Source organism: Malus sylvestris, chromosome 11 (assembly GCF_916048215.2).
Source record: "Malus sylvestris chromosome 11, drMalSylv7.2, whole genome shotgun sequence".
In the NCBI taxonomy this organism is placed as follows: domain Eukaryota; kingdom Viridiplantae; phylum Streptophyta; class Magnoliopsida; order Rosales; family Rosaceae; genus Malus; species Malus sylvestris.
The window spans coordinates 22,685,391-22,757,479 of record NC_062270.1 but is presented as its reverse complement, the minus strand read 5'-3'; the positions used below and the strand labels follow the sequence as shown (position 1 = coordinate 22,757,479).

The window sequence follows — 72,089 nt, the reverse complement described above, 5'->3', positions numbered from 1 at the left end:
GGCCATGTACACCAAATATAATAATACAATTGGTTGAAATTTGAAAAAAAAAATAACAAAATTTCAATTAATTGTATTATGATACTTGTGTACTATATTGTATTCTTGGTACACTGAAAAACTTCTCCTCTTGTTATTGGTTGCAAGCTAGAACTCCAAGTACATTGTCCATTTCAACACTAGACCCACAATCAGGTGGGGCCAAAAACCTCTAGTATAATCAGTGCCAATAAATAAAAAAAAAGAGCATTATAGGCCACATTTGGAACATATTTATCCCAGCTATGGATATTTGGAAAGAAAGGCCTGCAAACGCAATGGCATTAGCTACAATGTTTACTTCTCTAAAAATATGAGTCCATTGGATCAAACTAAAAGAGGAAGTCAATTGTAGAATGTCCTCGATGTGGTATAAGTCTCCAAGGAACATCGCAAAGGCCCTAAACCGCATCAATAACGAGTTTGGAATCACCCTTCACACAAGTACGTGTTGGAAATGTGTCCTAAAGCCAATCATAAGATGATATTTTACGGACATTTCACACATTAAACTAAACTAGTTTAATCTAAGGGTAAAGATTATTTTTAGAGCTGTCTCATTAAATGTTCTACGCTGAAAAAATAAGTCAAGGAATATGTAACTAAGAGAATGTAATATAAAGAAATTAGATTCAAGAGACATTTCTCTTTCATACACATATCCTAAAAATTTCAAACCATAGATTGCTAATTAGGCATAGACAATCCGGATAAGATTGTTTGGTCACAAGTCATTGGTGTGAATGACACCAAGACAACTATGTAGGTGCTCAATAAAGATTGAGTTCACTAAACGTGATCAAACAAAAGATATCATACTCATGTCACATGAGAACTCACAGTTGGGATAATGTCGTGGACACTCTTGATGGAATGCCTTTGACATGATCAAAGATCAAGGACCTAACCATTAGACATCTATGATGTCTCAGGTCAAAGGAGTACTTTGCATATTGCAACTAACGAGTTCTTACTGTTGGAAATGTGCCCTAAAACCAATCATATGATGATACTTTACGGACATTTCACATGTTAAACTAATCTAGTTTAAAATTAAGGGCAAAGATTATTGTTTGAGTCGTCTGATATAAATGTTATATGCTTAAACGATAAGTTCAAGGAATATGTGATTGGGAGAATGCAATCTAAAGAAGTTAGATTCATGAGACCATTCTTTCGTAGACACATCCTAAACGTTCCTGATCATAGGATTGCCAATTGGGCATTGACAGTCCGTTAAGATCAGTACGTGTTGTGTCTTCTCTCAAGGAGAGTGACTAGTCTCGAGTCATTGGTGTGTGTGACATCAAGACAAGTACGTAGGTGCTCAATAAAGAATGAGTTCACTGAACACGATCAACGAAGAGTTCTCATATTCATGTCACATGAGAACTCATGGTTGGGATAATGCAAAGTAGTCCTTTGACCTGAGGCATCATAGTTGTCTTGTGGTTAAGTCCTTGATCTTTGATTATGTCAAAGTCACTCCATCAGGAGGGTGTCCACGACATAGTTGGGGTTAAGCCACTTAGCTATGGAGGCAAGTGAATGCGCAACAAGGGATCTCTAACCTTCAAACCGTTTGAGGGAGAATACTCTATGATATGATTAAGAATCTATGGCCAAAGTATGAATGAGATTTAGGAAAGTCATTCCAAATCACATTCAAGGTAATCATATAAGCACACGAATTACATTGGATAGTAGACATGAATAAACTATCAAACCAAACAATGTGGTCAAGAGTATTGTATTAGAGAAAGACCGTATTGCATTTGTAATCCTAAACTGAATAGGTTCTCTACCTCTTCTGATTAGCTTGGGTAACCATGATATACTGCTAGGTGTCACTCTTGGTTTGTGGAAGCCCTAAACGTGTATAAACACTAAAGGGAGAATTGAAAGTAAGTTTCAATTCACAATCGATTTGAAAGAGTTTTAACCGCCCACTGCCTCGCTAAAAGGAACCTAATGGATCGTACACCTTGTAAGGTAGAGATTGAAGAAACAACGGAGATGAGTAAGAATAATTAAATGGTTTAATTATTTATGGCAAGGATTAATTAATATGTTAATTAATCAAACGAATAAGTTCGTTAAAGACCTCGGGATAGTTTTGGACCTTAAGGCCCAATGGGCTTCGAACGTCAAAGCCCATGGACTTAAGTTGTATGACAACTTAATGAATAAAGATTCACAAGGGCCCAAAAGCCCAAATCCCTTAAAGTGGCCGGCCATGTTAGAAGAATGGCTTTTTGGTTCTTTAGGTCACTTATTTGAAGGGACTATATAAAGGACTTTATAGCCTAAATTCATTAAGAGTTTCTTTTAGGAAATTGGAGAGAACACAAAGCTCTCCTTTCTCTCTAAAGAGGCCGGCCCCCCCTTGGAGGGATTAGCTAGTAATCTTTCTGCTCCAAGGTCACTCATTTCTTCATCAATCTTACCTTGGTGTGGAGACTTAGAGTTTCTCTATTTTGAGAACTTGGAGAACCATTTCATCCAACCAAATCCATAGATCTAAGATGCAAGGAATGAAGGCCCTCTCCTTGGGTGATTAGCCTTTGCTTATGCAAAGAGGAATCTACAAAGGTATAAATTTCTCAACTCACTTTGATTTGAGTTGAGTCTTGGTTCACCAATCTACTAGGCTTTGAATTTCATGGTTAATGTTTTGTTTTTGAATGCATGCAAGCATGATTCCGCCTTTTAATTGTTAAATGCATGCTATAGATGTTATTCAAATGAACATGTTTTCACAAAATCATCCTACAAGTGGTATCAGAGCCTAGGTCTAGTAGTTGGTGAATCCTTTTGGGTTTTGTGGTTCATAGTTTGTGATTTAAAAGTTGTAATATGTTACAAGCTTTATTCTTGTTTCTTTGAATGTAATTGGGAATTTTCGGCCAAATCCAAAGGGTGGATTTTTGGGTTCTTGTTTGACTTGTTAAAAGTGTTTTCAAGTAACTTTTGGAACCCCTATGTACCCTAGTTTGGTTATATGTTATTTCCCTAAAGTTTGAATGGTTTTGGGATGTTTTTGGAGTAAAAATGTTCATGGAAATTTTTTGGGTTTTTTCATGAATGTTCTTCATTGTTCTTGACATTTTTGCCAAGAACAAAAAGTTTTGTGTTTTGATTCAAAGTTTTGATTTATTTCATAAAGTTTATGTTTTATGTTTTTCAAATGATTTAATGTGTTAGATATTTGTTTAAATGGTGGTAGAATTAATGGTGGGTGTGAAAGGATTAATTCCCTTTCACACACACCACTTGCACCACTTGCATGCTTTATGTCAAAACTCACAAATCAACACACACATCACTCCTTTTCCTTCTCCAAAACCGGCCCTCCCTCAAGTGGGAGTACTTTTGGGGCTTTTGTGCAATTACATAAAGTTTTGATACTTTTTTGTATTTGCACTTTGGCCCAAAAGTTTATGTTTTTACGTTTAGGTCCAAAAACGCTAAAGGACAAATTGTTTTGCTCCTTTAATGAAGCTTTTGCATTATTAAAATTTTGGGTTCTAGTTGTAATTACATGAAGTAGTGGACTTTTGTGTTTTTACAAAGTGACCCCAAAAGTTTTGCAATATAGCCCAAAAGTTGAGGTTAATTGCTTTATGGCCCAAATAAGTTGTGGTTATTGCATATTGGCCCAAATTAGGTAGAGAACAAAATTGTTTTGTCTCTTTAAATGAGAATTGGATTTTCATTTCATTTAGCTCCATTTAAATCAATCTTATGGATACAAAAACCAAATGAAAATGTTGCATTCAATTTAATTAGTTAAAGTGTTAATTAATTAAAGGGTGATTATGAACCTAAGCCTACGATAATTGAGCTATGTGAAAGGCCGTTTCAAATTTGTTTGAACCATGGGAATGTGTAGATTAGATTTTGGTTGTAATTTGATTTGATCAAATGTTGTAAAAGAGCTTAAGCTCTTCTTTACTTTAAAATAATTTGTTTTATGCAAATGTTGTAATGAGCATAAGCTCACCTTTACTTTGAAGTACTTCTTTCTTGCTTTATTTGATATGCATGAAAATGAAGTAGTTGGGTCCAACGCCCCTAAGACAACACGCCTTAATGTGATTAAACGCGTAACTAAAATCAATCACCATCCCTAGACCGAGATTCAACACTAGGCTCGTGTTGAATCTAAACAAAGGTTCATAGTCATCCTAAGGTCCTAAGGCAACTATATAGTCCATCAAATGAATGCAAAGTTTATGTTAGTAGTATCATATACTCTTGCTTTAAAAACCGTTTTATAAGCATAGTGGGAGTATTAAATACAACTAAAACAATCAAATGGACCAATAGTTGTAATAGGACCAAAATTGTTTTAATAAAGATTAAAATGAATATTTATATGTGATGAGACCGAAAACCCTCAACCAAACCATTATTAAGTTGATAAGCGTGAGAGTGCTTTGAACACTCTTTCGTGGCCTTCCACCGTGGTAGGCTCCGATCGTTTGTGACTCGTACACCAGCTTCACCCTATCATGGGGGAGTACAAAGTGCGTGCTTACACTCAGGAGGAATCTATATGCATACTTGATGTTGTGAAAGGTAGGCAACGAGAATAGCCAACATCATATCATTGTGAGGTTGTTCTTGAACCCCTACCCGAACTTGCATGGTGGGAATGACTTAACTAAGTGCAATGGAGCCAACATCATATCATTGTGAGGTGACATTCTCTAGAGGCCAAATAAGATGGGTACTTGCAAGAGATGCAAATGAGTAAGCGTACTCTCTCATTATTATTAATGCTAGCCAACATCATATCATTGTGAGGTGGGTTTGGTAGTAGCGAGTCTCCCATACCCTACTAAGAGTTTCCTCCAAAACTCTCGAATTCCAATGAGGGATATGGAATTTGCCAAAAATAGTGGGTGGTGCTATTTGATTTAAAGACCCGAATCAAATGGCTTAAAATCAATCAATTTATATTCGTTATGTATTTACTTACCATTATATTTGCAAACGTTATCCAAAACTGGACAAAGAAAAGCTGAATGCTTTAGTTTCCGGACTTGGTACAACAATCCCAAAGATTGTCTTAAATGGATTGTAGAAGTACCTAAGTAGTCTCATCCTCACAATCTTCCTATTGATAATGTATCATTGGAAGAACATGTTAGATAAAGTCTATCATAAAGAGGACAACACTTTTAATGTCATAATTCTTCAATTACAATTTGTTGTATGAAGAAATAAGAGTTGCTTTGAACAACCCTTAATCAATGCAAACATTAGTGCTTGTTTCTTTGTTACATGAACAAGGAACTTTAGAAGAAAACACAAAGGCATGGACTCTTAATGTGCCATGATTCTTCACTTACAAATTGTTGTATGAAGAAATGAGAGTTGCCTTGAACAACTCTTGAAAGTTTGTAATTATGTTTAGAACATAATGGTTGGTTGACAAAAATAGTCCATCAACATGGACTTATGATGATTTTGAATCATTGAGTGTTGAAGTGATAAACCACTTAACGAGATGGAAACTAGGCAAGGACTTCACCTTTATGTCCCTATCCTAATGGTTCACTAAGTTTATTGTAAACTATATGGTGAACAATAAACACATACTCCCCAAAATGTTTGATGTGTATAACACAATTGAAATAAGTTTCAAGAGAGATAGTGGGAGTTTAGGGACCATGACTAATGTAGTCAAAGGTGAAAGTCAAATAAAGAAGATAAAAATAACTCCAAGGGAACAAACTTTCTTTATGAAAGGATGGACATTGGAAGGGGTATTTGCAAGAACTGTCTTGCAAGTGTCAAGAACACACCTTTCGAAGGTGTTGTAAATTGTTCTTGAATAGTTCAAAATAGTTGGTTCTTCTACTTGAATGCTTGATTCCGTATTAGTAACTATGTTTTACAATCGTTGTAAAAGTGTGACTAATAAGAAGTAGAAGATATATGAGAGAAGAAAAGGTACTTCACATTCGGAACGTGAATAAAATATAGATCTCTGCGAAAGCAAATAGTACTTACTTCCTCATATGAACTACCAAAGAAATTGGAAAAACCAAAGATTGTCTTTACATTCCAATTTTAAGAAATTTAATTCCGTCACTATAGTAGAGATGGATGAATGTTTTGTTTGACAAAACATTGTTCTTTATTAATCAATGATTGGATTATAGTAATCTAATTGATTGTCTCTATAGTAGAGATGATATGGTAGTGTTAACTGTTTAGAATATAATGATGCTTAAAACCTAAAAGGTTGCAAGGTAGTGACTAATCCCAACTAAATTGTGATACCTCTAAAACATAAGTTACGAGTTGGTGAAAGATGGATGCTTTGGATCGTTAGATCCGGATCCAATACCTTCCTTTTAAAATTGTATAGAGGCGAAATGTTCGAATCTTTATTCTTTTGGAAAGAAGAAAGAATCACAAAGTTGTTGAGGTTAATTCACTTAGATGTTGGTGGCACTTGTCCACAACATAATACTACTCATATTATATGACATTCACCGAAGATCACTCTCGGTTGGACTATAGTTTATTTTGAATAAACACAAATCCGAATACTTTGCAAAAGGTTTCAAAGAATTCAAGAAATGTAAGTTGATGAGTAAGACGTCTAAAGTATTTACCTCCTTAGATTTGATCCAAGGAAAAGAAACACTTTAGATGAGTCTCCTTGAAAGATATCAAGGAAAGAAGCATCATAAGATAATAAATTTCTCCATTAAGGAGAAGAACGAACTCGAATAAGATTTAGTTCGTTAGATGTTATCTATTACCCATATATAGGATATATACTTCTAAAACAATATGATTGTCAATTAGAAGATCTTCCAAATTTTTCATGACTCCATAAGATGTAGTTGGAAAGAAAGACAAATCTTAAGCATGTTAAGATTTGGGGTTGTGAGCTAATAAGCAATATTTGTTTGATAACAATCTTGTGGGATATCCTTAAATTAACTTTTGGATATCGCTTCTATAAACCAATTAACAAATGTTGTTTTGTTGGGTAGTTCATTGTAATCCTACAATGTGATTTGCCTAAAAGCAAATGAACGAGAGATAGAACTCAAAGAATGGGTTCTTTGAGAGACAAGAAAGTAATCAACAAATATAAACAACCTAGTTCCTATACCAAAAGCTCCAAGGTAGTCGAGAAGGATTTATAAACCGTCTCAATTGAATGGTTTGAACTTTATGACTATGTCATAGAGTTGCACCTCTTAATTCGAAAGAAATAAGAATGAAAATCCTTATGACTACATTGAGTGTATATATGATATATACTCAAGAAAATGGTAAAGTACCATTTGACCCGAAATAATGAAACCTTCATAAGCTAATTGGTAGCTTAAGGTAACTACAATCAAAATGATGGTTGACTTTGAAGAAACCATTTTTGACATAGTCTTGGTTTCAATTAATTCGAAGATAGCTAGCTACAACTAAATGGTGATTCAATGTTTGGACATAATATGGGTTTCCGAAACCATTATTAAGATAGTCTTAATAATATATGTCTAAAACTATGAATCACAAGACATGTAAGTTGTAGAGATCTATCCATCATGAATCTAAGCAAGCTAGTGGGAGCTATGAGCATCTTATGAGAAAAGGATCAAATCGTTTGATTTCTCATAAAGATGTAAATGAATCTTTTGTTTACTAGGTTTACAAAAGATTAGTGGGAGTTAATCATGTTCCTAAAATTTAAATATATATTTTGGAAATGAAAAGAATACTTCTTCGTTAAAGTTATGACTTTAAAACATTATATGAAGATAGAATGTATATGGGAGATATAGTCTATATACATGGGATGGAAATCTATAATGATATATTTCATGATATAATTGGATTATATCAATCCCTAATAATAGACAATAGATGCTAGGAAGTTTCTCATATGATGATAAACTTCAATTAGAAGGACTACTCTAGTGAGACTAAGAAGTTGCTCTTCTCAAAGAGAACGTACACTTTGACTTCCAAAGAAATAATGCGTAAATAGAATCCTTTATGCGGCATAAAGGGGATTTATGTATTTCATATTGTATGAAAAACATTGATATGAGTTGTACCTAGAACGGTACAAGACGATATCAGTGCAAGCCCAGGATCAGAACCATGGCAACTGTCAAGTGAGTCCTTAAGTATTTAAGAAATACTAAAGGATAGATTCCTCAAAGAATGAGGAAGAATTAGAGTAACGTAAAGGAAGCGTAAATGTATTAGATTATGAATTTAATCCATCATTGGATGTTTCTTCATTATGAATGAAGAGATAATCAGATATCTCTTTATTATGACTAAAGAGATATTTGGATGGAAACATTAAAAGTAATGACTTTAGTGTGTTCCATTATAAATGCAAAATATATTGCCATATAGAAGCTTACAACAATGTTGTTTGGATGGGAAAGTTCATTTATGAACTCTCTATTCGGTTCCAACCAGAAAGTGTATCTAGTGTACTGACACTATGACACTAATGGGGCGATAGCTCAAGTCAGGGAATCAAGGTCTCATCAAGGTCTGAACTCAAATGAGAGACTGAACCACATGATTGAGAATCATGTATAATGGTGACGTCGTTATTCTCAAGGTTGCTTCTATGGATAACATATAGATATCCATTGTCTAGGCCTACTATTCAGCCATTTATGAAATGACTACAGAAGAGGTATCATCACTGATGACCAAGCTGATTGGTTCTAGTGCAAGTGGGAGATTGTTGGAAATGTGTCCTAAAACCAATCATATGATGATACTTTACGGGCATTTCACATGTTAAACTAATCTAGTTTAATATCAAGGGCAAAGATTATTGTTTGAGCCGTCTCATATAAATGTTATATGCTTAAACGATAAGTCCAAGGAATACGTGATTGGGAGAATGCAATCTAAAGAAGTTAGATTCATGAGACCATTCTTTCGTAGACACATCCTAAACGTTCCTGATCATAGGACTGCCAATTGGGCATTGACAGTCCGTTAAGATCAGTACGTGTTGTGTCTTCTCTCAGGGAGAGTGACTAGTCTCGAGTCATTGGTGTGTGTGACATCAAGACAAGTACGTAGGTGCTCAATAGAGAATGAGTTCACTGAACACGATCAACGAAGAGTTCTCATATTCATGTCACATGAGAACTCATGGTTGGGATAATGCAAAGTAGTCCTTTGACCTGAGGCATCATAGTTGTCTTGTGGTTAAGTCCTTGATCTTTGATTATGTCAAAGTCACTCCATCAGGAGGGTGTCCACGGCATAGTTGGGGTTAAGCCACTTAGCTATGGAGGCAAGTGAATGCGCAACAAGGGATCTCTAACCTTCAAACCGTTTGAGGGAGAATACTCTATGATATGATTAAGAATCTCTGGCCAAAGTATGAATGAGATTTAGGAAAGCCGTTCCAAATCACATTCAAGGTAATTATATAACCACACGAATTACATTGGATAGTAGACATGAATAAACTATCAAACCAAACAATGTGGTCAAGAGTATTGTATTATAGAAAGACCGTATTGCATTTGTAATCCTAAACTGAATAGGTTCTCTACCTCTTCTGATTAGCTTGGGTAACCATGATATGCTGCTAGGTGTCACTCTTGGTTTGTGGAAGCCCTAAACGTGTATAAACACTAAAGGGAGAATTGAAAGTAAGTTTCAATTCACAATCGATTTGAAAGAGTTTTAATCACCCACTGCCTCGCTAAAAGGAACCTAATGGATCGTACACCGTGTAAGGTAGAGATTGAAGAAACAACGGAGATGAGTAAGAATAATTAAATGGTTTAATTATTTATGGCAAGGATTAATTAATATGTTAATTAATCAAACGAATAAGTTCGTTAAAGACCTCGGGATAGTTTTGGACCTTAAGGCCAAATGGGCTTCGAACGTCAAAGCCCATGGACTTAAGTTGTATGACAACTTAATGAATAAAGATTCACAAGGGCCCAAAAGCCCAAATCCCTTAAAGTGGCCGGCCATGTTAGAAGAATGGCTTTTTGGTTCTTTAGGTCACTTATTTGAAGGGACTATATAAAGGACTTTATAGCCTAAATTCATTAAGAGTTTCTTTTAGGAAATTGGAGAGAACACAAAGCTCTCCTTTCTCTCTAAAGAGGCCGGCCCCCCCTTGGAGGGATTAGCTAGTAATCTTTCTGCTCCAAGGTCACTCATTTCTTCATCAATCTTACCTTGGTGTGGAGACTTAGAGGTTCTCTATTTTGAGAACTTGGAGAACCATTTCATCCAACCAAATCCATAGATCTAAGATGCAAGGAATGAAGGCCCTCTCCTTGGGTGATTAGCCTTTGCTTATGCAAAGAGGAATCTACAAAGGTATAAATTTCTCAACTCACTTTGATTTGAGTTGAGTCTTGGTTCACCAATCTACTAGGCTTTGAATTTCATGGTTAATGTTTTGTTTTTGAATGCATGCAAGCATGATTCCGCCTTTTAATTGTTAAATGCATGCTATAGATGTTATTCAAATGAACATGTTTTCACAAAATCATCCTACACTTACATGACATGTATGTTCGAACTCTCTTTTGATCGTTGTTCAGTGTACTCGATTACTCTTTCAAGCACCTATGTGTTTGTCTTAGTGTCCAACACTAAATGACTTGAGACTAGTCATACTCACGCTTGAGTTGACATAACACATACTAACCTTAGCGGATTGTCAATGCCCAATTGGCAATCCTATGGCTAGGAACGTTTTTGGAATGAACATAAGAGAAAGGTCTCATTAATCTAACTTACTTAAATCACTTATCTCTTAGATCAAATACATTCCTTGGATTCCCTCATTGCTTAAACACATGATACAATAAATAGTGATTAAAAATAAGCTTTGCCCTTTATTAAACATATAATAGTTTAATACAATAAGTATTCCAAAAGCTATTACATAAAATGAGTGGCTTTGTGGGCATACTTCCAACAATCTCCCATTTGCACTCAAAGCCACCTTCCCATATATCTAATACCCATCTTTTCCATATGGTGGTCAAGTTGGATTTGAGACATGGCTTTGTCAATGGATCTGCTACGTTATCGGCTGAGGCAACCTTGAGGATGTTGACTTTCCACTCGGCAGCATATCTTTTAATGATGAGCCCTGGGTTCCTTGGCTTGAGCTATCACCCCACTATTATCACAGTACAAAGTTACTGGTGATGTAATGGTTAGAACCACTCCAAGTTTAGTAATGAACTTCTTCATCCAGAACGCTTCTTTGTCGGCTTCAGTTGCAGCAACATATTCTGCCTCCGTCGTGGAATCAGCAATTACATCTTGTTTCTTGCTTTTCCAGTTAACAGCTCCACCATTTAGAGTGAATACATATCCGGAGTTGGAACTTTTATCATCAACTTCAGATTGGAAATCTACGTCTGTATAGGCTTCCACTCGCAACTCTGTTGCTCCTCCATAAACGAGGAACATGTCCTTAGTTCTTCTTAAGTACTTAAGGACCGTCTTGACAGCTGCCCAGTGTTCTGATCCTGGGTTAGATTGATATCGATTAGTAATGCTCACAGCATATGCGATATCAGGCCTTTTGCATATCATGGCATACATGAGACTTCCTATGGCGGAAGCATAAGGAATAGCACTCATCTGCCGTATCTTTTCAGGAGTCTTAGGTCCCATAGACTTAGAAAGGTGAATTCCATGTCTCACAGGAAGAAGACCTTTCTTAGATTGTTCCATCTGGAACCTACTTAGCACCTTATCTATGTACATAGATTGGGATAATCCAATTAATTTTCTGGATCTATCATGATAGAGCTTTATCCTAAGTACATAAGATGCATCTCCTAAATCTTTCATGTGGAAGGTTTTGGACAACCACACTTTTACAGAAGAAAGTACTGCAGTGTCATTCCCGAATAGTAATATGTCATCTACATATAACACTAGGAATACAACTGCATCCCCAACGACCTTTTGATAAACACAATTGTCGTCTTCGTTTTGAGAAAAACCAAACGATTTGATTTCAGTATCAAAACGAATGTTCCAGCTCCTGGAGGCTTGCTTAAGTCCATAAATAAACCTCTGAAGCTTGCATACCTTAGTCCTTTCAGACTTAGACACGAAACCTTCGGGTTGAGTCATATAGAGCTCTTCCTCTAGGTAGCCGTTCAGAAAGGCCGTCTTCACGTCCACTTTCCATATCTCATAATCATGGTACGCAGCTATAGCAAGCAAAATCCGAATGGACTTAATCATGGCTACAGGAGAGAAGGTTTCTTCATAGTCAATCTGTTCTCGTTGCCTATAACCCTTGGCTACTAGTCTAGCCTTATAAGTCTCCATGTTCCCATCAGCGCCTAGCTTCCTCTTAAAGACCCATTTGTTTCCAACAGGTATTATACCTTCTGGAGGGTCTACAAGAGTCCAGACCTGATTTTGATATATGGAATCCATCTCAGATTTCATTGCCTCTTGCCATCTCTTTGAGTCAATGTTGGACATTGCTTTAGTGTAGTCCATAGGGTCCTCCTTTGTGTCATTGTCACCTAGAAGGTGCAATTCCCCAAAGTCAGTATCTAAGCCATACTTCTTAGGTGGCTTGCTAACCCTTTCAGATCTACGTGGAGCTAGGGGTTCAGGAACAGGGTTGTCAACTTGTCGAGTGCTTGTTTGTGGTTCATCATTAATCTCATTAATTTCCATCGTTTTACTTATAGTTCATTTGAGAACAAATTCGTCCTCTAGAAACTTAACAGTTCTGGCGACAAAGACTTTTTGGTCGTCAGGATGGTAGAACTCATATCCCATAGTTTCTCTAGGATATCCCACAAAATAGCACTTAACTGATCTTGCTTCAAGCTTAGTAGCTTCAAGCTTCTTGACATATGCTTCACAACCCCAAATCTTAATGTGATTAAGACTTGGCTTTCTTCCATGCCATATCTCATAGGGCGTCTGTGAAACTGACTTGGAAGGTACTCTATTAAGCAAGTAAGATGCTGTATATAGAGCGTATTCCAAGAATGTTACTGGTAAATCGGCGGAACTCATCATAGAACGAACCATGTTCATCAAGGTTCGATTTCTCCTTTCAGAAACTCCATTAAGTTGTGGAGTTCCCGGTGGAGTCCACTGTGATATTATTCCACACTCTTTAAGATAATCTAGGAACTCGCTACTTAGATACTCTCCCCCTCGATCTGATCTTAGGATCTTTATCTGTTTCCTAGTCTGCTTCTCAACTTCATTCTTGAATTCTTTAAACCTTTCAAATGATTCTGACTTGTACTTCATAAGATACATATAGCCAAACCGAGAGTGATTGTCGGTGAATGTGATATAGTAGGAGAAGCCTCCTATCGACGTAGTAGACATAGGTCCACATACATCAGTGTGGATTAACCCTAGAATTTCAATGGCACACTCTCCTTTCCCAGTGAATGGAGATTTGGTCATCTTCCCTTTTAAGCAACATTCACAAGTACCCATTTGGTCATTACCTAATGGGCGGAAATATCCATCTTTCGACATCTTGCGAATCTTATCAAGGTTCACATGTCCAAGTTTAAGATGCCACATCTTTTCTTGGTTAACTTCTTCTCTAACCCTTTTGGGTTTTGAGGTATTCCCACTTTCAATACAGTGCATCCCACTACTTGTCTCTAGGTGAAAAAGTCCCTCTATCATATTACCATGAGAGATAATACGACCGTTCAAGTATAAAGTGCAACTCATTTTGTCAAACAATATTGAGTGCCCATCTCGTAAAAGCTTAGAGATAGAAATCAAATTCTTTATACATGAAGGAAAATATAAACAATTTTTAAGTTCCAGGACTTCCCCAGAGGGTAGTTTAAGCATGTAGGTGCCTATTGCTTTTGCAGAGATCTTAGTGCCATTCCCAACTCGCACAATCATCTCCCCATTGCGCAGCGTCCTGCTCCCTGTTAGTCCCTGCAACGAATTGCAGATATGTTGACTAGCGCCTGAATCAAATATCCAGGAATTGGAGCTCACTGTAAAAGCACTCTCTATGACATAAATAGTCCCTTCTAACGTTCATGTCATAAGGCTCGCAATGCGCACCCTGTATTTCTTCTTCCAACGTTCATCCTTTCCACAATGAAAGCATGTTCTTTGGATTTTATTGCCTTCTTCTTATGTAACCTTTTCCTTGTGAATGCATTCTCACTCCCACTGTCCTTTTTGAAACCTTGTTCAAACTTACAGCACATGTCAATCATCTCGGTAAAAGTATGATCGAATCTATTCACTTTATAGTTTACAATAAACTTAGTGAAATCATCCGAGAGAGATGCAAGGAAAAAGTCTTGGGCCATTTTCCCATCGATGGAAGTTCCTAAACTCTCAAGATCTTGAAAGATCCTTTCCATCTTTTGTCCATGTTTATGAACCGATGTCCCCTTTGCCATTTTGGCATTCAATAGACTACAAACATTTGAGAATCGTACATTATTAGTCTCAATGTCATGCATCTTATGCAAACTTTCAACCATGGCACAAGAAGTGTCCGTGTGCTTATGTAGCTTCATAAGCTCCTCACTAAGTGAAGTGAGGATTAAGCATTTGGCTTGTAAGTCATCCTTATAGTGTCTATCATAATTTTGACACTCCTCATTTGAAGCTAGTTTCGTAGGAGGTACATGAGGAGGGGATTGCTTAAGTACATACAATATGTCTTTCACCTTTGAGACATTCTCAATGTGGCGATACCAAGCAAGGAAACGTTGGCCCCTAAGGCCCCTTTTGTCAAGTATAATGGTAGGTGTAATTTTAGGCATGTCGTTAACTACATAACATAACAGAAATCGTATTAGATTGTTGATTTTAAAACTACTTGATTGGGTCTTAAATCAAATAGTACCACCCACTATTTTTGGCAAATTCCACATCCCTCAATGAAATTCGAGAGTTATGTTGAACTCTTAGCGGGGTATGGGAGGCTCACCATTACCAAGCCCACCTCACGATGATACGATGTTGGTTAGCAAAAATAATGATGAGAGAATAACGCTTTAATCATTTACAACTCTTGTAATTACCCATCTAATTTGGCCTCTAGAGAATGATGCCTCACAATGATATGATGTTGGCACCATTGCACTTAGTTAAGTTATTCCCATCATGCTAGTTCGTGTAGGGGTTCAAGAATAGCCTCACAATGATATGATGTCGGCCATCCTCGTTGCCTACCTCACCACATCATGTATGTACATATGGACTCCTCCTGAATGTAAGCACATACTTTGAACTTCCCCATGATAGGGTGAAGCTGGTGTAGGAGTCACAAACGATTGGAGCCCACCATGGTGGAAGGTCTACGAAGAGATGTTCAAAGCATCTCTCGCTTTATCAACTTAATATTCGTTTTGTTGAGGGAGTAGTGTTGAGCTACATCAATTTTATTTTAATCTTATTAAAAGAACTTGGGCCTATCACAACCATTGGTCCAGGTTAATATGAATTAGTAGTATATAATACTCCCACTATTTCGATGAAACAAGCGAGACTATATGGAACTACTAACGAATGCATTGCATCCTCATATGGACTATATAGTCATATTAGGTCTTAGGATGATTATGAACCATTTGATTTGATCCAACACGAGCCTTCTGTTGGACCTTGGGTCTAAGGTAGGTAGTTGTTGATTTTAGCTACGCGTTTAATCTAATTAAACCGTTATTTCCTATTGGGTGTTGGACCCAACTATTCCAATTTGCATACAAATAAACAAATAGGAATACTTGAAATAAAGAGAAGGGCTTATGCCCTTTTACAACACATTAGATGGACTTATGTCCATTTACAACAAATTTGAACTAATCAAATTACATTCAAATCTAAACTACTTAACACAAGCATTCATAATGTAAAGCGGCCAATCACATAGCTCAATTATCGAGGCCTTTGGTTCATAATCACCCTTTTCTTAATCAATCAAATTAACTAAGAAAGCAACTTAAACAATTGGTTTTCGGATTCATAGAATTGATTTAAATGGAACTAAATGAAATGAAAATCCAATTCTCATTCAAGAGACAAAACCATTTTGTTCTCATCATCTTTTGGGCTGAAAAACAATGACCACAACTATTGGGCCATAAATTTAAAACATAAACTTTTGGGGTCACTTTGTAAAAACACAAGAGTCCACAACTTCATGTAATTACAACTAGAACCCAAAAATTTCAACAATAATAAAAACTTCATTAAAGGAGCAAAACAATTTGTCCTTTAGCGTTTTTGGGCCTTAACGTAAAAACGCAAACTTTTGGGTCAAAGTGAAAATACACAAAAGTATCAAAACTTTATGTAATTGCATGAAAGCCCCAAAAGTACCCCCACTAAGGGGTGGCCGGTTTTGGTAGTGAAAAAGGAGGAGGGAAAAGGTTTTTGGTGAAAAAATCAGAATTTGAAAGTGTTTGGTGCAAGTGGATAGGTAGGTGAGGAAAAGGTTGATTGAGATGGGTTGTAAGAAAAATGTTTTAACAAATAATAAAAGCATAAATCATCCATCCATCACCAATCAATAATAAACCAAAACTTTATACAAATCAACAAACATATTGAATCAAAACACCAAAACTTTTTGTTCTTGGTAAGAACATCAAGAACATTGAAGAACACACATGAAAACTCATAAGAGCTCCATGAGTGTTTTCACTCAATAAAACTCAAATTTTCACTACACAAAAGAGGGTTAACATCCTAGGGTACTTAGGGGTTCCAAAAGTCACTTTAAAACTCTTTTAACAAGACAAACATGAACCTAAAAATTCACCCTTTGGATTTGGCCGAATCTCCGCACATACATGGCACCAAATTTTAGTTCCAATATTCATGCTTAAATGAACTACATCTACAACATTTGAGATGCTAAATTTTCAAGCAAAATTTATATTCAAAAGCAAGAACAAAGCTTGTAACATTTACAACATTTAAATCACAAACCATGAAAAACACAAAACCCAAAAGGATTCATCATAAACTAGACCTAGGCTCTTGATACCACTTGAAGGAAAAAATTTGTCCTAGCTAAGAACATGTGAGAATATTTGAACACATAGGCAAACTATTAACATATTAAAGTAGGCATGCATTCAAAAACAATTCTAAAACCCATGACTTTCAAAGCCTAGTGAATGGTGAACCATAAGACTCTTCAACAACATTAAAGAGAAGGAAGGATTTAGAGATTCATTACTCTTGAAGCTCATCCTTGTTTACACAAGGGATTCACCCAAGTGGAGGGTCTTCAAGTCACCTCCTAGCTCCTTGGATCTTCCTTGTGATTTTCTTCCTTTTGATGCTCCTTTGCTCCTTGAGGATGTGAGGAAGGGATCTCCAAAAACACCAAAGATTTGGTGTCTCTAAGTCTCCACACTAAGGCTGAGGTGTGAAGATGAAATGGATGACTTAGAGAAGAAAAGATTGCTAGCTATATCTTCTCTAAGTGGCCGGCCTCCTTTAGAGAAAAAGAGAGAAAGTGTTTCTCATTTTTGTCTCAAGAAAACCCTAATAAGGTAAAAGCTATAAAGATGCTTTTATATCCCTTTTCTTAGGTGAGTGGCAAACTTGCAATTAAGCAAAACTTCCCACTACCCTTGCTATGGTCGGCCATCTTAAGTGATTCGGCTATTTGCCCATATTTGTTTTAGTTGTCATACAACTTAAACATAATGGGACTAGTGGACCAAACCCTTTTGGACCCCGTAGCCCAAAACTAACTTAAAAGCCCAATACGAACCTTTCGTAAAATTAATTAACTAATTAATTAATCTTGACCATTCTCAATTAAACCATTTAATTGCTTATCCATCTCATTTATATTTCTTCACTTTCATCCTTACTCGGTGTACGATCCATTAGGTTCCAATTAGCAAGGCAGTGGGCAATTGTTACTCTTAACAATCGATTGTGAATTAAAACAACATTTCAATTCTCCCTTTGTTGAAGATTAGTGTTTTCTAATCTTCAGGGCTTCCACAAACCATGAGTGACACCTAGCAGTATGTCATGGCTACCCAAGCTAAGTAGAAGTGGTTGGAGAACCTATCCAGTTACAATTACAATGCAATACGGTCCTTCTCTAATACAATACTCTTAATCACATTGTTTGAGTGATAGTTTGTTTCATGTCTACTATCCAATGTGATACTTCTTTATATGATTTGGAACATACTTCCTAAGTCATATTCGTATGCTTTGGCCAAAGACTCCCGAATCGTATCTTAGAGTATTCTCCTTCCACCATGGAAGGTTAAAGATCCCTTGTTGTGCATTCATATGCCTACATGACTAGATAGCTTGACCCCAACAATGTCGTGGACACTCTTGATTGAATGCCTTTGACATGATCAAAGATCAAGGACCTAACCATTAGACATCTATGATGTCTCAGGTCAAAGGAGTACTTTGCATATTGCAACTAACGAGTTCTTACATGACATGTATGTTCGAACTCTCTTTTGATCGTTGTTACTCTTTCGAGCACCTATGTGTTTGTCTTAGTGTCCAACACTAAATGACTTGAGACTAGTCATACTCACGCTTGAGTTGACATAACACATACTAACCTTAGCGGATTGTCAATGCCCAATTGGCAATCCTATGGCTAGGAACGTTTTAGGAATGAACATAAGAGAAAGGTCTCGTTAATCTAACTTACTTAAATCACAAGAGGGTTTAAGTTTGAGTGCTAGTTTATATCACATCAACAAACAATTAAATAGTTTAATTTAGATTTCAAGATTAATTAATTAGTTAATTATTCATACGAACAAGTTCGGATTGGGCTTTAAGTTAGTCTCGTGCTTCGTGGCCCAAATGAGTTTTGATCCATAAGGTCCATTAAACTTAAGTTGTATGACAATTTAATCAAAATGAGCAACTAGCCGACTAAGGGAGGCCATCCTTGCTGAGGAAATGGACTAATTTCAAGTTTTCCTCAATTGCAATGGGTATAAAAGTGACATTATAGCCATTTCCTCATTACGGTTTTCTTTGGGAAAAGAGTGAAACTTTTTCTTTCCTTTCTTCCTAAAGAGGCCGGCTACCTAGAGGGAGTGTAGCTAGCAATTATTCTTCTTCTAGATCATCTACCTTGAAGATCATTTTTATCAAATCCTCAAGTAGAAAAGGAGAAGAAAAGGAGTAAAGTTTCAAGGAGAGAAGATCCAAAACACAAGGAAGCATCCATGGAGGTATGGAGTGATCTTGAAAGCCCACCCTGCCGCGACCCCCCCCCCCCCCCCCGGCTTGGTTGATAACCATGTCAACACAAGGATGAGCTTCAACGGTATGAAAGCTCAATTCTCTCTTCTTTAATTTGTAAAGAGTCTTTGTTCACCAACACTAAGCTTTGAATTTGTTAGGATTTAGAATTGTTTTTGAGATCATGCCATCTTTAATTATTAATTTTATGCATGTATTGCTCACATGTTCTTAGTTAGTCAAAAGTTTTCCTTCTAATATTAATTGGAGCAATTGTATCTAAATTTTGGCTTTAGAGCTTTGATTTTTGAATTAAAAATTTGTGAGTATTGGTCCCCAAACTTGTATAATGTGGAACAAAAGTCTTTTTGACTAGCCAAAATGAAATTGCTCTATATTATAACAATTTTAAGGACCAAAGGGAAATGATTTTCACACACTATCCATGTCAAAGGGAAATGATTTTCAAAGGGAAACAATCCATGTCATCATGGAGTATTTTTCAAAGGAAAATGATTTTCACACACTATTTTTAACCTCTTACATACCTCTATTCAATACTTGTCATTGATTCTATTTGACTTATTCAATCTAATGGCCATAAATAAAGAGAGGTATATGAGAGACTAAAAGGGGGTGTGAAATCACTTCCTTTTTTCAAATTGACATCATTTTTATGCAGGAATCTATAAAGGGAATACTCCCTATAAGGACAAGCAATTAAATATAGAAAAATTGACAGAAATGGGCCGATTTCTTAATCTTGGGACTAAACTAAGATTTTTGGAATATGCACAAACCATGTACACAACATGCACAACAATATGATAGAAATCGGATTTTCTCAACACTTGAAGTGACCAAATTGCCCTTCCATATGAATGTGTTATTGCAAAGACCTAGTTAATATTTTTTCATTCCTTCTCTCACAAAATGTGAAAAAGTGGGTATTTGCTATGATTTTTTTTGCGTTTTTAGCTTAATTTTGATTATTCTTTGTGTTAGCTGTTTTGAAATGGATAATTACTTTGTCAAGTTCCCTAGCAGAAAATCCTCCCGTAGCTTACTTTGTGGGTGTTAAGAGCTTGCAGTGGCATTCAATAAACACAAACATATTTATGCTTCTGTGTTCACGAGTGTGTGTGAATGTTTTAGTTAATACTTCCAAGTTAGTTTGGGCAAATGTGTCTTGATGAAGTGATAAGAAGCTTGTTTTGAGATTCTAGATCCTCTAACAAAATGTGCAAATGTGTCTTTTCGCTTCATACAACTTCAGTTCTTTGAAATGCAGAAACACAAGGATTAAGTAAAAACTCTCCACTTATTTTGCACAAGATATGTAAATATTTTGTCATATGGCTATTCATTTTAATACACTATTGTCTTCTTGATTTGATTTACCTTCCTTATGCTTCTATATTGTTATCAATATATACAAGGTGTTTCATCTGAAAAATTATACAATGTTGTATTCCATATCGAACACGCATGTCCAAGAGATTAAGAAGCTTCTTCGTAAAAAATGTTTGTGGACACACTTGCACTAGTGGTGATTTATGGATTTGGTATTCCTTTTGTTATTGCTTAATGGATATAATCCATATGAAGCAAACTGATGGGATTTATATTCATGAATTTGGTTTTTGGGAAATGGGTGCTCTCCCGATTTGATTACTTACCATACTTTACTTGATGCTTAGGTAAGACAAATTTCTACTGATGACTATGCGCTCTTAGGTCATTTCAGAGGGATAGTTATGTTCTTGGACTCAATGGATGTACTTGTTTGATTCAAGGTTTACTTACATCTAAGAGATTTGACGAAGCACAAGGGTAGTATAGAAAAATGATTAAGGAAGGCATTGAGCTTGATAATTTCTTGCGTACTATAATAAGTTAGGGATTATCATATGCTGGCAGAGTTCACGATGCTTTCAACTTCTTGAGAGAGATGAGCAAGAAATGTTTGGTTCCAGATGCCTACTGTTGTAACCTTCAATGCTTTTATTGATGGACTTTGTTGGTGATGGATGTACATATCAAAAGAGTAAGACAAAAGAACAAGACTTGGAAGTGCCCAAGAACTAGATGGTGGAATCTAAAAGAAGAAAAACAAGCCATTTTCAAAGAGAAGGTAATCACCCAATGTGTGTGGGATAGAGAGGGGGAAGCTAGCCAAATGTGGGATTCCATGGCTAGTTGTATCCGAAAAGTAGCAAAAGAGGTATTAGGAGAGTCCAAGGGCTTTGCCCCACACCAAAAGGAATCTTGGTGGTGGAATGAGGAGGTACAAACAAAGGTGAAGGCTAAGAAGGAATGTTGTAAAGCCTTATACAAGGAGAGGACCGATGAAAATGGTGAAAGGTATAGAAAAGCGAAGCAAGAGGCGAAGAAAGCTGTCAGAGAAGCTAAGGTAGCGGCTTACGACGATATGTATAAACGACTAGATACCAAAGAAGGAGAGTTGGATATCTATAAACTAGCTAGAGCAAGGGAAAAGAAGACAAGGGACCTAAACCAAGTGAGGTGCATCAAGGATGAGGATGGAAAGGTTCTTGCTACAGAGAACGCGGTTAAAGACAGATGGAGAGGTTATTTTCATAATCTTTTCAATGAAGGACATGAAAGGAGTGCTTCTTTAGGGGAGTTGAGTAACTCAGAAGAGTGTAGAAACTACTCCTTTTATCGTCGAATCCGGAAGGAAGAAGTGGTTGTAGCTTTGAAGAAGATGAAGCATAGAAAAGCAATAGGCCCAGACGATATACCAATCGAAGTGTGGAAAGTTTTGGGAGAGACAGGTATAACATGGCTCACTGACCGTTTCAATAGGATTTTGAAAACGAAGAAGATGCCAAATGAGTGGCGAACGAGCACTTTGGTGCCTATCTACAAGAATAAGGGCGACGTACAAAATTGCATGAACTATAGGGGTATTAAGCTAATGAGTCATACAATGAAGCTCTGGGAGAGAGTCATTGAGCATAGATTGAGGCAAGAGACACGGGTTTTGGACAACCAATTCGGGTTCATGCCAGGGCGCTCAACCATGGAGGCAATCTATCTCTTACGAAGATTGATGGAAAGATATAGAGATGGGAAAAAGGATTTACACATGGTCTTTATAGATTTGGAAAAAGCGTATGATAGGGTCCCAAGAGACATTCTTTGGAGGATTTTAGAGAAGAAAGGAGTACGAGTAGCATATATCCAAGCTATAAAGGATATGTATGAAGGAGCAAAGACTGCTGTAAGAACTCATGAAGGACAAACCGAAAGCTTTCCCATAACTGTAGGATTACATCAAGGCTCATCCTTAAGTCCTTACCTTTTTGCGTTGGTAATGGATGAGTTAACAGGACATATTCAAGATGATATTCCTTGGTGTATGCTTTTCGCAGACGATATAGTGTTGATAGATGAAACTCAGGAAGGGGTAAATGCAAAGCTTAACCTTTGGAGAGAAGTGTTGGAATCTAAAGGTCTTCGCCTAAGCCGATCAAAGACAGAATATATGGAGTGCAAGTTCAGTGCAAATGGAGGCCAAAACGAGTTAGGGGTGAGGATCGGAGATCAAGAAATACCAAAGAGCGACCGTTTTCGTTACCTAGGATCTATCTTGCAAAAGAACGGAGAATTAGATGGAGATCTCAACCATAGAATACAAGCTGGATGGATGAAGTGGAAGAGTGCATCCGGCGTGTTGTGTGACCGCCGTATGCCACTGAAGCTCAAGGGAAAATTTTATAGGACGGCAATAAGGCCGGCGATGCTGTATGGCACAGAATGTTGGGCGGTGAAACATCAACACGTACACAAAATGGGTGTAGCGGAGATGAGGATGCTTCGTTGGATGTGTGGGCACACGAGAAAGGATAAGATTAGGAATGAGGATATCCGGGGTAAAGTAGGAGTAGCCGAAATTGAAGGAAAGATGAGAGAAAATCGGTTACGGTGGTTTGGACATGTGCAAAGAAGGCCTACTGACGCTCCGATTAGAAGATGCGACTATGGGACAGAGGTTCAGGGCCGAAGGGGTAGAGGAAGACCTAGGAAAACTTTGGAAGAGACTCTAAGAAAAGACTTAGAGTACTTGGATCTAACGAAGGACATGACACAGGATCGAGCACAATGGCGTTCTAAGATTCATATAGCCGATCCCACTCAGTGACTTGGATTTTCCAAGTCTCCAACCAAGAAGTTTTCCTCACTCGGGAAATTAAGGGAACACTACCCCAACCTACATGCTCCACTCAGAAAGCTTCAACATACAAGCTTCAACAAAAGAAAATTCAAAGAACTTAGCGAAGAAGGCTTTGGTGTATTTAACACAATACGTTGAAATGAAGGAAAGCTTATTTATTGATATCCCCGATAAGCTACAAATATGTACATATACATGAGTCAAAATAAACACACAAGAGGGAGCCTTCACAAAGGTTGCTTAGGAGAAGTCTCAGCAGTCGGTAGAGCCCCAGAAAGAGAAGGCACCGGAGGGGGATCATTTGGAGCCTCAGTACTGGACAAAACCCTAGAAGGAGGAGGCATCAGAGGTTGATCATTTGGAGCTTCATTACGCGGTACAGCCCCAGAAGACGAAGGCAATAAATGCCTTTGGAACAAACCCACAAATCTCTGATGATCAAGTAAAACCTGACCATCAGTTTCCTTCATCTGGTCAAGCTTCCTCTTCATGTTTGTAGCATAGTCATGTGCGAGCCGGTGCAACTGTTTATTCTCATGCTTGAGCCCTCTAATCTCCTGTTTGAAACTCATCACTTCAGCCGCCAATGATTCAACTTGGCGGGTTCGAGCAAATAGGCGTTGGGCCATATTAGACACAGAACCTGCACACTGAACACTGAGAGCCAGCGAATCCTTAACAGCTAACTCATCAGACCGTTTGGAAAGTAGTCTGTTATCTTTGGGAGTGAGAAGGTTCCTGGCCACCACCGCAGCGGTCATATCATTCTTCATCACGGAATCCCCAACGGTAAGAGGACCAGTTGGGGAGACGAAGGATGGGCGCCATATGTTGTCTAGAGAAGGCGGGGCTGCCTCTTCAACAAGGTTCAAGTCAAAACGACGGTCGGAGGGGCCAGACATTTTCAAAGGTGTTGAAGAGAGAAGAGGTCGGACAAATCAAGATCTTAGAAGTGCAAGAATGAAGCTTCTACTGGTGGAGATTCAAGTGTGCTTTGGAACTTAATGCCAGCCCCTATAAAAATCTGCACTCGACGGAGCTTCAGAAATCAAAGAGGCGCCTGCTCAGAAATCGAAGAGGCGTTTGCTTTCTCAAAAGTTGGGCTGCTTAGAGATCACGAGGGTTGATCTCAGAAATCGAAGAGCCGTTTGCTTTCTCAAAAGTTGGGCTGCTCAAAGACCACGAAGGCCGATCTCAGAAATCGAAGAGGCGCTCGCTTTCTCAAAAGCTGGGCTCCCTAGAGACCACGAGGGCCGATCTCAGAAATCGAAGAGGCACCTACTTTTCCAGCCTTGTCAGCACCTGTCACACGCACACTCAGCTTTGCGGAAATTATGGGCATTCTGTCAAAGACTTCTGGGGAAGTAGAAAACACATGAATCTTACTGTTCAATCACCCACTTCCCACACGCAACAATAGCTCATGGGTACCACAGATAACTTTGCCAAAGTTCTCTGCCAAAGTTGAGCACGTGAAGCTTGCAGCTCCCACTACATCGCTCTGACCAAGAAGGGTAAAAGAATAGCAAAGAAACAGCACTAACAAAGTTTAGACCCATACATTTTGAAGGTCTAGCTACCATATTATTACCCACAAGGGTAAAGGAACAGTACCACTGCTGGATAATTGGAAAGTCCATGTATGTCAACCTCTGTGCTTCGTGGCAAGGTAGACTAGCAAACATGCCCAACCTTTACTCACATTCGAGAAAACACTCCCAATAAGATTGCTTGCTCCAAAATCGAAGAGGCACCGTCCTCCGAATCTAAAGAGCCAGACTCCCAACATGACTACTTTCTCAAAATCGAAGTGAGGGTAAAGGAACAGTACCATTGCTGGATAATTGGAAAGTCCCTGTGTGTCAACCTTTGTGCTTCGTGGCAAGGTAGACTAGCAAACATGTCCAACCTTTACTCACATTCGAGACAACACTCCCAACAAGATTGCTTGCTCTAAAATCGAAGAGGCACCGCCCTCCGAATCTCGAGAGCCAGACTCCCAACATGATTACTTCCTCAAAAATCGAAGAGACACTGCTCTCCGAATCTCGAGAGTCAGACCCCCAGCATGATTACTTTCTCAAAAATCGAAGAGGCATCGTTCTCCGAATCTCGAGAGCCAGATACCACAGACCACTTTTTCAAAGTGCTCTGACAGAGTTAAAACATGTGAAACTGGCAGCTCCCACTACCGTGCTATGACCAAGCAGGGTAAAGGAATAGCATTACTACTTGTTGTTAGGGAGACTCCTATATATGTCGACCTTCATCCCCAACGGACAGGCAGACCTGCAAAAATGCTCAACCCTTCATCATATCTGAGAGGGCACTCCCAACAAAGCCTTTCGAAATATTCAGCTTTCTTTCCCCCCGATAATACCTCTGCAAACAAGCTATACTAGAGCAAGAATATCTCATATCATCAGGGTTAAAAGCAAGAGTATCCCATATCATGCTTTTTCCCTGTTTTTTCTTTTGGCCTTGTTTTTACCTGCAAGACAAGGAGAAAGAGAGCAATCAGTCAGCACTTGGAATCAAGCTTCCAGCCAGGAACTGACTGCCTGGAACCCCTTACCTGATTACTTACCTGGCATTGCTCTCGAGTACTCATCTTCAACATCTTATGTTTCCAGGGAAGATTCCGCATCTGCTTGAGGAACAGATAGGGCAAGTGCGAAGGATACAAGGAAGCATGTGGAGACAAGCGTAACAGCACACGTGCCGATACATCCATTACTCTGTCAAAAGCAAAAGTATCCCATATCAGCAGGGTGGAACGTACTCTAGATTTGATGGACTTGTTTTGACCCTCAAATTCTTCAGTCGGCCTTATACTCTGGAGGAAACCAGAAAACCCTCCAGCTCAGTTCAAGAATAAGCCTGTGGAAAGTTACTTCTTCAAAAGCAAAAGTATCTCATATCATCTCTTCTCATTTTTCTTCTCTTTATCCTTCATGCTGCTGCAAGATGGGGAGAAGGTGAACAATCAGTCGGAGCTCTGATTGCTTACCTTGTCTGTCACCTCTTTCAGCAGACCCCCTAGCTCGGCGACTTGGGGGACTCCTACTACATGGTTTGTATCGCGCTTGACCAAGCCTGAAACTACAAGTAAGCTTCAAGTGAAATTGATACATTACCTTGTGCATCTCCACCAGTTAAAGATACCACCCCTGGATGGAGGAAGAGTACTTCCAGAGAAGATGCCACATCTACCTATGAGACAGATAAGGCAAGTCAAGACGACACCACACTCCGATACTTAGAAGTTTCGTGATTACGAGATCATTCTCCCACAATATTTCCTAATGTCATTTGTACTAAATCATTCACTCGTACTCACTAAAGGAGAGCTTGAACCTATGTACTTGTGTAAACCCTTCACAATTAATGAGAACTCTTCTATTCCGTGGACGTAGCCAATCTGGGTGAACCACGTACATCTTGTGTTTGCTTTCCTATCTCTATCCATTTATATACTTATCCACACTAATGACCGGAGCAATCTAGCGAAGATCACAAAAAGCGACCGTTTTCGTTACCTAGGATCTATCTTGCAAGAGAACGGAGAATTAGATGGAGATCTCAACCATAGAATACGAGCTGGATGGAAAGAGTGCATCCGGCGTGTTGTGTGACCGTCGTAGGCCACTGAAGCTCAAGGGAAAATTTTATAGGACGGCAATAAGGCCAGCGATGGTGTATGGCAGAGAATGTTGGGTGGTGAAGCATCAACACGTACACAAAATGGGTGTAGCGGAGATGAGGATGCTTCGTGGGATGTGTGGGCACACGAGAAAGGATAAGATTGGGAATGAGGATATCCGAGGTAAAGTAGGAGTAGCCGAAATTGTAGGAAAGATGAGAGAAAATCGGCTCTGGTGATTTGGACATGTGCAAAGAAGGCCGACTGACGCTCCGGTTCGAAGATGTGACTACGGGACAGAGGTTCAGGGCCGAAGGGGTAGAGGAAGACCTAGGAAAACTTTGGAAGAGACTCTAAGAAAAGACTTAGAGTACTTGGATCTAACGGAGGACATGACACAAAACCGAGCGCAATGGCGTTCTAGGATTCATATAGCCAACCCCACTTAGTGGGAAAAGGCTTTGTTGTTGTTGTTGTTGTATTCTATGTTCAAGGCTCTTGTAAAAGGCAAACTAAAGAAACTTGGAATAGCCTATATCCAAATGAATGCTTTTGTTTCTTTTCTTATATCTTCTATAAATTCGTTACTCGGTTCTTTCTGTAATAATGTTTTGGGGCGTTCATGTCGATTTCAATTTCTTGTGTCTCTTTTGTAGTCCCCATGATTGATTTACCAATGAGAAAATCTGCCAGGATTAGTGAGATTTCAAAGTTTGTTATTTTCTATACATTTCGAATGTGCATATTGTGAGCATTCTATGAGCATGGTGTATACATGTTAAGTGCATGTTATGTGCATGGCTTGATCATGTTTTGCACATTAAAGGAGGTTAATGTTTAATTATTTTAGTCTAATTTTGACCTAACACAATTAACAAGAATATAGAATCATGGCTTGTAGGATTTGAACCTACGACATCGGATTTTAGAGACTTAAGCATGTTTTGTTATGTGCATCCTTTCATTCAAGAAAGCAAACATTGTCAATGTTACCAACACTTCCCTTTCCATTTACAAACGAAAAGTATATGACAACTAAATTTCAAGAAAAGTAAAGGAAAATAAACAAATTTGGTCCCTATTAAAACCATTTAACGTATCACAAAAAAAAATATTCACTTCTTGATGCCACATGCACGAATTGCAGCTACTGAATTTGTCATGGTGCCAGTAATCCCAATGAGGTCAGGGTGTGAAAGCACCTGGTGCCCTTCCACAGTCGCTGCATGCTTTCATGAAAGCATTGTCATTGTGAAGTTTATAAATCTACCTCTAATTCCCTAACCATCTAAATTGACGAAAAAGACCGCCGAGCTCTTTCTCTACATTTCATTATGCTCACCAATTTCTGACAATTGAGAGAATGTAGAAGCTTGAGGCATTTCTATTTTTCATTCCCCCGTGGCACACCAAGATCACACCGTAGATGTACGTTGCTGCTTGTTGACCTTTAAGGATCGCCGTCTTCAGAGACTAAATTCCAAGTTCAAAATTATTGTATCTGAAGTAGCATCGCATCTTTTGGTTGTACAGGGCCTCGGGATTGTTGCACTCCTTGCAGTGTTTTAGGAAATTGAATGCTTCTTTATCTCTGCTCCATGAAGTCAGCGGGTTGACCCTTTCAAATATCTGAATGTTGATGTGTTCAAAGATGTGATCATGTTTGGCGAGTTGGTTGAACTTATTGCACACCATTTTTTCTGAATACAGGTCATGAAAAGAGTGAGAAGCAACCTCCGTAAGTATTTCCACAAGAAGGTCGTCCATGAGAGATTGTATGAAAGATGGGGTGGTTGTGGCTTTCTTCATAGTTCTGGCGCTCTTTATCGTTATAGAACTGGATGAGATGGTTTGTTCTTGGACAAGCATAAATAGATACACCACCTCTCATGGCAGCCAAAAGTCATTCATCCACAATAACCAAACCAATTAATTAAAAAATACCTAGGCATGCTGCAACCGTCATAACTCATAATTAAGACAACCCTTGAGAAACCAACCCAATCACCAAACCTATCAGACCCATCCTTGATTATTATTTCTATTTTTTTATTCCTTTACATGACAAGTTCATAGTGTGTGCAAGACATGTGCAGGGATTATGCATGACCTATGCATATCCCAAAAGTTCATTTTCAAATTATTGTATGTACATTCGATGCACATTATGCACATTATATGCACGTCATGCACATGAAATGTACATTCGTCTAGAAATTCATAATTAATTATTGGGAAATTAGAGCTTTCAAATTAGAGTAAGTACATATACAGTAAATTAGGGCTTTCAAATTGCAAGCCTTGTCACATATATAGGGTTTAATTAATAATATAAAAATAGGGTTGTGTGTACATTAATGCACTTAAACAACTACTAAACTTATTATTACCACAAAATGGAACAAACCAAAAGAAATCATTTAAAAAAAAAAAAACCAAACCATGCAAGCAATACCATCAGTCATGATTGCCCACCAAACCCTAGCATTGGGTTGAGCAAAATCTGAAAACCCAACCGATGCACATTATATGCACGTCATGCGCGTCATGCACATGTCATGCGAATGCGCGTCATGCACAGGGCTTGCACTTGATATGTACAATTCCTCCATAATTTTCTAATTAATTATCTTACTATAGGGCTTTTAAATTTGACCAAATAAAGTTTTGATATTTTGTTGTGCTATTTTGAGCATAACTAAAAGCATATAGTTGGTGTTTGATCATGCATTTGTGGAGTGGGTACTGTCAAACGTGTGCTTTTTTAATAGGTGAAGTAATGCATGAGTAGCAAAAATGGTAGCAAAAAGGACATAAGTGGGACTATCTGATGTGGGCCTAGGGACTCTCTTAAACACTTGGCGCCAAAATGACTCCATAAGACTTAGTGATAAGACAAGGTAGATATAATGTTTAGTGATAAGACAATGTAGATATAGGCTCTTAATTATTTGATGGGATTTGATTTCCACACTTGCATGGTAATGATGACACCTTGGGTGCCATCCATTACTACCATAAATTGATGGTTTTTTGCAACTATGGCTACTTTTTTAGGGTCCTTAATGGTTTTTTGCACAAATGAATAATAGAAAGGCCATATAATTAGGAGGAAAAAAGTACATGAGAAAAGTAAAGGAAAAGAAAAGGATGTGTTGGAATTTAAGGGCTACTATTACAAGAAAATTAAAGGAAAATAAACAAATTTAGTCAAGCTATCTTTACCACACAATTTATCACAAAATGTATTTACTTCGTCATATCATCTGCAGGAATTACGGTTACTGAATTTTTCATTGTCAAAGAAATCACAATGCAATCGGATTGTGAAAGGACTCTAAGGACTTTCCACAGTTGCTACATGCTTTCATGACAACATTGTCATCATGAAATTTTAGAATTTTAGCTATTACTTCCCTATCTACTCAAAGACTCAACAAAGATCAATGAACCATCTCTCTACATTCCCTATCTTGTGAAGTCAAGACTTTTAGGTTTGGCCTTCCTTGTCAAATATTGTAATTGAACCTTACACATGCTCAATCTAGCTTTAGGATATACTCTGATTATGAGTTGTTGTTGTTGGAGTAATGTTCAAGATGTGGCACATTCCACCTCAAAAGGTTTGTTCATACATGTATATTTCATATCTTATTTGTATTGCATTCTATCTAGTTTGATTGTCTAGTCAGTTTTGTGCGCTAACTTCCAACTGTCTAAGCACACAAATTCAGACAGCCCACATGGGCTAACTGACACCTTTTTGCTGGTGGTTAGTTTTTGGCCATTGATCTGCCTAGATCTCTCTTGCAGCTGACAAGCGTCATTGGCCCAAGTTGGCTGATGGAAATCAAATTTCCTTGGGTATATTTGTTCCTTAAGGTTTAGAAATTATTTTGAGAGTGAGAGAGTTGCATTAAAATCTTTGAGATTGCCTCTTCTCTATTTATGAAACCCTAACTGTCAAACCTTCTTCAAGCATTGAACACCAATAATTACGAAGTAGGTTTGCATTGTTTTCATGGTCTTGAATTAAGTTTCTAATCCTCATAAAGACTTGTTTTAGGATTGTCATCAACTTCTTCCTTCAAATGTTTCGCTGGAGAAACTGATTGGTCATTGAACCCAGATTTCACATAACCATCATTGTCATATCATTTGCATTGGTTGTGTTGGTTCTCGGTGTCACAAGGTGATGAGCTTAAGAGGAGCTTCCACTTCATGAAGACCGAAGGAGTTCATCTCGTGTAAGGCAAGGTTACACAAAGGTGAAGCTACTCTATAGATAAGGATCTAGGAATTGAGCTTGTGTGGCCTTTGTATGAACCTTTGTTTACACTGGTGGATTGGACTCAGTGGTCAGTCCCCGGTTTTTTAACCCAGAGGTGGTTTTTCGGCCAAAAACTCTTTATGTTGATTATTGTTATTCTTGTTCACATCTTGTTAATTTGCATGTAACTCATTGACTTTAGGGTTTGCAAATAGATATGTTCTTTCAACTAAGTTGAACCTTTGTTAACTAGGGTTAAGTTAGTAAACCATATATTATTGTGTATTCTTGGTTTTGGAAAACTAACAAATCTGATCCTAGTTCACTGGGAATGCTAACTAGTCAGTCAAGCATATATCGAATTTTAAATTACAGAATATTCTGCCTGATACCAATTTCAATTGGTATTAAAGCATTGCTCTAGATATACATAGAGTGATCTCTAAGAGTGATTGGTGTTGGGTGGAATCTCACCATGGAACGTGAACGTGTTGCTACCTTTTTCAATTCTCCTCCGTACTTTGATGGAACTAATTATGTTGCATGGAGTGAAAAGTTTCAAATCTTTTTGGAAGATCAAAACTTAGTTGCAATTCACTAACTTACCTTGGAATGGAGAGCACCATCAAGAAATATTAATGTTGAATATGTGGTTAAGCCCAAGGGTGAATGGACTCAAGGAGAAATTACTTCTGCCATGGTAAATACGAAAACAAGAAATGCTATTGTTTCTACCATTTTGTCTAATCAGTTTGCTCATGTTTGTTATTACACAACTGCCACGCAAGCTTGGGACAAGCACAGAATACTACATAAAGGTGACAAACAAGTGAGAGATCTAAAGCTGCAAATGACCCTTTCAAAATTTGAGGATTTGAGAATGCTCGAGTCTGAGACTTTCTCAGTCTTCTATGAGAAAGTTTAAATGTTAACAAATGAAGCCTTGGGATTAGGGAAGCCTATTAATGAAACAACCATTGTTCAAAATATCTTGACATGCTTGCCCAAGGGATTTCAAGCAAAGAAGGCTGTCATTCAAGAATTTCAAGATCTAAATGAGATTAAGCTTGGAAAATTGGTTGGGAAACTCATCATCTATGAGATGGAACTTGACATGGATGAAAGTGACTCCAAGAAGAAAAAAGAAGTGGCATTTCAAAGTATTGAGAACTGTGAGGTTATTGGTGATGTGTGTAGACATGCCTCAGAAGATGATCTTGCCCTATTCGTCAAAAAATTTAGAAGAATTCTCAAAAACAAGGGAAAGGATTCTAAATGGTTTGGTGAGTCATCAAACAGTCGGGAGAAACAATCTACTGGAGTGAAGCACAAAAGGTTCGCTAGAAAATGAGAAAAAGGGTTGTCAAAGGTACGTGGTCCCTGCTTTGTATGTGGGGGAAGTGAGCACCATGTTGTTGAATATGCTAACACCAAATTCATTGGACAAAAACGTGAAAAAATAATGATGGCTACTTTGAGTGATAGTGATGATCAAGATTTTGTCTTGTCTGATAAGTCATCAGATGATGAAGAAAATTTTGTTTCTTTTGTTGCTCAAATGCAGGAAATGTCTCCAAGTAATGATGATGTTGTACTAAATGACATTGAGGAGATGAATTATGATGAATTATGCATTAAGTATGATACTCTCTTTGATGAGACCAGTACTACAAAAGTGGAAAAGATGGAGTTGACTAAGAAGATTGCTGAGTTGCAAAAGGAAAACAAGTCTTTTCATTTAGTCAGATCTGAACTGGATGAAAAGATTGGTTATCTTGAGACCTGTGTTAACAAACTAATTGAGAATGAGTCTAATTTTAATGACAAAGATAAGAATGATGACGTTAATGTTGGTCTTGAAGCTCATGTTTAAAGTTTAATGGTATCTCATGAAAACTTGATGAATCAAATTCATGTGTTAAAAGCAAATAAGGTGTTGTATCATGAAGCTAACCAGAAACAACTAATTGAATTGAACGGGGCAAATGATAAAGTTATTAGTCTTACCATTGAAACTGAAAAATTTGTCAAAATGCTGAGTGTTGGGAAACCACATAATGACAAATGTAGTCTTGGATATGTGAATGTGCCTCAAGCTCAATGACCACAAAATCGAACTTTGTAAAAGAATCTATTCATGTAATATCTAAAGTTAATTCAAGTTCAAAAACTGGATTTATTCCCACATGTCATCATTGTGGTGAATTGGGCCACATTCGACTGAAGTGAATGAGACTCTACTCTGGGAAGAATGATACATTGAAGAATTAGGTGGACCGACTAGTCAATAAAGTCAACAGAATCGCACAACTTGTCCAGTCATCCAGTTTGGGAAGTGTGAAGCCTCGGTCCAAATGGACTCAAAAAGTCTTCAATCGATGTTTGGTCATTCTCAATGCACTCTCTGCCACCAAACCAAATGTGTGATATCTTAACAATGGGTGTTTTGGTCACATGTCTGGGTACAAGGATGCCTTCCTATCTATTTCACCATTCAATAGTGGTAGTGTTGTTTTTGGTAATGGAGATAAGTCTCATATCATTGCAAAGAGAGTTGTTAATATTCATGGTCTACCTTAGCTTAAGAATTTTAGTTATGTGGAAGGTTTGAAGTCAAGTCTCATTAGCATTAGCCAACTATGTGATGAAGTGGTGGATGAAGTTTGCTTTACCAAGAAAGGTTGTCGGATTATGGAAGAACTGGAAACAATATTATGATTCTTCTAAGATCTGGTGACAATTGTTACATTCTTGATGCTTCAAAGGTTGGTAATTCCTCAAAGTAGGGATAGGAAAACAGGTCTTGGACCCGCAGGTTGAGGCGGGTTCGAGGTGGGGACAAAAACCATAAACACAAAAATGAGGCAGGGTGGGCCGATCCATATAAATAGTGGGGCGGGGAGGATCCAAGAATTAGATAAAATAGGCCCCCGGCCCGAACCATTGATTCCTACCATTTGATTAAATATTAACCACTTGATCTCTTATTAATGGATGAAGCTTGCTTTCTCCCCATCTCCCAAACTCCCAGACTCCCATTAGACTCAAGACTCACACTCTTCTCTTCCTCGACAGCATCACTGACACAGAACCCAATCCCAGACCACCACTACCATGGCGAGTCACGACCACCACTACCTGAGCTCTCCCCCTCAACAACATCCTAGGGAACCCAATTCTCCCACTCTTGATTCTAGATCCCAGACCATCATTGATTCACCATCGTCCCCTGTCACAACCCGTTCTGGAATTTCATATTCGTTGATATGAAATGACGGAATTGCCCTTAACGGTTGCTAAGGGACTTAAGAATTGGGATTGTTATTGTTTGGATGAACCACACACACGAGACAACATTCATCATGTGCTCTCTCTCTCTTCCCTCTCAGTTTCTCCCTCTTTCTTCCTCTCGAAACCGTACGGACACACTCACCCACGATCATCCAAGCACGGATCAAAGGTTTCAAGGGTACCATTGTACTCGTGAGGACCCTACGAACTCACGCATACCCATTTCACGTAAGAAATCTTTTGATTTCACGTTGAAAACCCAAGGTCCGATTTGAGTACTATTCACAAACTTTGTAATGGCTGGTTTTTAGGACAATCCAAGCCCATGGTGAGCTTTAGGAGGTTCTCACAAAGCTCAGGGACGTTTGTTTGAAGGTTTTGGACCTCGGGATCACAAGGTTCGAAGGTGGCCGATTTTGGGTGAAATTTCCCGACGTTTTCGAAGGATTTGGAAGTTTTTAGAGGTATAGCCTTCTTCCTCTCGTAATTTGTGAAGTTTTGGTGAAAATTTCATGGAAAATGGTTGAGAATCAAGCGAGAAAAGGGCGATTGCAGGGTTACCCAGTTTCCGGCGCAGGCGAATTTTTCCGGCGACTGGAGGTAGGGGATGACGCGTGGGGGCACGTGGACCCGTGCCTATCCCGGCGTGTGAGGGCACGTGGCAAGTCTAAAAATTATTTTAAAAATACCTCGACGTCCGTGACGTCGAGTAGGTCACCGTGGTATATTCATATACCCAAATTGAGCATTGTATGATAAGTTATTACGTATTGTTGGTTATGTGCTTTAAATAACATTTTTATAGTTGTTTCGCTTATAGGTGATACCTATCCCGAGGACGAGCGCATTCAAAGATGTCACGGGGGTTACGACCCTTCGACTTACCAATAAGTGGGCAGTATTTTCTGTATTTACCTATATACTATTGATTTTTCCCAAAAATTGAATTTAAATGAAAGTGTGTTTTAAAATGCCATGCATGCATGTCATGAAATATGTGAATTAGTATTTGATGCATATATATATATATGTGAATTGGTGCCATGGACGCACAGGTGAGTATCAGGTGAGTTTTATGCTAATCATGTGATTTATTGTGATGTGAATTGTATTGAAAGCTCAAACTTGCACCCTCGGTGTTAGTGCTTATATTATTCACCCCACACCACACGCTCACCTTGGATCCAAGTAGGTGCATGTCGTACAGACCATTAGAGGGTTCCAACATGTCATACAGACCATGAGAGGTGGTTCCGACTTGTAGTTGATTTTAGATTATTATACAGCTGTTGATGAGAGAAGCACTAGAGCGTATTCTTACACCTTTCTTATCGTACAGACTACTTCAGGTAGTTCCGTTTTATGTGCAAAGTAGTGCAGTACAGGTCACTGTGGTGACTCCGGTTGGATTGGATATTGAGCTTTAGAATTAACCATACAGGACCAACTGCAGGGTCTCCAGTTGATTCCTTATTTCACCTGTTATAATGTTGCATTCTTATTCTGTTGTTGACGTTTATGGCATGGCATACTTTCTGGTTTTTGATAAAGATTGGTGATTTGAGATATATGAAGATTTATATGTATATTATGTTATTTTCTGGGAAAATTTACAGGTTTTACAGTGAGGGGTTAAATGTTATTAAATGAAATGTTTTCAAAAAGCTTTGTTTTACTGACCCACTCAATTTTGTTTTGCGCCCCTCCAGGTTCTAGTTAACGGTGTGGTGACTCACGAGGATTTACGCGGCGTTCTGACAGACTACATAAATGTAGGACTCACCTTCGGGTGTTGTAATTCAGTTATTTTCCTACTTGACTGCACCTAGTATTTATGCTCTGAATATGTGTGTTTCACACCTAACCTTACTCTAGCATGCTAGTTGGATATTATTGTTAGTATTTGGTTTTTATTCCTTCGTATTGCTCTTATCTATTGCTTTCGCGTCGCACTTTTGGTTACGTCACGCCCACGTGACGGCCAGCACGCCTTGATTTTAGGATCGGGGTGTGTCATCCCCTATCACCACTGTCGCAACCTCTACCACCCTATCACTGCCATCGAGAACACTGCCACCATCATCATGCTAAAATTTAGGTAATTTTGAATTAGGGTATTTTTATTTATGTGAATTTTTGGTTTAGGAATTTAGGATTTTTTAATTAGATTTGTAGATGCTATTCTAGGTTCTCAAAATGAACCAAGACCCCAATTGAAAATTCATTTGGAGGTGGGTGTTGGTAAATTATTAGTTGTTGTAGCTATGGGAAAAAGTATTTCTAAACACAATAAATTGCTTATTGGATTTTGCGACTATCAGGCTGCTATCTGTTTGGTTGCTACGAAAATAGATCGAAAATTTTCTTTTACAAAAAAAGTGGAAATTTTGTTGTGCTTAATTTGTTATTGTCCCGTGTAGTTTCTTTGTCACCAAACAAGGTTTTTAATGAAAGAATATGATACTTTTCCAGCACCAATATGGATGAGGGAGAGAAGAAGAATATGGCAGTTACTCAATTCGAACATGTACATGCACCATAGAGCTTTCCATGTTGCGATGAACCTGCTCTGAAGGTACACTACACATATTTGAGAAGTTCCCATAATTGTTGAAATGTAAATGTACTCTGTCAAATTTGGATTTTAGGGCAATTTTGTGATTCTGAAGATTTCAGTGTTACTCAATTGGAATATGGTAGTTACTCAATTGCACTTGTGGACCCGTCTCGAACCGGTCCATTTGAAACGGGCCTGGTTAGGTCCGGTTCCAGTGATCAGATTTACAATACCTGGCTCGGCCCATCCCGTTTCCTTTTTAAGCAAGTTCAATCTAGTCCCTCCAAATTTGGGCCCGACCTGGCCCGTGCCTACCCCTACCTCAAAGTGCGACAAAACAATTTATGATGCTAGTGTGTTGTGGCATATAAGACTTGGCCATGTTAACTTCAAAGATCTTCATAAGTTGTCTATTCGTGAGATGTTAAAGGTTTACCTCATCTTTCAGTGTCTAATTCCTATGTTTTTGGATCTTGTTAGTTGGGAAAGCAGACCAAAGTGGCTCACAAAAGGTTGAATAATATTGCAACCTTTAAGACTCTACAATTGGTGCATATGGACCTTGTTAGGCCAATCCAGACATTGTCTATTGGAGGGAAGAAGTATATTCTTGTAATCATGGATGACTTCTCTAGGTATACTTGGGTGTGTTTCTTAAGGGAAAAATCATATACTTTTCAACAGTTCTTCTCTGTGTATAAAGTAATGATGAATGAATCTCTGTTCAGCCGTCATTTCCTTGTCAAAATCAGAACTGATCATGGTATTGAATTTAAGAATGCCCAATTTGATGAATTATGTTCTACTCATGGCAACAAACCTTAATTTTCTGCTCCTATCACTCCTCAACAAAATGGGGTTGTTCAAAGGAAAAATCGTGTTCTGATTAAGATGGCTAAGGTAATGTTGAATAGCAAGAATCTAGCGAAACACTTTTGGGCCAAAGCTATGAGCACTGCATTCTACATCTCAAATCTTGTGTTTCTTAGGCCAAGAACGGATGTGACTCCCCATGAACTCTAAAGAGGTAAAAAGCCAATAGTGAAGTACTTTAGAGTTTTTGGTAGTGTTTGCTATATTCTAAGAGATCGAGAACACCTAGCAATGGTTTGACACAAATGGTGAAGAAGGAATATTCTTGGGGTACTCCAACACAAGTTGAGCCATAGAGTTTACAATCTTCGAACAAATACCATCATGGAATCCATAAGAGTGAATCTAAAAATGACCAAGATTCCCATACCATATTCAAAGACAAGCCAAAATGGGCCAAAAGTCATCGAAATGATGAAATAGTGGGTCTTGTTGACCAAGATGTTAAAACTCGAAGGCAAATTGCTAATGAAGTTGCCAATGTGTGCTATGTGTCCTAAATTGAGCCTAAAAATATTAAAGATGCCTTAACTAATGAGGAATGAATTTTGGCCATGCAGGAAAAGTTGAATCAGTTTGAGAGGAATGAAGTCTGGTCCCTTGTCGATCGTCCATCGAATACTAACGTTATTATCACTAAATGGATTTACAAAAACATGTCTGATGAGTCAAAAAATGTGATAAAAAATAAGGCCAAACTTGTTGCTCAAAGATACTCTCAACTTGAAAGTGTTGATTTTGATGAAACCTTCGCTAATGTTGCTTGTCTTGAATCAGTTAGACTTCCTTGTGTTATTGCATGCCATTTAAAGTTCAAGCTTTTTCAAATGGATGTCAAAACCGCACTCCTTAATGGATATCTTAATGAGGAAGTCTACGTGGAACAACCTAAGGGCTTTGAGGATCATCACAGGCCAAATGGGGTATACAAACTGAGGAAGGCTCTCTACGGTCTTAAACAAGCCCCACGCACATGGGTATGACAAATTATCTTCTCATCATCTTGCTCATGGTCACACATGTGGCTCAATTGACAATACACTCTTTGAGAAGAAGGAAAAACCTCATGTTGTGATTGTTCAAGTGTATGTGGATGATATTATTGTTGGGTCTACTTTTGATTCTCTTGTGAAACAATTTATCGATATGATAACAAGTGAATTTAAGATAAGCTTGGTTGGTGAATTAAACTATTTCCGTGAACTTCAAGTGAAACAAGAAAAGGATGGCATCTTCATCTCTCAAACAAAGTATGCCAAGAACTTGGTGAAGAAGTTTGACCTCTAGGGGTCAAAAGCTGCTAGATCCCCTGTGAGTACATATGCCAAAATTCACAAGGACTCAAGTGGCAAGGATGTTAACCAAACCTTGTATCGAAGCATGATTGGAAGCTTACTCTATTTGACTGCAAGTAGACCAAATATTGCCTTTGCCATTGAGGTGTGTTCTTGGTTTCAAAGTTGTCCTAAGGAGTTTCACTTATTGGCAATCAAGAGGATTATCAAATATATGGGTGAAACTACTGATTTTGGGCTACAATATACACATGACACCAACGCCAACTTGGTTTGATACAGTGATATTGATTGGGTTGGGTGCATTAATGATCCAAAGAGTACCTATGGGGGAGCTTTCTATGTCGAGAACAATCTGGTTGCTTGATACAGCATGAAACATAATTGTGCTCTTTTTCTACAGCTAAGGCTGAATATGTTGCTGATGGAAGCTGTTGCACTCAATTAATGTGGATGAAGGAAATGCTCAGTAACTATGGTATATCTCAATCCACTTTTCTTGTTTATTATGATAACACGAGTGCTACTTATATCTCTATGAATCTTGTTCAGCATTCTAGAACAAAACATATAGTTATAAGGCATCATTTCATTAGAGATCTTATGGAAGGTAAAATCCTTACCTTAACATTCATGTCAACTGAAAGACAGCTAGCTAACATCTTCACTAAATCGATAATCGAAGGTATGAAGATCTTCGATGGTCTATTGGTCTTTGTGACATGAATTGAATAGGTTGTATAGTTTTGCTTCCAAGAGTTGAATACTTTGTCTAGTCTATGTGCACATTTTTGTGTAGACAATTATCTCATCAGATAATTTCATTTTGCTATATGTATGCATCTCTTAACTATCATACATTGTTAGTAATATGTTGATTAGCCTTGGACAATTATTCACTATGATGTCAAAGGTTCTCCCTATTCTCTCAGATGGCCTCTGCAAAATCATTTTTCTACTCATCCAAATTTTGAGCTGTTTTTGAATTTAATATTGCTTTGGTCCTAATTGAGTGGTAGTGACTTTACTTACTTTATAATCTGAACCAAGTGTCAATTCTTATCTTCTTTTTGTCCTCTCCCCAAACTAAAACAAATTCAATTGGGAGAGTGTTGTAAGCAAATGGGTGTCTTCAAAAGAAATAGTATATCATAAAAAATGGGAAAATCCTTTCATTTTGGCCCTCCATGCAATGTCATGTGTAGTACTTCAAGATCCCCTCAGCAGGTCATATTTTCTAATGGTTTGAAAAATCAATGGTGATTCATTAAAATTTCACTTTCATTCCAATGACCTTGCCATTCCTCAAATTGGTGCCTCACTCAAAGTCTTTCACCAAAGTTATATTTTTTTCTCAAGGTTTGTGCCTTGGATTTTTTTTTTTTTTTTCTTGTGAGTCTTGTCCTATGTTCATATTATGTAAAAAGTGATGTTTCTTAAAGCCAATGGATTATTAAAAGTTTGGTTAACTTTGAAAAATGCTTTTGAGATTAAGTGCTTGGTTCTATGATTTCAAGATGGCTACCAGCAATCCTATTCCCTTAACTTGACACATCACAGTTGTATCATGAGCAATTGTTCATATGTGCATTACTATCTTTCTATGCCTTTGAAGAGTTGTCTTTTGAGAATTGCATTGCATATTGTTTTGTCAAACACTTGTCTTATCAATATCTCTTGGAAGCATTGATATTCAAACTGTTTTATCATTGTTCTCTTCATGGCTTATGGTTTAGCTATCTTTTATTGGTGCAAAAATTTCAACTATCATCTTGATCTCTATCATTTTAATATGTTGTGTTCTATTGTTTGGGACCATTGTGTCTTGTTTTTGCTCAAAGCTGCTTTCTTCTTTTCTGCTGAGTCACTGTTCCTCGTCAGAAAGGTGCAAACTTTTAAGGCTTTGCTTGTTGTGCTTGATTGAAGTTGTGTTTATGATTATGGGGGAGTTTGTTTTTAACAAGCACATCACAAGGAGCTCTTCTATATTACATGCGCTTACTTGTTGTTGCTAGTCCAATTATTGTTTCTTTCTGCTTGGGCATGCTCATATGATTTATCGTTGCTTTTGATCCCTTGTGTTTCTACTACTTTTGCCCATTTGGACATTGCATATGCTATTCCGCCTTGTCTTTGTCTTACCATGACAAAATGGGGGAGTAAAATTTGTGTTTCTTACCTTTGCAAGCCTTCTACCCATGATAAATTTCATTTGTTCTTGTCAACAGTTGTTCTTTTGCAGGAGTTGTTACTGGGTCTTCTTCTGTTTATTAATGTTCTCTTGAGTGTGGGTTTTGAGTTAAATTAGTTATAGGCTTGGGGTATTTTGTCAAGGAAAGCCAAAGGGGGAGATTGTGAAGTCAAGACTTTTAGGTTTGGCTTTCCTTGTCAAATATTGTAATTGAACCTCACACATGCTCAATCTAGCTTTAAGATATACTCTTACTATTGGTTGTTGTTGCTGGAGTAAATGTTCAAGATGTGGCACATTCCACCTCAAAAGGTTTGTTCATGCATGTACATTTCATATCTTATTTGTATTGCATTTTGTCTAGTTTGATTGTCTAGTCAGTTTTGTTCACATGGGCTGACTAACACCTTTTCGTTGATGGTCAGTTTATGGCCATTGATCTTCCTAGATCTCTTTTGTAGATGACAAGTGTCCTTGGCACAAGTTAGCTGATAGAAATCAAATTTCCTTGGGTATATTTGCTCCCTAGGGTTTCAATTTGGAGTTTACAGGTTTAGAAATTATTTTTAGAGTGAGAGAGTTGCATTAAAAGCTTTGAGCTTGCCTCTTCTCCATTTATGAAACCCTAACTGTCAAACCTTCTTCATGCATTAAGCACCAATCATTAAGAAGTAGGTTTGCATTGTTTTCATGGTCTTGCATGAAGTTTCAAATCCTTATATAGACCTGTTTTAGGATTCTCATTAGTTTCTTCCTTCAAATGTTTGGCTGGAGAAATTGACTGGTCATTGAATCCATCAATCCAAATTTCATATAACCATCATTCATTTGCATTGGTTGTGTTAGTTATCGGTGCGACAAAGTGATGAGCTAGAGAGGAGTTGCCACTTCGTGAAAACCGAAGAAGTTCATCTCGTGTAAGGCAAGGTTGCACAAAGGTAAAGTTGCTCCATATATAAGGATCTAGGAATTGAGCTTGTGTGGTCTTTGTATGAAGCTTTGTTTACACTAGTGGATTGGACTCAGTGGTGAGTCCCTGATTTTTAACCCAGAGGTGGATTTTTCCAACCAAAAACTCCATGTGTTGATTATTGTTATTTTTGTCAGATATCTTGTTAATTTGCATGTAACTCATTGACCTTAGGGTTTGCAAATAATATGTTCTTTCAACTAAGTTTTTAACAAAGTTTAATTGTGCACTGACCTAAACCTTTGTTAACTAGGGTTAAGTTAATAAACCAGATATAATTGTGTATTCTTGGTTTTGGTAAAACTAACAAATCTAATCTTAGTTGACTAGTGACGCTGACTAATCAGTCAAGCATATATTGAATTTTAAATCATAGGATATTTCACCTTGTACCAATTTCACCCCCCTCCCCCCTCCCCCCCCCCGGATAGCACACCAAGATGACACTGTACCTGTACGTTGCTACTTCATGACCCTTTGAGATCACCATCTTCAAAGCCTCAATTCCAGCTTTTTTCTTATTGTCTTGGAAGAAGTATGTCATCCCTAGCATGTACAGGGCATCGTAATTGCTGCAGTCCGTGCAGAGTTTCATGGACTTGGAGACATATTCATTATTGCTCCACGAACTAAGGGGTTGACGCCTTCAAATTCCCTACTGTTGATGTGTCTGAATATGCGATCTTCTTGGCAGATTTGGTTGAACTTCTTGCACACCATCTTTGAGGAAAACATATCCTTAAAAGACCGAGAAGCAACCTTCATCGGTTTTTAGACAAGAAGTTTGTCCGGATGGCAATAAGGTGGCTCTGGCTTTCTTCATCTTTTTGAACTTGTGATTTTGAAATAAAACACAAGCCCTTAAGAGCACCTCCAACGGGGGAGGTTGCTCGGGGGCCAGGCCTCCAAACAGTAACAAATTGCTGGGGGGATGTCTTCCAGCATTGGGAAGCCCGAGCGACAGGCGAGGCCCGAGGAGCAGGCCCGTCGAGGATTGCCAACCCGAGGGCTGCGTCAGGCGTGTCTTCTGACAAAAAAACAGGGCTGAGGCCCGCGACGTCAGTTGTGAAAAGTTACCGTTGGGGAAGCCACGTGGCTTCCCCATGTCCGTTCGATTGAAACGATCCTATTTTATGGACCGTTGGATTTCCAACAGTAAAAAACATTTAAAAATCTCATTTAATTTCATCTGTTTGATCTAAAGATCAACGGTCCACGTTATTAGGTTTTGTAAATTAAAAAAAAATACCAGTTTAAAAATCTAAAATGTTACCGTTGTGACACGTGGCACAATCTAGAGTGTTGGAATTTAAATTTTTTTAAATCCAACGGCAAAGATTAATTGGGTGAATAAAAATTTAAAAAAATGTAAAAACTCTGAAAAAAATCCGAAAAAAAAAATTATGAAAAATATAAAAAATTTTGATTTTACTTTTCTATAAATACCTTCTCATTATCTTCTACCCTACACCACAATTTCATATTTTCTCAACTACTTTCAACCACATTCCTATCTTTCTCTCAAAGTTTCAATCCAATTTTTTTCCAACAAAATGACTACTCAAGCAGGTACGAATTGGACGCTTCTTGAAGATGTTGCGTTGTGTACTAGTTGGGTTCAAGTTACTCATGATTCGATTACGGATAATGAGATGCAGTTGCAAGAAATGTGGAGTCTTATTCATACCAATTATCTTGAGAAAATGGGTGGGCAAAGAACTAAAGAATCGATGTCCAGTCGTTGGAAATTACTTAGTCAATTGTTTAGTACATGGAGAGACGCCTTGGCACAAGCTAGTGGTAATCTTCGAAGTGGGGAAAATTTAGCGGATCAGGTAACAATATATTATTTATTTGTTTGTATTATTTGTTAGCTACTTTCATTATATTTATTTGTTTGTATTATTTATTTGTTACCTACTTTCATTATAATTATTTGTTAGCTACTTTCATTATATTTATTTGTTTGTATTATTTGTTACCTACTTTCATTATAATTATTTGTTAGCTACTTTCATTATAATTATTTGTTTGTATTATTTATTTGTTACCTATTCTCATTATAATTATTTGTTTGTATTATTTATTTGTTACCTATTCTCATTATAATTATTTATTCTCTCGCATTGTGTAGGAACTTCAAGCACAAGCTTGGTATGGTGCCAAAACCAAAAGCAAAAACAAAACATTCACCCTGTTTGAATGTTGGAATATTGTCAAAGATTGTCCTAAATTTAGAGTTGTGCATGTCGGTCCTGAAGTTTTCATGAACATCACCCCTCTACACTCTACACCCGAGCATGCCTCGCATGATCATGATGAAGATGATTATGAAGAAGTGCCTGAAACGCCCCCGTTGAACAAGTGTCGGGGTCGACCCATTTTCCAATTAGGCCTCAAGGTAAGAAGGCTTCAAAGAGAAAAGGTAATGCTTCCAAGAATGATTATGCAAAGTATATGGAAGAACTTGCCCGCCAAGGTGAATTGAATTTGGCCCAGGAAATGGCTAAATTTGAGGCTGATAAGGCTAGAGAGGATGCAAAAGCTGCAACTTTTGAGAAAAAATTTGAAGCTGATGAGAGAGAAAGAGAACACTTCGGCAAGAAAGGGAACATAGAAGAGAAGAAAGAATGGCTGCACAAGATCGTGACATTATGAATGAGCCTTTAGAAGGGAAGTCTCCAGACTCTAAATATTTTTGGAAGTCGGAGAAAGCGGACGTGGTGCGAAGGAGGCGTGCAAGAGAAGCGAAAGCAAGAGGTGATGGTCCTAGCACGACAAGAGAAGATCATCCTAGCACGACAAGAGAAGATCATCCTAGCACCACAAATTGGTTAGGTGATGGTTATCCATTCACGAACCCATGATTTTCCAATCAATTCTAGCACCACAAATTGGTTAGGTGATGGTTATCCATTCACGAACCCATGATTTTCCAATCAATTCGGGTTGTAATTTCTTATTCGGGTTGTAATTTCTTATTCATTGAATAGAGTACTTTATGTTGTTTCCAATTTATTGAATTTAGTACTTTATTTAAACTAAAAGTATATTTATTTCATTTGGTAATTTATTGAATTTAGTACTTTATGTTGTTTCCAATTTATTGCATTTAGTACTTTATTCAAAACACATTTAAACACACCAAATAAAATAACATCAACACACCAAATAAAATTACATTCAACTCACTAAATGAACTAAAAAAACACACCACATAAAATAAAATTACATTTCAACTCACCAAATGAACTAAAAAAACACACCACATAAAATAAAATAAACACACCAAATAAAAACAAACACTAATGAACTTAAGTATCTTCAGCACCCCTCAATTCCCACTGGTGCTCTATCAAGTCAATTTGGCGGGCATTGTGCATATATGGGCTTTGAAATGCAGTATATTGTTGAATGATCCTTTCATTATAACGTCCATCCCTTTCTAATGGCTCATGTTGCATGGGCTCATCGGTAGCGTCATGAGCACAATATATACATGTTCTTGAATTGTTCATCGTGTCTGGCTCATATTCATCAACGGCTTCATAATTGTACTCATCTTCCACAATCATGTTGTGAAGAATGATGCACGTCATAATGATGGATCGAAGCTACTCTACATCAAATAATCTGGTAGCACCCCTGATGATCGCCCAGCAAGCTTGGAGGATACCGAAACAACGCTCCACATCCTTCCTACACCCCTCTTGACATCATGCAAAGTGTTTTTCCTTTGCACTTCACGGACGTGGCACTGTTTTGACAAATGTTGACCACCTTGGATAAATACCATCAGCTAGGTAGTATGGCCCGTCGTACATACGTCCGTTGACCTCATACGTGACTTTTGGTGCCTTTCCTTGCAGGACATCGTTGAACACTGGGGATTGGGCAAGGACGTTGAGGTCATTTTGAGCTACCGGAACCCCGAAAAAGGCGTGCCAAATCCATGTATCAAAAGATGCCACCGCTTCCAAAATGATACTTTTTTATCCTTTTCTGTCCCCATAAGCGCCTTGCCATGCACTTGGACAGTTTGTCCAAGTCTAGTGCATACAATCAATGCTTCCAATCATCCCTGGAAAACCTCGCATCTCGCCTTTCTTCAGAAGCCTTTGCAAGTCCATATGAGTAGGTCTCCGGAGGTACTCTACGGTGTAGATAGATTCGATTGCCGAACAAAACCTCATCAGGGACTCAAGAATGGTTGATTTTCCCATCCTCGTTATCTCGTCCACTTGGTCTGCAGCTGCTCCATATGCAAGCATCCGCAAGGCAGCAGTAATTTTTTGCTCAGGCAGGAGACCCATAACACCAAAAGCATCCGGCTTTTGTACAAAGTAAGAATCATGGTTGCAAACAGCGCCCATGATTTTGTTGAACAAATGTCGTTCCATTCTAAAACGACATCGAAAGTATGTATCAGGGAATGCACTGTTACGGACAAAATAATCGTCCAAGAGCTCCTGACCTCGTCGCTGCCTATTTCTATCAATGTTTACAGCACGGTTGGGCCTGCAGATATGAGCCACAGCTTGGACAACTCGACGGGATTGTGAGGCTCCTGCCATTCTTGATTCGTCATCTCTCCGTCTATGCTCGTCATCCTCTTTCATCTAATTTTGCGCCCAATCCCCAACATTGAACATTCCTTCTAATTGGTTAAACAATTCTTCCTCTTCTTGATCGATTTCCCACATCATCTTTGAAAAAGAAGAAGAAGACATTGTAAGAAGGAAGGAGAAACTATGAATAATGATAGGGATTTTGGTGAAGAAGGAAGCAAAAACTATGAATAATGATAGGGATTTTGGCGAAGAATGAAGCAGAAACTAAGAATAATGATAGAGATCTTGAGAAAATTGGTGTGCCACGTGGCATGCCATCATTCGTTAAAAATCTGGTGGAAATCTATCCTCAAAGATTGTAATTGGATTGTGACATATGGCTTAAAAATCTTATCAGAAATCCATCACCAATAATTACCTTTTCAGATAATGACATGTGCCTTGACACAACGATTAAAAATTTTATCGGAAATCCATCACCAATAATTGTCTTTGCGGATAATGACACGTGGCGCAACGAGAACGATTAAAAATCTTATCCGAAATAACAAATAAAATTCTTTTGAATTATTTTATAAATACAAAAATACAAAAAATTTATTGCTATTGGCTTTTCGGATATTGACACGTGGCGCAACGAGAACGATTAAAAATCTTATCCGAAATTACAAATAAAATTATTATGTATTATTTTATAAATAAAAAAAATACTAATATTTTATTGCCAATTGCCAGGGCTATTCAGTGAAGGGGTGGAGATGCAAAAGCAATTGCCAGGGGAATGCACTATTCATTAAGGGCAGTTACTGTTCACTAGGTGGATTAAATAGTGAATAGCCTGGGGGGAGGGCTCCTACACTGGAGTTGCTCTAAGAAGACAACTTAAATAGATGGTTTGTATCTTGGACAAGAATGGGAATAGATATGACAGACAGTGAATAATTATACGTTGGCATTGAATGGTTCTGACAAGAAAGGGATTTGGTGAATATATAGAGATGAAACACCCTTTGCATATGACTTTTTCCGTTGTATACAACTATTCAGTCATATCCAACAGTCATGTCCTTTAGAATTATTTAATTAAACAGTTATATTATTTCTTTATTAATTAATTAATCTATTTCACTACAATCATGTATATTAGTCTCCAATGTTACAGTGTACCTTCACACATGATTACATATTGTGAAAACCATGTTATCATAATCATATTCCAACACAAATACATGAATTATAAGGTCATTAATTCTAGAATAATGGCCAAGTTAGGTATATATACAAATCCATGTTATTTGTATATATAAAACCATGTTATCAAAATCATATTCCAACACAAATACATGAATTATATGTACACTATATGCACATTTGTATAGAACTAAAAAGGAATTGAATTTTATATGGTAAAACATAAGGCTAGGTTTAGAAAAACAAAAAACAAAAAAGGATGTAAAAACCATTAAGTTTCAAACCCATGTCTTGTTGAAACTATCAAACTATACTCACCAACTGACCTAATGCTGAATATTATTTAAACTTGCACACAATTGATATATAGTACAAAAAATCTAGGATGGGCCTGGACCAACCCTGGCATCCATGTGGCTCCGCCACTAATCAATTTTCCGTACCTATATTATATTATATGGTGGAAATGAAGTAGCAGGAATTGATAGCTATATGCTGAAAATGAAGTAGGGGGTGTGAGATTTGACAACACACTAACTCATATTGGAAATGAAGTAGCAGGAAGGACAAAAAATGAGTGTTGGGGATTCCTACAATTTTTGTAGGTCACACGCATCAAATCCTCACCACACAAACACCTTCAACACAATCTCTCTTTTACCCAACGGGTTTTCTTCCACATCAATGTTGCACTTGAATAAATAGGCTTCTCACACTTATTTTCAATAGCATTAACCCCATAGCAAAAAAGTCATTCCAATTCTCAGATAGCAAAAACAATTCACAACACCAACATGTCGAAGTTCAGACATAAAACTAAGGGTTTTAATGCTGAGTTCCACAAGTGGTACAACGTGGAACCTCCTCCACTTCCGAGGTCACCCAAGGAAAAACCTACATCATCGTTTAGCTTTGTCAACTCGGAGACGCTACTGTAAAATATAGATCAGGTATGTGCGAAACTCGATTATGAGACAGGCGTTGCTGAGTATTGGAACCACAAGCTAATGAAGGCCGAAAAAGAGCATGTGGACCTCAGTGGTAAAGCCAACGAAGCGCTTTACCATGCAAGTAAGCAAAAAACAAAGACTGATGCGTCTCGAGAAAGGATCCCATTCCTCAATTTTCAATTGTTGCAAAAGCATTGCGACCATATTGAGTCTTATCCTTGGAGGTACAAGCAAAAAATGGAGGAGGATTGCAACAAGGAGTTTAAGGATTTTCATCAGGTAGCAAAGGGAAAGGAACCACATAAACCAAAATGGCATTCTTTGATAATGGAGGAAGTCAAATTGTATAACAAAATTTGGTAACGGTGATGGTTCGATGAGAGTTATGCTTAATAGCTATGGTAGAATAAATTTGAAGACTTAGATGTTAAGCAATGTAATGTAGTTTTGTACAATGTATTTGCTAACTATTATATGATAATACACATTAGGACTATGTATCCTTGTTATCTTCAGCGCTTACCATGTCCTAAACTACCTTAATGCGAAAAGTATTAAATATGTAAATATGCAATATATACACTACAGCAAATGACATGCACATGATTGTTCCTATGATCTCGATCTCTGTCTCTACCTCGATCTCGATTTCAGTCAAAATTGGATGTGGTTGCGGGCAGTGCAGCGTCAGATGAGGGCATGAGAAGAGGGAGAGATAAAGAAGAGGGAGGAAAAAAATAAGTGGGAGAGGGAAGGAAGGTGGGGCTGCTTGGAAGAAAGAAAAGGAGGGAAAAAAAAAGAAAAGAAAAGGGAGAGAAGATGCGGTTAAGGAAGAAAGAAGAAATGAGGGAGAAAAGATATGCTAGGGTTTGTAGCAAGAAGACTTTTTGTATTATGGGCTTGAAGTTTAGCTTTTAACATATTTGGGTTTAGAAAACCGTCTAGAGAAAAACCAAAGGAAAACTCTCTGCCTCTGGCTCCTGCCTTTGGCTTTGGAGTCGGTGGCAATCTTCTTGAAAATCATTCTTCGTCTCTTCCCTCTCTCTTTTCGCTTACTTTATTTGGTGTTGAATTGTCGCCATGAAACGTTGTAGTCACCAAGATAGTCGAATTGTGTCGGGATCAAGTTTAGTTTAAGACATTTGGGTTCATCCGATGTAGTGATATGCCTTTCAGATGTCTGGAAGATGTGGAGCGGCGACATGAGCTTATCCTTTTATTTTGTTGCTGTTTAATAATTTCTAGGAATTGTCTTGGAGTTTGGTTTGATAGGAGAGTTTGCTAGTTTGATTTCTCTTTATAGGAGGGTGCTTGATTTTTAGTTTCGTTTTGGTGTGCTACGCCTTTTGGATCTATGTGTGAAGGGTAGAGCTGTTTAATTTGTTGGATCTACTTTATTTGGTGTCATGGGATCGTGGCGGTGGTTAGGTATTACAATAGACCCATGGGCATTGTATTCTCTGTCCCAATTTATGGTTTAAGATTTTTGTTCTCACATAATCTCTTTGTAACACGAAGTTTAATAATTCTATTAATATGTGTAATCATGCAGTTCTCGATGAGATCAAACAAGTGATTGAATTCTACTTATTGTTTTGCGATTAATGTTGCTTTATTGTAATATTTTAGATCTGGTTTGCAAGGATCCTTTTGGGACTGAGTTTTTCATGATATGTATATGTAATGCCCTTTCATCAATGAATGAAATGTTGCACTCTTCAAAACAAAACAAAAAAATTGGGTTTATAAATTAGGCTTGAAAGTGGGTTTAAAAAAATAAAAACCCAACATAAATAACTAAATAATAAAATGAATATGTATTTGGTTTGGTTCAGTTCAATTTCTGACCCGCTGCAAAACCTAACCAAATGACTTCGATTCACTTTGATTTTTTAACTCGATTCGATTTTTTTCAATTTTCGATTTCTTGAACCCATCCCTACTATCAAAGTATAAAGTTTGATACTTCTACTAACAAGTCTAATATTTAGCTCAAGCTTGGCTCATTTGTCTTTTGGTGGCGATTCAGGAACCATTTATGATATAAAAAAAATCAAAAATTTAAAAATCAAATTTTTATATCTTTTAGATCATACAGATCATATCATTTCTGAACCTTTTACATTTCTACGGAAAATATCACGTGCTAGAAAAAGGAGAATGTAACAGGAAGACAATCAAAAGCCGACTAGAAATCAAGAAGAATGAGAATGTACAAACAAATAATAAAACCTTATCCCACTAAACGAAATCGGCTATAGAAATCAAAAAAACACCGCTGGCTTTGGTTCTATGCCATGAAGAATTGAGAATGTACATATCTGATTTTTTTTCTCTTTTTTTTTCGGTAAATGTAATCTGAAGAATTTCTAAAGATACAAACCGAGAGGCCAGTCATTATTTCACAGCGTCCTCTGGTGTTGTTTTGTTTCTTTTTTTTTCCCTTTTTCCTTCCCTTTGATGGTACATTATTTAACACGGTCGACGGAAAAGAGTCGTAACCCAAAAGAAAAAGGTCAGGGGAGTAATGTACATGAAATGGGGGTGAGGGGTTTAAGATCTGCAATATAATGCAATTGCATAAATGAAATTACTTCCGGCCCAACCTTGCCAAATGCTGCTGATGTTTTGCTGCAGCTGCCTTATCAGCCGCTTCCCGTTTGAGTGCCCGCTTTGCACGCCTCCCGGTCTTATCCACTGCAGCCTCTTTCTTCCTAGGCTCACGAGACGAACTAGCACCCGAATCCTGGGTACTTGATCTGTGAACAGGCCTTGCTTCTTGACGCCCACCCCTCACATATCCATTATCACCCCATCTTCGATTACCAATCCGGATAACCGATGAACTGCTGAAGTAAGCGTCATCTAGATCATCATCCTCTTCATCCTCGTAGGGATAATAATAATAATCCTCATGGCCTTCATACACCTCTTCACGCTCCACCACAACTAACGGCTCAAACCATTTGGCTCTAAGGAGTAGGCACACACTCTCCTCGAACATGTAATCTTGTATGCTGTCAAAGCACGAAAATGAAGATATGCTTTCTTTTCTTAGGAATGTCAAAAACAGCATCCTACCGGGAGGTTCTCACCTAATTCATAATCATGTTTCTCCCTTTCTAAATATGCACATAAAGAGAAACAAGAAGACTTTAGATACCTGCCATCAAGGGAACGATGGACATTCAGGAATTCAAAAGGATGTTTACACTGAGGGCAGGTGGGTTTTTGGCTGTATGTCACCCAACGAAGAATACAGGTTGCACTGCACACATGGAAAATGAAAAATCATGAATCCGACAGCCCAGATTTAAAAAGAAATAAACAGACTCCGTGAAGCTTTCTTCCTATTTTATTTTTCATGTGAGACATAGTATACAAGAAAACACTACTCGTTTAACTAAAGCCTGTCTTTCCATAACTCCAAAATAGTGCAGAGTATATCTAGTGTTCTGAGTTCTCAAACATCAGCATTTACAGAAAAGTAAACATTCAGAGATTAGAGAGCAAGAGAACTCAAATAAAAGAAAAATAAAGAACAAAGAAACATATAAAGCAAATAAATACCAGATTCTTATCCTTCTTGTGAAAAAGAGAAACTTATAAAAGCAGGGGAAAGAGAGAATCTACTATATCAGGAACTGGAAAAAGGAAAGGGCTGAAAGAAGGTTGGCATAAGTCAAAAGATTCACTACTCATACGAGCACTCAGTCTCAATATCGTTTTCGACTACCACCTAGATAGAAGGACCATTATAGCTCATAAACGCAGACAGCAAACCCCAATAGCATATCTTGCTAACATAGAAACATGCAATCACAGAAAACTAAGGGCCTGTTAGATAACCATTTCATTTTTAGTTTTTAGTTTTAGTTTTTCACTTTTTTGTTAGAAATAGAGGGGAAATACAAGGGAGAAGATGGATGAGAAAAGGTGGAGGAGTGTGGTAAGGAAGTGAACGGACGGATATAGAAGAGTACACAGAGAAACAACTAAAAACTGAATATGATTTTTAGTAAGCTTTCTTTTCTAGTTTATTGTTTCCTACTTCCTACTTCATTTGTCCCTCCTCTATTCTCTTTCCTCCCTCTTATCTTTATTACGAAAACAAAAAACAACAAAACCTAAAAACAAAATGGTTATGGAGTGTGCCCAAACTTCTTGCAGTAAAAGAGCAATGCACACTTATGGTTCTTAAGAGCGGATAAAAGCGAAGTTCCGATGTTCACAGGGTGGTTAATGCAATAAAATGATACAAAGATAATAAATTAACTCAAGCATCAATTGGCAAGGAAAAGGCGCATCTCAAAGTTCACTGCAGAAGTGAATGAGGTTTATCTAGTCACTCCAGAGCAGTGAAGCACCTTTCACGGATCATAACATAGAGGCAACTCATCATTCTTAAAACACAAGAAAAAAGGACAAACAAATAAAACAAAATAAATTCCATAAACCCCCTAATGCAAAAAAATTAAACTAAAAATCTTGCAATAAAAGGATAATACTTGCTTAAAGTGCAGATAAAAACAAAGTTTCATGGTTAAAAGGTGTGGTAAATCTAAAGAATATGACATGAAGCAAACAAATTGTTTTTCATTAAGTGACATGGGACAAACATACCTCTTCTAAAAATTTAAAAAGAAAAAGCAATCTGATCAGTAAAAGTTAAGAGTATGGTCTGAAAATGCAACACAAAATCTATGGAATTTATGTGGTTACTTCGAACAGTGACATGTGTGCATTAACATATAAGAAACACACCATCCTTTAAAACATAAAGGCAAATGAACAAATAGGTCAAGACAATTATAAAATCCATTCAGAACATGATAACAAGCCTTTAAATTTTCTATAGAGGAAAGTGATCTTCATTTATAAAATCATCAATAGATGAGAAAATTTGAACATTAAATCTTGAAGGCCTTTACAGCATATCAAGCTTATTCATGCATATGCCAATGATAGCAGTAAATTTACATCCACTAATTTCCTAAGTACTCCATTTTCTGATCTAATGTCTACAAAACATCTAAAACACTTATTTCATTGGTTCAAAACTGTCATGATCTCCCACTTTCTAATCAATACATCACTATGATCTACTATTTCAGGAAATTATACCAAAGTGCTATACATACATACCCAACCAGAATTAAAGGAAACTTTATATGTAGGCATCTTCTGTCTTTTTACACGCTAAACTACAAACTTGTATTGGCATGCACCTTAAACACATGGCTTTTAACCTTGCCCCACGGTACAACAGGTGCTAATTGATTTCGCTGCGTTGTCTCAGCTCACAAGTGGTCCAAGGAAACGCCTTAACGAGACTTGAGATAACAAATCATTGTATGAAATGTTTATGGCACCACTGAACTTTGAAATGTCAGAAGCCTGGTGAGCGTACAGTACAACCCCAGACAAAAACAAGCCGACGAGTAGCACTTTTAAGAAAAGTGAATTAAGGTATCGTTTGGTATGCAAACGGGACGGGACGGAACGGGACGGGATGGGACAGAACGGAGAAGGAGCAAAGATGCCCTCGGATGGAAACAAGGAGGAGGAAGAAGGAGATGGAGAGGTTATAATTTTGTGTTCCACGAATGTGGAACGAGTCGTTCCAGGAGTGAGGCGGAACGAAAATTCACCCAAAACTCATGTGATGATGAACAACACGTTCCCCCGTTTTAGGCGCACCAAATATGGGACGGAACACCTCGTCCCACTCCGTTCCATCCCGTCCCACGTACCAAACGGGACCTAAGGGATACGCTCATACGCATATTGCCAATGAGGCTAAACAAGTTACCACAGAAGTTGTACAAAACCAATACCAAATGAGTAAACGACTAAAGCAACATTACAAATACACAAAACAGTTCCGGCATCAAATGCACAAACCACATCTATGGTACCAGGAAAAATGCAGCAGAACAATACTTTATATTCCGAAAAAAGCAGCAGTGTATATTGAAAGATTAAGAGACTGATTAGACAAACCAGTAGGCATGCTCGCAACCTTTTACCAGAGCAGTTTCTTGAAGCACAATCTCATCCAAGCATATTGCACACACCCCACCATGATTCCCACATTTCTTTTCAACATTTTCCTCTTCCCTCCGCAATTCCGCCTGAAAATTTTGATCATCCCCAAAATTAACAAATTTAACAAAACCCCGGAATCCAAACAAACTGGAAACATTAACCAAGCTTTCCAATCAGACAACCAATTTCAAAAATATTAGCGTTTGGTAGCCTAGAAAATGCAAGAAAACACACAAGGACACAAATTTCAGAAATCCCAATTTACCCCAATAAAATTTTCATTGCCCCTTTTCAGTTTCTAGGTAAACAGCATCTGGGTTACGATAAAAATAAACGGATCGGAAAACGAAGTTAGATCTGGCCGGAAGAAGAAGTACTTGATGGTGATGTTGCAGGGTGGATAAATCGGTAAGAACGTCGGTGAGTAGCTGATCATGACCGTCCATGATGATGACTGAAGTTATGGTGATAGAATTGAAAAATATGTTCTAGTGATCTAGCTTAATTTCTACGATGCCTGAAAAAATGAAGAAATTGTATATGTTGTATATCTATTGATTATGTAGATGCTGGAGAATTATTCTGATTCTTCTATCCTACATGATATATAATACTACAGGGAAAAGGTTAGAGAGAGAGAGAGAGAGAGAGAGAGAGAGAGAGAGAGAGGGGGAGGCCCTCTTTTGGGAATGAATAGCCCTAGGAAGAAGAGGAGGAGATGATGAAGGTTGTGGATGACATAAATTGTTAGTCCGATTAAAATTAAAACAAAAATAAAAATAAAAAAATTGATTTTTAATGTTCCGATGATTTGGGACTGTGGGACCTGTGGGTGTAACTTGTAAGGTTAGGTTAGATGTCGATGGGCTTGTGATGAAATGTGGGAGTGTACTGTGCTTACACGTTTTGCCTTTCGACATACTTTTCAACTTTTTCTTAGCTAGTAAACCTTCTCACGTTTTTAACTGTTGAACCTTCTCGTTTTACATTTTCAACTCTCCTTCTCTTTTTGCAATACCTTGTTTAGAAAATTTGGCAAAAAATCAATAAAAACTTTACGAATGAACCACATATCTATAGTCATTTTTTTATTTTAGACATAATCAATGAAATATTTTTGTTAATTAAGCATAGGTCAATAAGAAAAGTTAAATGGGTTCAAGCCCATATAAATAGTCATAAAATTACTTGTTTGCCCCAAAATAAATCATAAAAAGGTCCATGATTATTTTTCCCAAAAATCCTCTATTTTCAGCACATGAAGATAACCCGAATGCCTATCTTCTCTCTATGTCGTTGGTGAATCAATACAAGCTGTGAATCCATACATGAGAGCCTAGCAATAAAAATCTCTTCGACTGTAGCACTGGGCACTAAAATATCATTGCTACCACTAAATTTGTATGTCGACTATTATATCTCATCAATCCACCACTGAATTTCATCAATCCATGGCTAATCTCATCGATTCTTCGTTGGACAAACGGTTGTCAATCGAGTTCATAATAGAAATGAGAAGCAACAGAGGAAGGAGAAAGAATATAAAAATCGAAATCAATTTATTTTCAATTTAGGCCTTGTTTTTGGATCGTGCAAGTTTATTTTTGTTGGGTTAGAGGTTTGGAATGGAGGACAAAAGACATTGGATTTCGACATGTTTTAATTAAAGCCCAGATCAGATACTGCATAAAAAAAATAAAAAAAAAGGAACCAGGAAACAGAGAAGACAGACTCTACGTTGCAGTGTCCTGAATCAAAATGTCAACAAAAAAAAAACTAAATCAGGAAATGGACACTGCATTGTAGTTCTAAATCCAAATGTAAAAGTAATATAAAAACAGAACCAAGAAACAGACACTGCATCGCAGTGTCTGTATCAAAATGTAAAAAAGAAAACAAAACCAAGAAATGGACACTGCATTGTAGTGTTTAAATCCAAATATAAAAATAATGTAAAAACAGAACCAGAAAACCATTCATGTGCTTGGAAAGGCATTTTGGGTGCCAGGGATATCATCTACAAGGGTATGAGATGGGTAGTCAGGTAATGGATAGTGACATTATTAGCAGAATATGTGACATCCCTATCTCTCTCATTGGCTCAAATGACACTGTTGTTTGGGGCCCAAGTAACAATGGCAAGTTCTCAGGTAAATCTGCAACATGGCTACAAATGGAGGATTTGGGTTCCTCTTCAACGCAACGGCTTATGAATAAGATTTGGAAGCAAGTAATTCCTCCAAAGATTAAGTTCTTCGGCTGAAGTCTTGTAAAGGAGAAATTACAAACTAGAAAGAGGCAAGTTTATAACAACTTTGGACAACAAATGTCCTTTGTGTAATAGCCATGAGGAGGATCAGGATCACCTTTTTCTCCATTGCTCATATGCGAAACAGGTATAGAACCAAGGTTCTAAAAAACGCTAGGCGCTAGTCGGGCGGTGGGCTAGCGCCTAGCGCCTAGGCGGCTAGGCGGGGTCTAGGCGGGCGCCTAGACGGCCTAGGCGGATTTAGGTAAATTTCTTGTATATCTTGTAGATAAGTGCATATTGACACTTACAAAAAATTATACTTGTATGAAATCCATGAATAAAATAATAAAAGAACTATAAAATGCAAAAAGAGTATCCAACAATGTCTCTCCAATAAATAGGATTTTTTTTAATGAATTAGATGGTATAAGATGAAAATTTATATGATAATAAGTATGTATTACTTAATAAATATTTTTTAAAGATTATTTATTATATAGTGAACTTAAAAAAAAAAGAAGTAAAGGTGTAATTTGTAAAAAGGGAAGTGGGGCGTTGTGCACCAAAAAGGGTCGTGCCAATATTCAATGTATGTCATTGGTCCCTGGAATTGATTAGAATTTAATTTAAAAAAATAAAACGAAAAGTGAAGTTGAGTGGACCGAGTGGTCACGTATGTCTGTCACTTTGGGGGAATGGGAAGAGAGAGACTCACTTAAATCTTCTTCTTCCTTCTGTCTGGAATTCGATACTTTGAAACGCAGAAGGCAGAACCAGAGCAAGAACGCAGCTCTGCAACGACAAAACTCTAAAACGCCCAGACCGTTTAGGCCATCGAGTCGCCCGCCTAGGCTGCCCAAGCACCGCCTAGGCTGCCTCCGCGCCCGCCTAATCCTCTTGCCGATTTTTCTCCCGATTATGGGCTAATCGGAGCGGCTAGCCACCATGTAGCGCCTAGGCCGATTTTTAGAACACTGTATAGAACTGCTCAAATGATGCTTTATTATTAAATATTGATAGTAACCTGATGGTGAGTGAATGGTTGTGTGGCTTACCACACAATGATAAGAGGATAATGAGTAGTTTAAGTAAAGCTCTATCTATCTGCTGGCAAATTTGGAATGACAAAAATGCTAGTATTTTTAAGAATGAGAAGCCCTTTCATTATAGATCTTTTACTCGCATCATGAATATGGTTAATGATTACTTCAAGGAGAATTCAGGTCATGCAGAGAAAGCGGATGAAGTTGCTGAAGACAATTTGATTAAGTGGCAATGCCCAATGTCCCCTTATTTTAAAATAAATTTTGATGGCTCAGTTGCAAACTTTGTGGCAGCAGGGGGATTCGTGGGTAGAAGTTGGGAGAACAAACCTATCCTAGTGGAGGCAATGAACCTGGGTTCTATGACCATCAATGTTGTCGAGGCTCTAGCTTTACGGGAAGCGTTGATCTGGGCTAGGATTAAGAACTTGAATTATGTGATTGTGGAGGGTGACTCAAAGTTAGTCATTGATGCAGTCTGTAGTGCTTGTGATGTGCCTTGGAACTTAAGATCCATCATTGAAGACATAAGATGGTGTGCTACATTTTTCCATGATATCAAATGGAGGCATATCTTTAGGGAAGCAAATTTTGTTGCGGATGCCATAACGTTTGTTGGGCTTAAGAGAAAAGAGCTCTGTATTTGGGATGCTTGCATCCCAATAGAAGCTAATATGGCCTTTCTTTTCGATTGTAATGGCACTGGTTGTGTAAGGGGTTCTTCTCTTTAATGCATTCCTTTTACTAAAAAAAAAAAAAAAAAAAAAAAAAACCAGAAAATGGACACTACATTGTAGTGTCTGAATCCAAATGTAAAAATCAAGAGTCGCAAGATAAGTGAGGTAAAAATTTGAAACCAAGAAACAAACACGACAACGCAACATTTGACTCCAAATATATAAAAAAAAAATCAGGAAATAGACACTAAACGCAATGTCTGAATCCGTATTGACCTATTCCAAAATATAAAATATGATAAATAGTGTGTCAGTTGAAATGGGTGACTGCTGTAGTGGCAGATTGTGTGATTTTTGTGTATTTGAAATGAATTTAAGTATCATAATGTATGATTGACCAATTTATAATTAACATAAATATTGCTGATATATTGTCAATAATTGTAACTTTTTATTGATTTTATACAAATCACTCATATTGTTTTATGATCAAAACTGTATATTTTTTAGATCTCATGTAATGCAATTCTACAAAAATATCCACTAAATCAGCAATTGATAACTTATATATTTCATACATGTATATCATCCATTTCTAGTCTCTTGGTGATGTTTTTGAGTTAAACTGGTTGCATTTTACCCTATTTTGTGTTAATGTGCAGTTACATGTGCTTTAGGATCAATTTGAAGTCAAAAGAAGTGAAAACATACCATTTCTTGGAATTGGCCCTTATTCAAATGTTGAAAGAAGTTTGGTGGCCTGTTTTGAAGCCCAAATAATGAATCCAAAGCGAATTTGGCTTGTTAGAAGACCAAGAGCATAATGGGAAAGGAGTTGGAATCTCTAGCCTGATTTGGATGAGCCAAATAAAGAAGAACATTCAAAACCTTGGCTTAATGGTTAGGACCACTTTGCGATCTGTTGCAGCTTCATTTAGCATATAAATACTAGGGTTTCACATCACCTTAACATAAGCCCTTCTTGGGGACGCCCAGAAATCTCTCCCCTCTCTTTCTTTGGCCTTTCTTCCAAAAACAAAACCCTATTTCCCTTCACCATCCGCTACCACCGAAGAACCTATGCAGCCGCCCTGTGCTTGAAGAAGTTCAACACCAGAATTGCTTCAGGGGGTTTCTTCTATGAATTTAATTTCACTCATGTTGTTCTTCATATCTATATATTATGTGATCATGTTGTGTAATTAAGTTCATAGCTGGGGATTTCGATGTAGCCTTGCAAAATTATACTATGTTATTAAGTTAAAGCATTCAATTCATCAATCTATTTTCTTGTTTCATTCACTAACTTTATAGTTTAATTTGTTTGTTTATCTTAATGTTTGATTAACATTAGGGTTTCCTACAGATTATTTGATCAAGGTTATAGTACGCATCATGCTTAATCTTGGTGGACATGTGAATGAATGAAAAACTGCTATGCAAACATCCTGCCATGTGATTTCTTTCGTTCTTTGAAGTTTTCTTGTTCTTAATGGATTCTTAATTGGTAATCTAAATTGAATAGCACAACTAGGTTGCAGATTAGGAGTACTTGATAACAACCCCACATCAAATGGATGATCATAAATAAGTAAAACAAACCCTAGTTGCAGATTGGAGAGTTAAATACGTTTTGACTTAATTTTCATGGAATTGGCTTGTAATGGTGAATCGGTATCCCTAGTCTCATCCCAACGTTAATCAATTAGTCATCTTTATCTTGTCTTGCATTTTTAAATTACCTTAGTTTTCAAAACAAAAATCCAAACTCAATTTGTGTTCTCATTGTTTGGTTAGGGTTCCTATAAAGTTAGTCATTTGTAGATGTATAATTAGTCCATGTGGCTCGACACCCTTACTTGTGCCATTATATTATCCTTATATTTGCACTTGAAAGGAATACAACAAAATTTTGGCACCGTTGTCGGGGACTCATTTCAGTCCCCTATAATTGATTGCTTTTCTATGTTTCTATTTTCTTAATTTAGGTTTTAATTTTCAATTTAGTTAATTTGTTTTGATTTCAGGTGGTATAGTAAGATGCATGGTGTATGTCCTTTATGCAGTCAGACCAGCCATCATTTTCAATTATGTCCAAGGAGAAATGAATTTCATACACTTGTCCAAGAGCTTTCAAACCTCATGAGTTTCTCTAACCAAAGGGCACCACAACCATTGTCAAAACAAATAGCCCTGTTTGGAAAAACCCTTATCATGGCTCTTGGAACAATATAGAAGCTCGAAATCAAGCATTTGCACCTCTACCACAACAGACCCCCCATTGACACTTCTTTGGAAGACACTTTAAAGCTACTCGCTCAAAACAATTTGCAATTTCAACAAGCAACTAGTAGCATTATTCAGAACCACTCCATAGCACTAACTAAGTTGTAAATTCAAGTGTGTCAGATCGTCTAAGCTTTATATGAACAACAATCTAATGGTGATTATCAAGAAGAGAAGGAGGAATAACCAAAGGAAACTCAATCTGCATATTTTCATAGTGATGTTCCTGAAGTTATAAAAAAATAAAAATTAAATAATAAAAAAAGAGCTTTACACTCCTCCCAAGCCATATGTTCCTTCAATTCCTTTTCCAAAGAGATATTTCAAACAAAAGCATGATGAGACCCCCATAAATGTGCTTGGAGAAAATGTGTCAGACACAAAGTTTGAAGCTCTTTCTGAATCTTCCAATTCAATTGAATGTCTTTTAAAAGTTGCATTGGACTCTTCGTGTTGTGTTATATCTTTGCAGGTGCCATCTTTGGAGTTTTGTGGAGATGATTTGCTGCAATATCAAGCAAAAAATGAATTGAAGTTAGATGACAAATGTGACAACCCGTCCCTAAATTTACGATTCTATAAATTTTAAAACCGTGAATTGATGAAAATACCCTAAAGGCGAGAATACTGACTTTCGTTGACTGTTAGTTCGTGACACGTATGAGCTATTACTTTACCATACTCCTGAAGTATTCATGGTACAAACGCGTAGAGCTACGATGAAGATTTTACCGAACTACGAATCCGAGAAATACTTTTGTGGAAAATTACTATTTTATATATTTTTTTAAAATTATTATATTATTATTTTATTATTTTCTGTTTGGTTATTTTAATATTTTAAGGGGAGATTTTCTCTCCTTTTCTGTCAAATGGGAACCCACCCATGTGGGACTCCCCACTCCTTTTTCCCCTATCTCGTGCCTCCCAATTAACTGGGACACTCTCTCTCTCTCTCTTCTCTCTACCTTCTCCCTCATCTCTCTCTCTCTCTCTAACACTCTTAGCTTTCTCTATCTCTCCTACCCTCTAAACCCAGACACCCACATCACCGTTCTTCCTCCGACAAACCACCCAGACCACCACCACAACCCAAACTTATCACCTTGTCCCATCTTTTTCCTGAGCCCAAAGATTCAAACTAAACCCCCGGGCCCACACGAAAATCTCCGGCGAGTTCTCGAATTTTCTGACCCAGGTAGGCCTCGGGAGCACTCTATTTCCCTTCATTTTCGATGTTTGTCAAAGATCTTAGGGTTTGTATTTGTTTGGATAGGGTGTGGAGACTGTAGGATCAAAGGAGGAAAAACTCCTCCAATTTTTCAACGGCTTTCGAGCCTTTTTTCGGCCAACTCTGGCCATAGTTAAGGAAACCAAAGGTACATTTCAATTCCTTGTTATCTGAGCTTCGATTTGATATATTGGAAGGCTAGGTTTAGTTAAGTTTTTGGTGTGGTCGAAATTGTGTAGAATCTAGTGGTTGCAGTGGCAACCGGCTAGAGAAGAAGAAGAAGAAAAAAAAAAAAGGGTCGAAGCCCAAACTTGTCCCCAAGTCTCAAACCTAGATCCGGCCCAGACCCATTTCTGAGTTGGGTTTGGAATATTCATTATGTTGGCTTTTTCAGAAATTTTTCAATAACCCTCCTAGGCTAATTTCGACGCCCCAAGTCTCATCCTCAATGTCGTTTAGGCTCCCCAGTTCAGTCGGTTGTCTGCCACCTTTCCTTCCCATATGCCCGAGATGGCCTTATAGGTAGTAGCCTCCCACAAAGATGGCTTTGTGGTCTACTTCTATTCTGCTTGTTGGAAGGTTCGTCCGGATCTCTTCCTGGGTGGCATCCATTTAGTGAAATTCCAAAGTTTTAACATGGTTGACCACCAGGGCGTCTTGGTTGATCGTTGATCTTTCGTTGACTTTTTTTACGAAAATTGCCCGGGACCCTTCTTAACGTATTTCGTTGCACTGATTCTGAATCAGTTGTTCGTTTCTCCAAATTCAAGCGTTTTAATTGAGTTTTACTAATGAGTCACAATATTATGCTTAGGTGTGATTATTATCGGAGACTCAAGCCATCCTATCCTGAACGGATGTGAGATCGCAAGTAACTGTGAGTGGGTCTTTTCCTTTTTATAGTATATATATAATTGTTAGTTTCCATTTATACATTTCATATAGAGTTTTCTACAATACGCCTAGATTAGCGTGACATTTATAAGATTTAGCACATTGATAGAAATTATGAAGTATGCCACGTCCTATGAGATGCACAAGTATGCGTATGATTATTGATGCCATAATTATATCTACGACTATGAATAATATTATGTTGACTAGAATTATCAAATCACTGTGGCATGATTATATTTATGTTATCTGCTCATCATTTGCTGCACCGGTGTTAGAACTCACCCAGGCCAGAGCCAGGCTTTCACGTGTATGTGCACATCGCACCGTACACTCACTTTGGATCCATTGTAGGTGACAGTCCTGTTGTACAGGTTGCAATAGGCAACTCTAACTCGTATGTGCTGCGCATAGCGCCAGTCTTCACGTAATTGTAATGTTATAGCATATATCATTATTACACCCAGTCCTGTTCATGTCAGAACATCTCTGCATGAACTCGTGTGTCAGCATATGTCGATGAGCATGGGATGTGATATGTTTATTTAGGTGAAAATATGTGATTACGGACGTTATGAACTTATTTACGAAAGTTGTGACGTATGGCATCCTTGAAATATTGCTGGTTATGGTAAGCATTTTTATACTATACATAGTATGTATATTTTGGAAACTATACTTGTTTTACAGCGAGAGGTTATAACGTTTTCAAAAGGTTTTTATTGAAACTTTATTTCTAGGCCCACTCACCCTTGTTTTTTGCACCTCCAAGTTTTAGCAGCTCAGCTTTCGTATCGACAATGATTCTTGGAAAATCTTGGTATAGATGATTACCTTTAATGGTATAATTCTCACCTTATTTTACTGTGTTGTTCTTATGCTTTGACATCACGTGTGACATGGGTTCATTCCCACTCACATGCGCACTCTTGTATTTAGACACTTTTAGGTTTAAATTTATTCACATTTTCCACATCAGTACATTTTATGGCTTTGTCACCTTCCAGGTGTCGACCAGCACAACTCGATTCAGAGTCCTAGTGGACATTCCAAGTCGGGGTGTGTTAGTTTGGTATCAGAGCATAAGATGGGCAGTATTGTGTTCATCACAAGCGTGATGTAAGCATTCTTGGTTCTTGAACCTAATTGTCGAATCTTTCCACCTCATCGAATACAAAAAATGTGTTAAATTTTCCCTAAGTTTTAGGCATTTTAGACAACTTATCGTCATTCTAGAACTTCGTTTTGGCGAACGCCTCTAAATTTTAACAAAGAACCACGCTGCCAAGGAAAAATCCTGTTATGGATTGAGTTGATGGCCCTGACGCAGGGCTAATGTATCAGTAGTTACGCATCACCTGAGATTTACAAGTCAATCCCATCATTATTCTCCCACCATCATTACCAAATCTTTTGAGATAGGAAACCACAATTAGTTTTTATTCTTCGCAGCAACAATTAGTATACCACCGATTAGAATTCGTATGAAGCTTTCTTTTGTTGAGATTCCATAAATGTCTCAAGCGACCACTTGATGCTAAAGTGGTAGCATTCGACAGAAGAACATTTGGGGGACAGCCACTTTTGTCCCCGATAGCACTAATATTTCCTAACACACTAGTGATCATTTCAAACCTTCAGGAGGAAGATCGACTTACGTTTAAGTCCATTCTAAAGTAAACTATTAGTAAATTTCTTTTCCGGCTTTAGAACATTCCAACTAATACTAGTTTCCAGAAATACTTTTGGTGCTGTATTCGTCAATTCGGAGAGTATAGGCACAAGAGTACTAGTTGTTACTTCTACGATTAGTATAAATCCCCAAAGCAGTAAGTATTTTCCCTAGAATCAACGAAACAACCTCACAAGACCAGTTCCTCACCAATTATCTAAGACCATCTACCAGCCTACGATGGCGCTACTAATTGACGAAAATGTCTGATATCCAGGGATTGTTAACCAGAATTCAGGCGGTATGATTTCTGATACCAGACAAAGGTACTAGTATCTATGAGTGATACCCTTATACCAGAACGCCGATTCATAGTTTCAGGATAACAAACAATATCAAAATATCAAAAGTATCATACATGCGTTAATTAGCGGCGCGACTGATAAATTGATTAACAAGGACTACTTGAGTTGAAGAAACTAAATTGTGGAAACTTATGAGCAAGTCTTGTTAAAGAACAGTAAACTTGTAGTTGTTCTAACCATATTTTTCACATAGGTAACCAAACCCTCTTCGACCAGTCACTTTTTCGATCACTTCCACATACAAACATTAGAATTAAAGCACGAATTGAATTCCTGTTGTAAGAACAAAATTGAGTATCGACAAAGTTATGAGGACCTATTAGCGTGTGGCATAGTGAAAGGAAATAGTATGGTACATTTCAAGGACACATGTCTTTGGCGTTATTTCTCAAAATCTCTACTAATTAATAAAACCCTCTTTGTCAACCAAAAGAGGGTGAAAAGAAAAATTAGTCTTCTATCACACAAAAAAAAAGATGGGCAATAATGTAATTTCACAAGTCCAAATTTTACTCTTTTTATTGAAGCCTCATATACAGGTGATTTAAAATACCTCAAATATTTATAAAAATAAACAATAAAAAATAAAAAACCTCCCACTCCCCCATGTTCTCTCTCTCTCCCTCTTGCCTTCTCATTTTTCTAAAAAAATGTGTTCATACACACAAAGTGTGTAGGCAAATGCTAGTTTTAATTAGGATATCACCAAATGTGAAGTGAAGTACACCATCTATCCACTTTCTTGTACCACACTAATTTTCCTTGTATCTTTCGAACAACTCCTACATCATTGGGAGAGCTTAGTTATAAAAGCTTATTGATTAGGAACTATCCAACCCAACACTTCACCTTAGGGAATCTCAAACCTAACCGCGAAGGCGAAATACCAAACTTTAGGTTCATACCTAGATTTTAGCAACTCAGTCGAGTGACGATTAAAAATCATTAACCCTTACTTCAAGATTAATGGTCACGTTCGACAAACTTTTGGAACTCATAGTTTTCTCCCATAGCTTGTCGATGTTTGTGGTAGTCTTACAGACGACTTTCTCAGCTATCCCAGCAACGAGATTAAATTTCCTAAACACCGGCAGTTAGCTTTATACCAAAGTCCTCAACTGTTAACTTTGGTTAAATTGGTACTTTTCTTGGGAGATGTGATCTTCGTAAACGACATTCTTTTCTTTTTCCAAAAAGGGTTTAGTGGAAGAAGGTTGAAAATCTCATAAGTGCTGTGAAATTCGAGATATCTTTGATCTTGTCGATCTATCGACAATTTGTTAGCAATTTTTCGACTATAGTCTTTCCTCACTTACGACCGAGGAAAGTTAGTTTAGTCTGTGATGTTGAATATGAGTAAAGTTTCTGATAACCGAAGTGTTGTCTCACTGTACCTCTATTTTACACTTTTCGATGACATTGATCATTTCGAAATCCACGATGACATTTTCCTCGGATGTTTCTACTATGTAGAGGCAGCATAGCGAAGTATCGCTTATATTTCCCAACGTGTAGAACCGTTCAAAATGAACCATCTTATTCATGACCTAGAGTTAATACTTGTCATCTTCAGTTGAAATAAACCAAATTTCTGACGGCAACGATGGGAGAACTAGATCAACGTCTACGATTACACTATTGTGTATCACCCTGGTTGTACAAGATGTAGTTACAGATTACCGCTATAAAAGACATTTACTAACACTTTCAGCCTGTCCTACCTCATTTCAATTGGAATCTACAAGTATTGATATGACATTATTTACAAATCATCAAGAAATCGTGCGAGTGGTTATAATCATAGCATGTATATTAATAGAGTTGGAAATATCATCATAAACTCTCGGTACGAGGTATCTTGTACATGTGGAGATTATGATGATGTTTCAGTGATTATAGATTGACTTGGCAAATTCCTCATTCTTGAATTTATCGAATTTTTTGGGGTTTCGATCAACATCTACTTAACTGTGATTCCATATGCGCTTCTTGATGCTGGAAAGCATTTCTGATCAACCTTGAATTCATGTATACCCTACTGAACTTCGTATTATTCTGAAGTAAATAATCGCTATGGAAAGTCGCTTGGAGATCTAATTTTTAGTTTTGACCATTAATGCTTCAATCACCTAACAAATACTCTGTTGAACGAATTTTACCGTTAGGGATTAAATCTTCTAGAAGCTACCGTTGTAGTGAGGTGTTATGCCTCCAATCCAGTTATCTTGTACTCTAGACTTGATATACTTGTTTTGACTATTAGACTCTTGAGTGTTCTTTTAGCCTTCTCGACACAATTTTCACTAAATTCGAGGGAAATTGTCATAACGAATCTACATGCTGAGGCATATGTGAATTACAATGTTCTGTTGCATAGTGTACACGATACTAATGTATCTCATTGTGATGCGTGTTTTGCTTCCAAGTCTTAGGAAGTCTTCTTGAAGGCCATGCATACTAAGCTTTTGTCTAACACCACATTTCACCCTCAAATTAACGGCTAGTCTGAATGAACTAAACAGACCTTTGAGAACATATTGCTTTTGTATGTTTTATAGTTTTAGTCGGTTATGTTAGACACCTATCTCTGCTTATGTTGCATACGACGATAATTATTATTCTAGTTTGGTTATGGTACTATTTGAGTCGTGGTATAGAGATTTTATGCTCACTACATTATTGACAGATGAGTATTGCAAGCGTGTATTTGAATATTCGAGATTACAATTTTAGGAAGTTGTGTGCTATTTGCATTGTCACCCTAAAGGTTAGTACAGGAGCGCGGACGAGGTGCTAATCAGACGATTTATATGTATTTCCTCAGCCGTGGCCGAAGTTGGCTGGCTAGGTTTAGTTAAGTTTTTGGTAAGGTCGGAACTGCATGGAATCTAGCAGCTGCAATGGCAACCAACCGAAGTAGAAGAAGAAGAAAAAAAAAAAGGGTCGAAGCCCTAACTTAGACCAAAATCCGACCCAAACCATTTCTGAGTTGGGGAATATTCCTTATGTTGGCCTTTTCAGAAATTTTTTGAAAACCATCCTAGGCTAATTTTGACACCCCGAGTCTATTTTTGGCATCCATTTAGTGAAATTTTGAAGTTTTAACATAGTTGACCACCAGGGCATCTCGGTTGACTATTAATTTTTCATTGACTTTAGGACCTTCCTCAACGTATTTCGACGCGCTGATTCCGAATCTGTTGTCTGTTTCTCCAAATTCAAGCGTTTTAACTGAGTTTTACTAATGAGTCTCAATACTATGCTTAGGTGCGATTATTATCGGAGACTTCAGCCTTCCTAGCCCGAACGGATGTGATATCGCAAGTAACTATGAGTGGGTCTTTTCCTTTTTATAGTGTATATATATATATAATTGTTAGTTTCCATGTATACATTTCATAAAGAGTTTTATACAATACGCCTAGATTAGCGTGACATTTATAAGATTTAGCACATTGATAGAAATTATGAAGTATGCTATGTCCTACGAGATGCACATGTATGTTATGTCCTATTGATCGGATCATATTTATATATATTTTTACTTTAAATTCACTCGTCTTTTCTTAGTTAGTTCCTTACATTTTTGAGCTATTTACGTTATTTTTGTGTTTATAGGATTTGTTATGCAAAGAAAATAAAAATAGCACAAATGAGTTTTAAATAATAAATTCGTCAAAAATTGCTCTAGTCGTTCTCATTCTGTCATGGATTATTGGTAGAATTATGTCACGGCATAAACAAAAGAAATGGAGAGAGTCGGTCAATGAGGGAGCAAGAGAGCATCATGATTTATATTTTTTTTACCTCGTTGACTCCCATATTCTTCACTTCTGAAAACAACAGGAAGTTGCTTTGCAGCTGGAAAGAAAGGAATCCAAGGTGGAAACGTGAGGAGTGGAAGGCAGGAGTATGCGGGAAAAGATGGAATAGAAAAACAGAAAACAAAAAGGCAGATGCTGCTTTGGCAGCAGCGGGGGCGCATAAAATAAGGAGTGAGGACGTGCAGCACAGGGCCAGCGAAGGAAAGAGAGCTGCTTTGCAGCTGGGGGAATAATTTTAGAAAGAAGAAAGAAAAAGGTTGCCTTGGCAGCTGGAAAGAAGAAGAATAAAAACAGCTGCCCTTGGCAGCTGGGAGGAGGAGACAGAGAAGAGTGGAAATCCGTGAAGAAAGGAGGGGGGAGAGCTGCCCTTTGGGGCAGCGTGAAAAGAGAGCAGCAAGAAGCTGCGGGGGAATAAGCGCAGAGTGCGCACGGGATTGGGGAGCGGGAGAAAGGAGCTGCCTTTGGGCAGCTCGCAGACAGACGCAGGAGAAAGATCAGAGCTGCCATTTGGCAGCTGGTGCGAGAAGAAAGAAAACCAAGAAGCAAAGGAGCTGCTTGGCAGCTCGCAGAGACGCAAGGGGGATAGCGGGGAGAAGAAAAGAGCTGCTTGAGCAGCGTCAAAGAAAAGAAAAAAAATATAAAAAAAAAGAAAGGAAGGAGCAGCGAAAAAGACGTGAGGCAAGCAAGGGAGATAGGCAGAGAGAAGGGGAGAGGCGCAGGAAGAGTGGGGAGAGAAGAGACTGGCAGCGTGCAGGGGACAGAGGACGGGACAGCAGAAAAAGCACAGAGGCTTGCCAGCGCAGAAACGCAGGGAGAGGGAAGTCAGGGAGTGAAGAAAGCTGCAAGCTGTTCTCTCTTTCGGTTAAATCTTTCCAAACTTCTATTTTATTTCTATTTTTAATAATGTGTAATTAATTTTATTTTGGCTAGAGGTTAATTCGAAACCATGAATATATTTGTAATATGAATTGATTACCTTCGGTTGTGATTTCATAAGTTGTGATTTCAATTTACTTATCCGTTCGTATAAAAACTGATTTGTGTATGTTGGTTGAGAGTGCACGCTTAATTTACATGCATGAATTTGATGCTAGAATATAAGTGAATTTCACCTAATCGTTATGAACTTATTTTCACAAGTAGTAAAGGTTGCTAGTCACAATCACGTTAAGTAAATTCTTGGCAAGAGTATCATGCTTTTCATAGTTACGAATGTCTCGTCAATGCTTATAGTTTTCACAAAATTTAATGATCTTTGATTGTATCTCTATTGTGCTTTTCACATAGGGGACTTTTGAAGAATGTTTTGAATTGTTGTATGCGTTTTCCCGTCCAATTCAATAACTTAAGGAAAACTTGAAGATTAAAAAAGTGCTGTTCACGGTTAATCTGGAGTATTGAGATTAACAACTTATTGAAAGAACAACTGAAAATTAATTTAGGTTGCATATGTGTCATGTGTGGAGAAGAACCCTCTAGCTAGTCCGTCATTTATCATTTTACCTTAATTTCATGTTTTTGTCAATTCTGTAATTTAATTAAGTTTAATTTACTTTTCATCAAAACCAAACACCCATCCATTATTAAATTATATTATTTATTTAGTTTTCTTTATTGTTAGTCTTTTAATTTAATTTCCATCCATTTCAGTTCCTAGTGTTTAATTTAATTGTTTTCATTATTTTGAGTCATTTTAAGTGTGTTTCGAGTTATTAGAGTTTTTAGCCTAGTTTTGTGTCCTTGAGTCTTGTTTAATTTTTTTAAATTAATTTAGAATAGATTAGCAATCCCTCCTAATCCCCGGCCTAGAACGATACCCTACTTACATCTATACTACAATTGTCAAAAAGAGGGTTTAATTTGTGTGTCAAGTAATTCTCGCATCAAATTTTGGCGCCGTTGCCGGGGATTAGCAACTTTGCTAATCCTTTTATTTTTGTTTTTGTTTATGTTTATATTGGTGTTTGTGTATTTTACTTTTGATATTTGATTTATTTTTCTTTCTTTGATTTTAGGTTCAAATGGAGCCGAGGGAAATTTAAAGGAAAGATGCGTCCGGCTAAAGACGTTAAATCAAGCGCTTCTTGGGAGGCAACCCAAGCATTCAACGAAGGGAGTTAACATGTCTATTTTTGGCATCCATTTAGTGAAATTTTGAAGTTTTAACATAGTTGACCACCAGGGCATCTCGGTTGACTATTAATTTTTCATTGACTTTAGGACCTTCCTCAACGTATTTCGACGCGCTGATTCCGAATCTGTTGTCTGTTTCTCCAAATTCAAGCGTTTTAACTGAGTTTTACTAATGAGTCTCAATACTATGCTTAGGTGCGATTATTATCGGAGACTTCAGCCTTCCTAGCCCGAACGGATGTGATATCGCAAGTAACTATGAGTGGGTCTTTTCCTTTTTATAGTGTATATATATATATATAATTGTTAGTTTCCATGTATACATTTCATAAAGAGTTTTATACAATACGCCTAGATTAGCGTGACATTTATAAGATTTAGCACATT

General features: G+C 37.6%; 2 protein-coding genes across 2 annotated transcripts; one reads left to right on the top strand and one right to left on the bottom strand.

The window, feature by feature from the left end:
- Window positions 1-51,491: 51,491 nt before the first annotated feature.
- LOC126590078 (uncharacterized) lies at window positions 51,492-56,032 on the bottom strand. Its single transcript, XM_050255575.1, has 4 exons — window positions 55,704-56,032; window positions 55,282-55,412; window positions 52,442-52,546; window positions 51,492-52,295 (listed from the first exon to the last, which is right to left on the bottom strand). The coding sequence occupies exons 1-4, from the start codon at window positions 55,770-55,772 to the stop codon at window positions 51,869-51,871; spliced, it is 732 nt and encodes a 243-aa protein (XP_050111532.1). The 5' UTR covers window positions 55,773-56,032; the 3' UTR covers window positions 51,492-51,868.
- Window positions 56,033-58,652: 2,620 nt separating this feature from the next.
- Window positions 58,653-59,351, top strand: LOC126590312 (uncharacterized). The gene has a single exon (XM_050255799.1). It carries the CDS (start codon window positions 58,653-58,655, stop codon window positions 59,349-59,351), a length of 699 nt encoding a protein of 232 aa, XP_050111756.1.
- The last annotated feature ends 12,738 nt before the right edge of the window (window positions 59,352-72,089 follow it).

Excerpts from the sequence above, each read along its gene's own strand:
- LOC126590078 (XM_050255575.1), bottom strand. The coding sequence starts at position 55,772 with ATGGACGGTCATGATCAGCTACTCACCGACGTTCTTACCGATTTATCC. Across the intron at positions 55,413-55,703 it reads CCCTGCAACATCACCATCAA|GCGGAATTGCGGAGGGAAGA; the intron begins GTACTTCTTCTT and ends CAAAATTTTCAG. Across the intron at positions 52,547-55,281 it reads GGTTGCGAGCATGCCTACTG|TGCAACCTGTATTCTTCGTT; the intron begins GTTTGTCTAATC and ends CCATGTGTGCAG.
- LOC126590312 (XM_050255799.1), top strand. The coding sequence starts at position 58,653 with ATGAGTAGTTTAAGTAAAGCTCTATCTATCTGCTGGCAAATTTGGAAT.